Genomic DNA, 72,089 nt, shown 5'->3' with positions numbered 1-72,089 from the left:
TTGTAAGTATGTATGTGGATCTCCTTGGAAAATGAATCCCTTATTTACCCTGGAATTCCGGACAGGTTCCATGCAGTTGTTTCTGAGTTCTAGGTGAAAGACCATGAGATCCTTTTCAACATATGACTACCTAGATTTAATTCCAAACGATCCCAGTCAATAATGTACAACATGTTTTTCCTTTAAATAAAAATAATTAAAAATGTCAATTTTTTTTTTCTTGATTTGTTTTGTTTCTTAATAATTAGGGACCTTTAGCTAAAAATGGATTAAGCATACTGTGGATTATTTTGCTCGTTTTGTTGTGTTTGAGATTTAAGGATTAAAATTAGATTTTATAGACATACTTTTTCTTATTTTTCCCTTAATGAGGAAATTGTAGCTGTGTTCTGCTAGTTTATTACAATAATCATAAAGAGAAAAACCACTAAGTACAAAAAGGTTTATTCTTGTCCAAGAATAGCATGCTAACTATAGTGTAAGAAAAAAAAATCTTTGTTTTTCTCCTAAAGTGAGCACAGCCTCTTAATATTTTAAGATTTGTCATATGCTGGCTTAAATTAAATTCACCATCTTCTCAGGAAGGCCATATAAGAAGATAAACTAAAGTTATTCCGACAAATAACACACAAGAGTGAACCGATTGTTTATATGCTCAGCAAAAAGAAGATAGCAAAAATTCACTAACTTTGTATTAAAAAGTAGGCACACCATTACTACATTATCTGTTTAAGAAAGGTAATTAGAATCAGGTGTACCAAGACATGTGCAAATGATTAACTGATAATCAGGAAGTGATTCTGCATGTACATAAAATCAAAAATTTCGTCAGTTTGGTCTTAGGCATTGAGGTTTGTGGTATCGTGTCAAAAGAAATTTATCAGATTCTGAGAAAAAAATGGCACTGCTGTACTGTCTGGGAAGAGTTACAGTACAATGTTACTTCCAAATATCTATGAACTAAACATACTAAGGAAAATAACATAAAAATAAAGGACCTTAACAATCTTTGATGATTTTTGAATGTTTATCAACCAAATATTTTTCGTGTATATGCTCGATTACTTCTATGTGTTAATGTTGTTTAAGCTTTAATGTCCATTGCAGTGTTGAAAACTTTATTAGGTGTGTTCAGGCTCGGTGCTAATTATTTGTTTCTAGAATGAGATTTAAAAAGTTTTGTCTTTGAAGTTTAATGTTTTTCTGAAAATTCCAAAATTCTGAAGGAAATTTATGGTAGCGAACAACAACACTTTAGAATTTTAAGAAAAAAATTCTTATGAAAAATGACAACTAAAAAATATTTAAAGAGGAGATAATGCCTGCAAGAATTTACTTTTGGTTCTAATCTGGAGTGTTGTATATGAAAAAATAAGGAGACTCAATAAATGGGTTTTGGGGACCTTTTGAGTGTATGAAGCATATGGGGCACCTAGGAAACTTCGAGAACCAAACCAACATAGTAGCAGAGATAACTGGAAGAAGACCAATGCCCAAAAGAAACCTCCCAAAACATTACAAGAAACATCAGTTAAGAAATTTTTTTTTAAAAAATCATTCAATTAAGAGAATAAAAATGAATTACTTCAATTACTCAATCCATTTCAATTTAATAAGAATAAATAGTAAAATAAATCAAATGAATAATTCAATGTTTGTTTGAATCAAACAACAATGAAGCAATACAAAACTGAACAAGCAAGCAAATGTCAATAACAAACGAAAACAAGCAAGACAATAAAAAGTTCATTCAAGTTAATGAAACAAAGGGTGTGATTTTACAGCAATGTTATTTATTTGCGTTTTAATAAAGATGCAAGTGACCTTTTGTATTATTTGTCAAATAACGTTATGTAAAACTACCATAAGGATTTGAACTTACTACTGAAAATCAAATATGTCTAAATAAACCGTGCAATTGTAAGGGCCTGTATTCCTATTTTACCACACTTTAAGGATTTGTATTAGTTTAAACAAGGAAATAAGAAAAAGCTTTAAGTAACAGAAGGAGATTACCTTTGTAAGTGATTTTATTTAACAATACAAATGTAGGGGAAACTTCATAGATAATCTCATTCAGTCACTTTTTATCATGGTTTTTGGAATATAGGACTAAAACTCCCATAATTGTGATCTATCTAAAGGGTGCTGGATATGGGGATTTCACTCTTGAGTTATCCCTAGACCAAATAAGGACAAATATATCACAATAACCAAACCAAAAGATCTTGTTATAAAATAATAATAATAATAATAACAGTTGGAAATGGGTTATGCATAACAAAAGGTACAGATACAATAGAAAAATGAGGAAATAAAAATGAACTAAACAATACAGCTTAACTGGGCCTTCCTGACACGGGTGGGTTGGTAGTAGGGTCCCTGGACCATTTGCATACCAACATGTATCTTGATTAGGCCTTCTCTTGCAAACCTCTGCCTCTCTCAAACCACATTCTCGTGCTTTTATTTCTCTAGTAGAGCTCCTGCCCATTTAGAACTCTCAACTCCAACCTCATAAGTTGAGTGACTGGATAGGGCTTTTATATCCCAGCAAAAAATTACTATCAGAAGAACCAAGGGGGAACTTTCCATATAATAGTTGTCCTCTAGAGTTTCCATCCTCTTAGAGCTCCTGCCTCAGCTCCTAACTCAAGGGCTAGAATCACCACCAAGTCACCTGTTCATTGTGTAGGTAGCAGAGATCCATCTGTACATTAATGGTCCTCCCTGCTTCAATTTGGTGTAAGATTCCATTACCTGGTGTACCCAATGTGTTTTCATAATATAATTATCTCCAGAGAAACAAACTTTAGGATTTCTACCAGAATGAGGATGCATAATGCTCTTGTTGGAGGCAGTTGAGTGTCACTAGCAAGACCATGAAATAAGTATGTGTGTGATTTTAATGATGTGAACGATGGCCTTTGAATTGCAGCACAATTTGCTGGTTTAGTTATAAGGAAAACGAATATTCTAGGTATTAAAATTTACATCCATTAAGAAGCAGAAGTATATTGCAATTCAACACATCTTTAATGCTTCCTCATATTTGCCCATCTATTCATTTTGATACCTCTTTGATCTTGTTCAAGGGTCACTGGAGACAGAGACTGCACTGCCATTGTGTTTACTAATCTGGAATGACGTTTGTGGCGATCCCAGTCAGTCCAATAGAGGGCACAACTTACACAGGCACAAAAGGCTAGTTAAGGACAGCCAGCTAACTTCTGAAAATGTACTTGGACTAAGGGAGGATGTTCGTGAAAACACAGGGAGAACATGCAAACTCCAAATAGAAAGCACCTCAACTGGAAACCTTTAGTTTATTATGTAGTATATTCCAAATTTTTTTTTTTTTTGGAATTAAACAGAAATTCTCTGTTCATAACAAGGTAAATTAACACATTTCCTTTAAAAAAAAGTAAAAATTGGTATATTTTATAAAATCAGAGAACAATCATAAACAATGACAACTTATTTTTATTAATTTTTAAAACAAGTTAGTAACAGAAGAAATAATTTCTTTTAAAATTTGCTTTTAACCTAAGGATCCATATACTTACTTTGATCAGTATTATAGACTAATTCATTAAAATTAAAATATTCCACAATAATATATACAGATAGATACTTATAGATGAAATGTTTATATATTATGCAACATAAGCATGCTAAGTGTAGCACTTAAGTGTTTACTCTTTTTGTTCTGCACTGTTTCTAAGATTATAGTGCCCCCAACAGGCTGTTCACATTAAACAATACTAAGAAAATGTGTTTGTTTTTAAAAGTAATATGTTTTCTGACTTTCAAAACATAATAAAAGAAAAATTATATAAAATAGTCAAATAACAATTTTAAACTTAATATAACATTATAATCTCAGTCAGTCTTTTGTTTAGTGTACTTGTGATGGTTTACAATGAACAGTTGTTAATTTACACTTTGAAGATGAAAAATTATTAAAATCTCTTTCTTTGCTTCAGTATATTAACATGATTTTACTTGTACATTATTTTACACCTTATAACTAAGTAATCCTAAGTAATGATAATAATTTGGTGTCCAAAGTATTAAACATGCATTTACTATGGCAAGCAGTTTATCATCTATATATTACATTGTTAACATTTTACATGTTAAAATAATTATATTTTCAGAGTATCACTTTTCTTTAAGACTGCTATCAAGATAACACCATCATAAACTAATAGTAACATATTTTGTTTTGTAAAACTGTAAGCCCTATGTGTTGAATCCCTAATAGAATATGGTATACACTGTGTCGAGTCTAGTGAAATGAGGCTACTGAAAAGCTGAACAGTTAAAATACATTTACTAGCACAGGACTGCCCCCTTGTGTTTATACTGAACACAGTTTAAGATACTGCAGCTTCAGAGTAAAGTCTCTGCATGATTTATCTAAGAAAGATACTATGCTTGGAAACAGAAAGAAATATTTAGTTTTCATTTTACAAAATACATATGAAAGATTTTGCTTGTGATATGTTGCCTGTATATTAGTTTTCACTGTATTCTTTAATAATTTGGTATTGGTACCCTTTATAAAAGAGTATTAAATAACTGGGTAGGACTAACCTGTACTTGTACTTAAGTGGTTTGAAGGAGAAATTATGGTAGAAAGTTACCCCCTCACATCCCTCAGTCTGCCTAATATTGCTTGCAGTTTACATCAAACATCTAACATCTGGACTGCCAATACTGATGCTCTGTGTAAGAAAGGTCAGAGCCGCTTAAACTTTCTTAGAAGGTTGGCGTCCTTCAACATCTGCAATATGATGCTACAGATGTTCTACCAGACGGTTGTGGCGAGTGCCCTCTTCTACGTGGTGGTGTGCTGGGGAGGCAGCATAAAGAAGAAGGACGCCTCACGCCTGGACAAACTTGTTAAGAAGGCAGGCTCTATTGTAGGAGTAAAGTTGGACAGTTTAACATCTGTGGCAGAGCGACGGGCATTAAGCAAACTCCTGTCAATCATGAATAATCCACTGCATCCACTGAACAGTGTCATCTCCAGGCAGAGGAGTAGCTTCAGTGACAGACTTTTGTCACTGTCCTGCTCCACTGACAGACTGAGGAGATCGTTCCTCCCCCACACTATGTGACTCTTCAATGCCACCCGGGGGAGTAAATGCTAACATTTCTCAAAGTTATTGTCTGCTTATACTAGCATTTTTATTACTATTTAATTTAATATTGTTTTTTATATCAGTATACTGCTGCTGGATTATGTGAATTTCCCCTTGGGATTAATAAAGTATCTATCTATCTATCTATCTATCTATCTATCTATCTATCTATCTATCTATCTAACAGAATGCAACTGAAGAAAAATAAATCTTTTTACCATTGTTGATTACATTTCCTAACATTTTTTGCAATTAAAGCTAAATAAAATCAATCAGTGTGGCACTACAGTGATTTGAGTGTATCTGTCTATCTCTCTATGTAACTGCAATGCAGCCATACAGCTGTTGTTTGAATTCTCTCCAAGTCACAGTGTACATGAAGTTTTTGTGTTTTCCAGGTGAGTGTTCTGCTTTCTACTTTGCAAATATGTGCATGTGAGGCCAATTAATATATGCATAAGTGTAGCTGTAGATGGGTAAATATATAAAACATACACCTATCAAAAAGAAAGGATTCATTTAAATTTATGTTTTAATTCATTTTTTACACAGAATATTCTAATATCTGGAGACACATATGTTGTGAATATTCACATTTAAGAATGTCTCACCTGCCAACACTTGTTTTAGGCTGCCAAAATTTTATGTTTGTAAAGTTGTTTTTTTTTTGCAGTTTTAACTGTGGGGCTTTATTAAAACTGGTGCATGTAGTCAATTAGAGATTCAAACCCATAATTATAAGATTCTAAAGAAATATGAATAAGAATTGGTTCAGTGTAGTTTGTGAATATTAACAATATATACTATAATCAAGTCAACATTTACTACTCTACTCTCAAATAAAATAAATTACTCCAAAACTTTGCCTATGTACCTACAATATTTTGGTTGAAAAAATACTTCCTAACAATGGGTTATATTTTACATTCAAATTTCCTTTCACAATATCAAACACTTCTGTCTTGTCTTCTTTTACTCTTGATTTTGCTTAGGCTGACAGTATGCACCTGCTTCGACAGTTCTGAGGCACTACTACTATCTTGAGTAATCTTTAACACTAGGAACGCTACAGTCAACAATATTTGTGTTTTTAAATATTTAATTACTTCATCAGTATGCGTGTCATGTTTCTGTCCTTCCTTGACTTTTTCTAAATTGCTGCACTGTAAATGCTCATGGTGTAATTCTGAAATTCTGATCAGAAAAATGAAATTAATGATATTGAATACTTGTACCCAGGTTCGTCTCTTTCCTCTGGTTCGCAGTTGACCACATTTATGTAGCCTTTTTAACTGTGCAAATCCTCTCCTGCCACTGCTATCAATACTACATTACTGAGCATTGCTGCTCAGATGTGAATTGTTGTCTCTGTTCTGCATACAACTAGAAATACATAACAAATAAGTGTCACACGTAAAATTGTCACATTTTATTATGAAGAAAACGAGACAGATCTGAAAACTCATTTGAAATGGCATCACAATGTTTTTTCAATATATATACAAGTAGTGAGGTTTATTATTTTTTAATTGATTAATTTTGCATTTCTTCTATTTTGTGCCTGTGTTATATTAAAAAATATTATTTTTTATTAATCCTGTGTTTACTTCAAGCGGTGGGTATCATATAATTCCTTAGAAGGCTGGTGTCTTTCAACATCTGCAATAAGATCCTGCAGATGTTCTATCAGACAGTTGTGGCGAGTGCCCTCTTCTATGCGGTGGTGTGCTGGGGACGCCTCATGCCTGAACAAACTTGGTGAAGAAGGCAGGCTCTATTGTAGGCACGGAGCTGGACAGTTTCACATCTGTGGCAGAGCGAAGGGCACTGAGCGGGCTTCTGTCAATCATGGAAAATTCCACTAAACAGTATCATCTCCGACTGCTGTCACTGTCCTGCTCCACTGACAATCTGAGGAGATCGTTCCTTCCCCACTCTACGTGACTCTTCAGTTCCACCCAGAGGGGTAAACGTTAACATTATACAAAGTTATTGTCTGTGTCACACACGTGCAATTAGGAGGCAGTCAACAAACTCAGAGGTGAGTGATTTATTAACAGATGGGGGTTGTTTTATGGTACTGATGCCTTTTTTTTTCTTATTAAGACTACTCTTTGGGATATCATTCTTGTTTTGCCACACAGTTTAAATTATGCTTTCTCAGTACCTGACCTCTGCCTGTTTGACACTCTCATTTTTCAGACAATCATCTTCCAGGTGTATTGTTTTTTCTCACAATAAATCCAATGTACCTGAGTGTGCTTGTCATTGAATACATAAGTATGGCTATAGGTTTTATAAACTATTTATATAGAAAAACATGCTTCTGCTTTATTTATTTTAGGTTTCCTTTTGATAGAAAGCTATTGTTTTGCTTTCATGATTAAATACAGAAACTTTTATGTCTGTCAGCAGTGGCAAACCACTTGTGTCACAGCATTTCTTCAAATTCCTTTCAGTTGTGGTAGAACACCACAGCGCAAAGTGCAAAGATGCCTAAAAAAGCAAACTAAAACACAACAAAGAAAACTGTCAAGTGTCACTGTCTTATATGCAGGAAATCTTTATGAAAGACTCTGAGAATTTGTGCTGATCACTGATGCAGACTGTTTTGTAATAAGCCGACATGTTACTTGCTATTTACAAATGTTTATGCATTCACAGAAATATTATTATAATTGTAGATTTTTTTAACTGTTTCTATGAAAGCAAAAAAAAATCTACAATTTGCTTTCCACTGATAAATATTAATACAAATACAGAATCCATTTTCTGTGCAGCTTTGGAAAGTTTTTATTTTTTTAATTGAAAGTGTATTCAAAGTGAAAGTGAATGCAAACAAGAAACTGTGGGCCTAGAAGTTTTATATTGTTATGTTCACTCAGGCTATTTTAGGCTATCATTTATTTTTGTGAGTAGGGACATAGGTATGCGCTATTACAATACTAAAGTGATGGGAAAACAATAGGATTCAGACACCACTTGGCATAGCTTTAGCGGTTATAGTATTAAAAAATTAAAAAAATTTTAATGTTAAAAGGCCAGGGCTTCACTTATAGAGTCTGCATATGGGCAGAAACAGGCTTGAAATGTCATTATGCATCTTCCCACACAAGCATCTTGCTGGGTTGTTTTTTGAAAAACATACAAAGTAATAGTTTCTCACATAAATCAATATAAAACAACCTATGTATTTTTTTCTGACTGTGACTACAATTTCGGCATTTCTGCTTTATTTTGATGAAATATATACGTTTGCATGTCTCTGACTTTGTTCTTTCTTCTTGGATCTCACAGAGTCATGGTGGTGCAGTTGTTGTCACATCTTCCACACAGCTCAGGTCGCCTTTTTGGCCACAATAATCGATCCATTATAGTTGGCAAATGTTTCCTTAGTTCACAGGGACAATTTTAATTATGATTGCACCATTATAATCTAGTCAGATCTAAATCAGTTAGTTATTCCCCATTGACTTCAATGTATTTCACCGAGTTTGGTAATATTCGCAAACACGTAATTTCTCCGAACTCAATCCGAAGCTAACACCACAGGTGTTCACATAGCACTACTCATAATAATACATATAGTACACCCCCAAAATTCGTGGGGGTTATGTTCCTAGAGCACCCACGAATTTTGAAAAACTGCAAATTTTGGATGTGGTTAAAAAAATACCTATTTTCATAGTTTAAACCCTAAATATGCCAACAAAACACTTTAATTTAATTTCAAACTCAGCTTAATACAGTACATCACCTAAAAATAAAGAATGTAAAGGTAGACCTGTATACTGTACTGCTATGTCTCCCACAGTTCTAGAATGTAAAATACAGTGTTAGCGCTCTATGTACTGTAATTCATGCAAGCGTATTTCCATTGCCAGAAGCCTTAGACTGTGCAGCTCGTTTCGGCGGCATCTTGGGGCTTTAACCCTTAAACTGCCACATACTTGGGGATTAATGCATCCCTGGATGGCAAATACTTTTTTTTTGCACTTTAAGTAAACGTCACAATTAACAAAGAAAAAGTGGAATTTTAATGGAACACTTTTTTCATGCAAAGAGCATCACAATTACTGCAACACTGATCATTTTACACACTGTTAATGAACTGTAAAAACTATTCTAAAAACTACTGGAACAATATGTACAAAGTGCAACGCTTGGGGTACAGAATTGCACAGAAATACAGGAGATTGTAGAGAGGAACTTTATTCAAACACTTTAAACAAACATGTCTCTTTCAGAAGTAAATGGAGTTCAGTATGCAGTTAGTTATCGATTAAACAATAGACAAACATCATAGGGGAGCACAACCCCCAACAGGAGCAGAGAATGTCTGGGGGAGGAGAGAGAAACAAAGCAATCAGCCAAAAAGGACAGGCACTGTTCAGGCTTTTAAGTAAGCGTACCTTGAGAAGCCACAATCGAGAAGACGGTGATTTATTTATTTTTATGGTGGAGATTCCAGGATGTAATGAAAACAAATGAAATAAGAAAACAACAATATCACCCCTGTTCCCCTTACGGCGATTACACATTAAATACAACAAAGCACAAACAAAACACACACAGTAAGTCATGAAAAAGTTCATGAAAAACGGCAACGGATGAAATGTAATTATTAAAATAGATACTCCAGAGATCCGCATGTTGAATGGGAACATACAGATAGTCCTACCAGTAGTTCCTGAAATGGTAAAGACGGGTGGACGGGTTCAGGAGCAGTCCTTTCTTTGTAGGATGATCATGAATCCACTTACAGTCCTCATGTACACAGACAGACAATCCAGACGCATGAAACGATCCAGGACAAAATGAATAAGTACAGGTAACCAAACAGAAGGTAGACAGACAGGAACTTGCAACACAAATTACAAAAACTTTTTTTTTTTGCTTTTGGTCACCAGCCCCCTTTTTAAAAGCCGCGCTGACATCCTTTGACCTCAACAGCCCTAGCACCCTTCAGCAGAAGACCAATCAGAGCCACTGCAGGGACTGCTGGGAGTTGCAGTTTCAAATTCTATTGGCGACTTTCACCATCCCAAGTCACGGTTTTCTCTACAGCTGCTTCCTGTTCTCTCTACAGTACAGTAGTGCCACGAAAAAAGCCATAAAAATTATTTTGTGGTTTCTGCTAACAATTATTAGTTAGCTTCTAAGGAAAAATCCGCGAATGACAGAGGCCGCGAACTCTGAACCACAACTTTGCGGGTTTCTACTATACTTCCTAACTGTGATTGTAATTTGCATTGGCGTGACCTCAAAATGATAACTATGATGCACAGATTGTATTTGAGTTCCCTCTTAAGACAGCCAATGCTGTTTATTTGCGCTGATGAAACTTTTTTGGTTTTTCGTCAGTTTATATGAGCTTCTTGTAATTATTTGTCAGGGAACCATCTGACAGATCAGTATTATCCAAGGCAAACTGCTCACCATCATGTCTGCTGTGCTGGAAACCATTAACCAACCAGCTAGGCACTACATCCAGTTTTCATATGGTGTGGGTACAACCCATAACATGTTTTTGTCAGCATAAAAAGGCAATATGCAGCAGTGTCTGGTTCTCCAAATGTAATTAAATCCCTTTGTTGCACTTATAGTGCAACAAGGGCATCTAGTGAGAATTAAGCTGGTTTTGATAACTGTGTGCAGTTACATTCTTTTAATGCACAAGTCATCTGTGATGCCAAGTTCTGGCTAACAAGTGTCATGTCTCAGTGGCCTGGGTCACTTTTTCATTTATTTTAAGTTAAAGTAGGTTTGACAGATGTGATGATACTGTATGTGGTGAATGGCTTATTGGTAAAGTAACAGACTGAACCCTCTGTCTTTCATACAGCCTGTACTATTCATTGTAACAGAAATCACGTCATTACATGTTTCAGGTGCTGGTGCCTCACACCTTTCCTGGAGCCCCAGAATTTAGAGTAGAGGCACTATAATTCCATGCATGATCTTGCGCTCTAAGTTGCATAGCACAGCCATATATTCTGGAATGCAGCTGGCAGAGCCCCTTATTTCTTCAAGCGGGAGAGGCTGCTGTACCAGCAAATAACATTCTGCAGCATCATGAATGCATATGTATGAGACGAATTAGCATGCTCCATATATGGATGTTTCAGGGTTGTGTTCAAGGAATGTTCATGTGCAGATATTTACAAGGTGATTGTGATTTATAAATGGCAAATTGCAAAGAAATGTGCATACACCAGGCTTTATACAGTAAATCTGATTTTTTAGACTATGTGCTGTATATTTGTTTTTTAAGTCTGTGCATATTTTGACACTCAAAACCACACAAAGTTTTTTATAAATGAGGCCATAGGCCTGCATTGCAGCTTTTGGACTACCCTACTTCCATTTACTTCCACTGCACTACACATATAGACTACTATGTTACTCTCTTTGTTCATTGTGATGTACATCTTTTTAATCAAAGAGCTCATAAGGAATTAGCTTTAAAGAGGTAAAAATTCCATTCAAGATAACCAATCAAATAAAATGGTGTAAGTGTTGCACCATATCCTGACATTCATTCAAGTTTTTGTTACATATCTTTTACTCTTTCGTGAAAATGGGGAAATATATTTACAACATATTTAAATAAATTTTTGTATTGCCAAATGTGAGATAGTAAAACATAAAAGAGAAGTGTTTTTTTTTTCACATTGCTCCTTTCTGAAAGTTTAAAGAGCTCTGAGGTGGGGAGAGACACAGATACGTAAACGTATTCATTGTTTAAGGTAATAAGCAATGTGGGCAATAATTTTGCCGTTTACCAGCTTTAACTTGTAAATATTTGAGTGGTTTTATTTTTAATTATTTAGATGATTTTGTATTAAGAATTCATTTTCTGAACTAAATGCTTCTTTTGTTGGATCAAATGTTTGAAATAGCATAATGCCAATATAAGTCACATAATGCACTTGTTTACTGAATTCACATTCCCAGTTATTGATTATTTTCTCCTCATTAACACAATGAAAGAACATTTGGCTGTCATCTTTGTACTGATATGCATTTGTATGACTTTAAAGAATACCCTAAAGTAATTTGTTTGCATTTTCTAGGAAGTAATGAAAAAACTAACCCAGTTACAGTTTTGGTCATTAGAGAGAATTAGATTGTTTGAGTTACTACCCCAACTATAATGTTTTTTAAGGGCAGTTTATTTTGGTTTTTTTTTCTGTTAGATGTACTATACTTACATTAAAGGAGTTCTCCATTAAAAAAATTTTTTTCATCTTTTACTTAGTAGTGTTGGCCCAAATCTTTCTGAATCTACATGTCTTCCAGGAGTAAGGAAATCATAAAGTTTATGATACAGTATGTATCAATTGGGACCAGCAAGCACAAAATACTGAACAAAAAAGCCAACAATATTAACACATCCATAAAAATGTTTAATTTTTTTTTGCATAATCCACATTTTACTTATCTAGTTGGAAGCTAACAATGTTCAACATACATTCATTTTTTGGTAAAATTGTTAAATAAATCTTATGTCATGCCATCCTCTAACCTGTTAATCCAGACCAGTGTCACTGGTTGGGAACTGAAGCCTATCTCAGCTAGCATAGGTCACAAGCATGGAGATATCCTGGGCAGGGTGCCAGTCCATTGCAGGGTGAACACACACACACAGAAACACACACACGAGGGCCAATCTGGCTTCATTAATTCACCTAAACTGCAAGTCTTTGGACAGTGGGAGGGAACCAGAGCACCTGAAGGAAACCCATGCAGACACATGAAGAACATGCAGACTCCAGATAGGGAGGATCTGGGACATTAACCTGGGTCTTCTTGCTACAAGGTAGCATAGTTACCACTGCTCCACCCTTGTTAAATAAATACTTCCTCAAAGTCATAGTGCACAAACATGAAGTATGTTCAAACTGGATCAAGCTTGAATTCTCAACTTATTTATTTTCATGGGAAGAACACAGAGTCACAGGGAATTGCAACCACTAGAACTAAAAGGGCCAATTTGCCTGGGACAGTGGAATCCACATTATAAATATGGATTCTTTTTTGACTCATCCCATTAAAATAATGGGTTTGATCACAGAGAGTTCATTACCTATCACATCCCATTACACAATTGTTGAGGGCATAAATTACATAATGAAATAATTAAATGATTAGAAATGCCACTTTTGAAGTCATGTTTAAGTTGATAGTCAAGGAGTGATGATGAAGTTTAAAGCTTCAGTGGAGTAGCGGATGTCTACTTTCAGTTATTGTTGCAAAAAATGAAAATTCTTTACCAAAGCTGAACCTCAGTTTTAGAAATGCTATGCTGAATATCAAATACATTTTTTAAAGTTATTTTTTGCACATTTGTTTCATTCCATTTACATAATGCCTAAAATAAACCAGTTTCAAGTTTGATTTATGCCTTTCAGTTAAACTGAGTTATACAACTTCAAGTTAATGAAGAATCATTTTAAGTCAGTCTTTTCAAGGGGGACTATTTAAAAAACTGGACTGAAAATGTAAAACAGTCACAAATGTTAGTGGAGTTAATTTGTCAGGGTGCTTTATCCATTCCTTGACTGGTAAGTCATGTGGATCCACATTGTTTATTCAGCTTGCTTAAATAATGCCGCACATTTGGCCAAAACATTTCTTTTTTGTAACTGAAAATTCGGTACATCTTTACTTGAAGTGGTTAGTAGAATGCCATTTCAAATATGATTAAAGAATATTTCAGGAGGAGTGTCAGGAAAGGTTGTGTTGTCCAACAGAGAATGTACTTGTCTTTTACGCAATTGATGCTAATTTGATTCACAACCACTGCACTAAATTTTTTCTTTGATCAAAGATTCCCCTCACTGTTTTTGTCCCACATTGCCCCAAAGCGGTCCGTATTATCTCTGGAGTTTAGGTTTAATAGCAAAATAAAAATGTAGTATTTCTTGACACTAGTTCCATCACTTGCATGTTGTTAAGTCTTCATTTTAATCAGATTTGTTTAAGGAAGCAAAAGAGATTTTTAAAGTACTTTTTTGACAAAGTAATCATGATGAATTACCAGGAGTATAAGGAGCATTAACATAGAACACATGTAAGGATTTCACGCTGCGCTTAGAAATCCCTCTGCACTCTGGAGAGGCAGAAAGTAAAGATAGATGCTGAGGGTGCGGTAAAAAGAGAATCCTTATCTTGTGTCACACTCATGTCTTCAAAGATTATGTAAAATGGAATCCTCACCAATAAAGATATGTATAGTATTTATATATTATTTGCTTAGAAACATTTGTGTACAATGAGTAAGGAAGTTCTAGTTAAAAGAATGCCCTATCCAAAAATATTTTTATGTTACTTTCCCTGTTATTTGTAGGGATGACTGAGAGAAAAAAAAAAATCATATTTTCATGGACAATGGAGGTACCAAACTTTCTGATACAATGTATATTGTGTTATTATGTTTTTATATATACAGTAAATATTTTCTAATTGCTAGATCACACAAAAAAGAAACATTTCTAAGTCGTCATTTACAGTGCTAAGGCTTCCAGGGAGAATGTTATGGCGCTTTTCCACTGCTTAGTACGGCACAGCACGGTTCAGTACAGCTCACCTTGGTTCGGCTCAGTTCGGCTTGGTTTGTGTTTCGACTGCAGTTTATTACCGCTTTAGAGTGGGCGGGATTATTCACGTGTCGTTATAGTTGCGCCGCCTCTACTGCTCGCTCTTCATTTTTTTTAACTTGTCCCTACACTGTTTGTAAGTCCGATGGTAGCCATGTGCGCCCAAGAGCTTAGCGACCTCCTGAAAAAGTTTTCATTCGCGTCGCCCATCCAGCTCTCGTTGGATCCGCTCCTCGGCTACCAACGAGAGGAACGTCTGTACTTCCTCAATAAACCACGAAACAGCCATTTTTGGTTAAAACAAAATGGTGCGTCCGAACCTTCGCTGGCTGTGCTAAAAATCTAGCGGGTCTGTTGTGTCTCGTGTCGCAAGTTCAGTGATGCAGTAATGACGATTTTCTCCGGCCAATCAGTGACCAGCAGAGTTTACACGTCATGTTTTGGTAACGGTTCGGCGTGCTTGGAACCTCGGCTGAGGTGGTACTAAAAAAAGGACCGGGTACCAGGTACTGTTCCCAGTGGAAAACCCCCCAAAAGTGAGCTGAACTGAACCGTGTCGTGCCGTACTATGCAGTGTAAAAGCGCCTATAGTGTCTGATGAGAAAAGAACAAACGAAAAATGGGGAACAGCTGAAAAAAGAATGTGCTTAATGGGTATTGCTGCATGTCAGAGTCACAGGGAATATTGGGTATGTGAGGAACCTGGAGACTCAGTTTTAGTTTATAAGATTTTACAGGCTGCATATATCAGAATTTTCATCAGCATGGAAGTATAAAAGCAAAAGTGAATGATCTAGTCTCCTGAATTTTATTTACTTTTACCTGACAACTACAGCAGACTGCAATACAATGCCGATTTTTAAAAAATGGTATCTCAAAACCAAACTTTTAATTTTCTTCTTTATTAATTTTGTTACATTTGTACAAAAATATAAATTGAAACTGCAAGGCACATTGTGAAATGTTACAGTTACCAACTCTGGAGAACTCTGTATTTAGAAAATGAGCCAAGGCGTGGTATCTGTCAAAGTTTTGACCTGCAAATGCCATGCTTTTCAGATGTACATTTTTAAGTAGTAAACAATTTATTTATACTTGCCAGTATTCTTTATTAAAATTTTGAAGGACAATAAACCAAAAAAATAATCTTATGGATTAAAAGTTCTTCAGAAGCCAAGTTGGAGCATTATTGCCTAAAAAGGCAAAATAGGACCACCACCATGGCTTTTCTTCTCTTTCTCCATCTTCTCCAGGTTCTTCATTTGCACCACGTTCATAATGGTCAAACTGATTGTAAGGATCAAATCGATCATATGTATCCTGGGGTAAGTTTTTAACAAATAATCCTGGTTCATCCACTTCCGCTTTTAGAATAAAATCCACACGCCCCGCTTTCTTAAGCCTTGCTGGCAAATTAACTTTCTTCATCACCTTTGAATATCCTGTTGCAGAAGCTGTAATTATGTGGACACCTGCTGGCAACATTCTCCAGTAATCTCCATCTTCAGCTAAAATGGGTACAAAGACTTTAAATCAATAATTAGTTTCCTTTGCACAATAACATAAAAAATTATGTTTGTTTGTAGTTTGATACCAGATCATTTTTCATGTTAAACTCTGAATGTATATGGTAAGTGCCAAGTATATTGCAATTTCAATACACTCAGTATGTATATAGTTTTTGCTAAATAAACTGAGTGCTGGCTAAGTGTTTTCATATGTGTTTAAGTATTGAATCAGTTATTCATTATCTATTATAAAGAATTGCAGTATACTAGACAAGGATACAAGAAAGTGAATGAATCCATCAATGATGCCTTTTACAAAACTATTTGTAGTGAACACTGTCAGAAGGTGTTGTAAAGCTAATTGTAAAACAACTATCATTACAATAAATACAGTATGTGTTATACTGTGCATGTTAAGCCTATATGATCTTTAACTATTTTAAAAATATTTTATTTAAATACTTTCTATAGTTGGTTTTACTATCATAATAATGTTTTTTAAACATGTCGTACATGCATGCATCAGGCATACATATTTAACTACATTATATTTAGAGCATGACTATTTTATTATTTATGTTAATACTCCATTCTGGGAGCATCTGGTATAAATTAACTAAAAATAGATGATTATTTTCTAATATGTAGTTAAACATTAAACGTTTCAAATGATACTTTAGAGTAGAAAATCATAGAAGTTACCTGTTGTGACATCATGTCTGATTCCTCTAACTGAAATACGTGCCCCTTTAATACCTATTCCTGCTTCATCCTTTACTATTCCTTTTATTCCTTTATGAGCCTTGAATTAAAAAAAAACAAAACAATGAATTATTAAAATTTATTTTGAGTAGCGTATTTTCTTCTTTTCAGCACTATTATTTTTATGTCTTCTCTTTCAGTTTTGCCTGCTTATATACCCTTCCTAAAACTCAAAATACACATTTTGTCATTCGTTAGTCCTCTGCTCTGCTTGTAAGAGTTTTCCAAATTGTGAAAGGTTTTACTCAATCATAATGATGTGATATTATAATTACACAGGTAATGTAAGTATTGCTGATCCTTAAGTATCTATTTTTGACTGGCTGCTTTCATTGATCTTCCCAACTAGATTATTGCAGTATAGAGTCAGAGACAGCTGAACATAAAACTCAAGAAAGTACAAAGTCTACATGCAATAGGTACCGACTGGGCATTAATTTGAACCTAGGATCATATGGTGGAAAGGCAGCAATACTAACAACTCCCACTCCTGATCAGCTACTGCCCTTTCCAGTAAATGCTATATGATAAGGCACCTAAATAATTATAATACATACTTTTATTTATATTCTTGGGACCTTACACCTGTGTTAAGATGGAAAGGATAAGTTCTTTATTTTTCAAGTCAAAGTTATTTTTCCACTAATATAGTGCATATGCATTTGCCACGCAAAACTGTATTCTAAAGTTAAGTGTATTCTATAGATTAAAAAAAAATATACCTTGCCTGCTCTGGCCTCAGTTTTAAAACTACACAGGCAGTTTGCCATCTTCATTAACAAGTCTTTAACTACAGGTTTAGGAAATATGTCCTTGTTCTTTGTAATGTCTGGAAGGTTATTTTGTGACCTTTGTAGGTTTAAAACATTCCTGCCTCTTCTTACTTTTTTTTCTTTATAATAACAGCTTTGTTCCAAGGTAGCTTCTCCTTCCATTCTCCATTGTCTCTCCACTCCTCTAAGCATTTCCCATCTTTCCTTCTGCTAGGAACTGCTAAACTAGTTCCTTCTCTTGTACATTTTAATATGCAAATCCTTATATTAACTTTTTTGTTTGTATTTGTGGAATTGCTGTAATCTGTGACCTGTCTGTACATTTTCAGTTATGTTGACCCTTAATAATAAGTAGCATTAACCAGTAGATCAAGAGTCAAAATATTGTATTGTTGCTTCACTGTAAAAGGCACAATTATCAAGAAATCCTGTCTTCTGTAAGCACCCAATTGCAAGAAATGAAAAAGAGAATATATGTAAAGTAATAATATGACAAGAAATCAGACAGTTGCACATTACTAGAATTATATTATTGTGCCCGTTTTGACTCCAATTTAGTAGATAATGCAGAAAATTTGCTTAAATAAGTAACTGCCAAGTCCTTGGTCATTTTGGTACATGGAAAATTTTATATCAGACTTGGTGGACACTGGAAAAGATACTTCAGCTGGAAGATAGAAGGCAGCATGGAAGAAACTAGCATTGTCTTTTATTGCTAATGCTGAAGAAAATAACAGTTAATGTATAAGGCACCCTTATTTTTTTTATTAAGCAGCAGCACACATTGAATTGATTAATTATAAATTTTTACATGCACCACATTAGCATACTGTCTTGCACAGAGTTAACTAAGATTGACTCATTACCACGATACACTTCAGTCCAAATCAGAACAGTCACCATATATAGTGTCTGTCATATGATTTTACTTCTTTTGCATTGTTTCGTTTATGTAGTTGATTTGAAGAATCAATGTGCTTTTTTATGTCTATAGCATTCTGTATGATGTGTGAGGCATTTATTTCATTAACTTCAACAGTAAGTCCATTAGGGATAATTTAAGTTTAGTACATAACGTTTTTCCACTAAACTGGCTCCAACATTTATACTGAAAGGCTCTTTGTATTAGTACACAGCTAGTGTTGATCCTTTGCTAATTCTCAGCTTAAATGGTCACTGAAACAATACTAAATTCAATAAGTAGTCTGGTAACCATAAATACATACTAAAGCGATGTCATCTCAGGATTATCCCATCTGTGAAAAATGCAATTGACTCATTATATCCGAACCATAAATCCTCTTAACAACATACGCAACAATCAACTATGGCCAGTTTATTAAATTTATTGTAAATAGCCATTTAGACATGGCACACAAGTGTTAATGGTTACATACTGTATGTACAAGCTTAATAGGCCTACTAAATAGAAGTATATAATTTAAATGCATAGTCACAGCGAAGCAGTAACAGTAATGTTTATGCAAGTATGTGACTGACAAAAAATTGTGTGCTTGAATTAACCTAAAACAACTGTTTACAAGTGAACAATAACATTTAGAATGGGAGTGTCTTAAACATATCTGTAATTTAGATCTGTGAGAAGCTCATGAAAAATAACGGTAAAAAAATGCAACTACAAATATCTTTATGTCAGGCACTGTAAGCTGACAATCAAACGCTGAACTATTATATCCTACCAGCATTTATATTTGTTTTTTTTATAAATCTGGGCCTTCTCTTTCTTTACATAGAAAGGCCGAAATGAGTCTATTTTGAGATCAACATTAACAGTTCGTAACTAAAATGATATTCTGACAAAAGCAGTTATTTGGCTATTGTGTCCAAAAAAGTATTTTTTTCAATTTGCAGTCACTTGATGATAACAAAGTAGGAAACTACTACCTTCACCTTGTAGGCAGAGACTGAGTGCTGTGATTAGTTACAATAAATCATGAGACAGATAACTGCGCTTAGAAAATTATGATCTAACTTCCTCATCTTTTCTTTTTTCTCGTCACTATCAGGAGAATCCTGCAATACATGGGCCCTGGTAAGCCTATTCAATAATTTGTTGTTAGCAAGGACATTAATCAAACTATAGCTATTACAAGGAAGGGTGTAAAATATTACTTTTGCAAATTCACCACAATGGGGATTTGTATTCCTCAAAATGTAGCTGTTCTGCGTGGATATGAAATGACCCATTAAAGTTTTTAGAAAAAAAGTGAATATTACTTTATGAAATGTAGTAAAGTTTAGTCTTTTTGTGATCTTCCACCTTCAATGTTTTTTTTAGAAAAGTTTTCCTTCCTCCTATTTTATTTTAAATGGGGGCAAAGCATATTACCTTCCTTTTCAAGTATGACTCTAATTAGTCAAGTATGCATAAGGACAGAGATTTTACAATAAGACTAAGTTTTTTGAATGAATAAATGTTAATTCTGCAATGTACTGTGTTTTTAAGAACTAAACAGCTTTGTATTTTATGATCACCTCTTAAGCTGTATTGGTTATACAGTGTGCACTGAGACATCTAAGCAGTGGAAGCAGTAATACAATTTTGTTCCGGTGTGCTTGTAAGGCATTTGGTTCCATACATTCCCTACACTGGCCAAAAATGTATCTGCAAAATTATCAATAAATGGCAGTGGACTGTGGGTCTGCCAGGAAAAATATATTCAAACAAGAGAAAAACATTAAAATATAAATACTTCTTCAGTTACTTAAACTTAATAATAATAATAAAATCAATCCAAATATATGAGGGGGTACACAAAAATAACTGGAATCTGTACCCGGTGCACAATTTAGACTTAGTTTCTAATTTTGCCGCTAGTTGTAGCATACTTGAAGTATTCTGTAGCAGTCTGCCAAGTGGCGTTGCTCTGAAATTGTTCATACGGTATTCCATGTTGGTTTTACTTGGTGCTTATTAAACGTGTTCTGCGATTTTTGTGATAGTTGATCATATAGAACAGTGAGTCTACGTTAAATATTGTTTTCTCTTAGGGAAAACAGCTCATGAAACTGTTGTGATGCTTGAAAATGCTTTTAAAGAGGAAGCTTTAAATAAAACATAGGTCTACGAGTGTTTTTTTACAAAATGGAAAAACAAAAAGTAAATAAAAGGTGATTCCATGCTAAAAAAAGAAAAACTGAAAAACCAGATATTATAAACAAGTAAAATAAGAATGGAAGAATAGACAGCAAATCTTAAAGACCATGAAAAGGGTGGTAAATATGGAACCAAAAAAGAACAATCTATACTAATAAAAGGCAAAGCCCTCACTGACTGACTGACTGACTGACTGACTGACTGACTGACTGACTGACTGACTGACTGACTCACTCACTCACTCACTCACTCACTCACTCACTGACTCATCACTAATTCTCCAACTTCCCGTGTAGGTAGAAGACTGAAATTTGGCAGGCGTATTCCTTACAGCTTACTTACAAAAGTTAAGCAGGTTTCATTTCGAAATTCTACACGTAACGGTCATAACGGTCAACAACGTCCGCCATGTTGAACTTTCTTATTTATGGCCCCCATCTTCACGAAATTTGGTAGGTGGCTTCCCTGCGCTAACCGAAACCAATGTACGTACTTATTTCAGTGGTATGACACCACTGTCGGCCACCATATTGAACTTTCCAACAGTCTTTGTTACTTATGGGCCCATCTTCAAGAAATTTGGTACGCAGGTTCCCAAAGCTAACTGAATCCTACTTACGTACATATATACGTCTATAGCCTGCAGCTTGGTCGCCGTGTGAGGCGGCTTTGGGTCCCCCATCCCAACGCCTCCCACGTTGCTCCGGTCTCTACATTCCCTTTCTTGCTTCGCCACTGGATTCACGTCTCCCTACTGATAACTGCAGCCTTTTTATTTAATCCATGGCTTCTCCATTGTTTTATTGTTCGTTTATTACGATTGTAGTTATTGCGTAGGTATTTTAGACTTACTTTACATTGTTCAGGTACCCATTTCCTTTATCGTTCCAACTGTACCCCCATTAACATGTCTATCAAGGTGATCACCATCAATCAAAGAACTGTCACTTACTGAGTGGTTTCCATGCCCGGAGATGGCACCTGCCTTTTCCATTCTCTTTGTTACATATTGCACAGCCATATCAGGCTCACTCTTGATATCCGGAGGAACATTGTGTCTTATGTATTGAATGACTGGGACAGGTTCAAGGTGTGGACTGATGACGGTACAGGAGATAATTATACTACACGGGAGCACTAGAAGAGTGAAATGCTTAAGCCCTTCACCTATGGTTCTGCATGTGAGTTGATGGCTGCAATTGAATTGTTCGGTTGTCGCTTTCAAGTGTACCGAAATGGCCAAATATTTTACACGTTTCGACAACTGCCAATGTCTCTTAAACATCTTAGATTCACAGGTGACGATTTCAGTAGTGGACACTTTGATGTTTATGAATGTTTAAACTCTCAAAAGCTGGATGTGAAGTTCTCAATGAAACCGGTTGTATGCTTACAACGCATGACAGATGCCGAATGTCACTTAAACACAAGTCCTGCAAATACTGTCGTAATTGAAACAAATCATGAAACTCAAACCGATTATGACAGCAGAAATCCAAGCTGTGAGATTTGAAACACGATTACCGTTCACATGGCCAACTGTACGTTGCATGCTCAAGAGTAAGCTCAGCGCACAGCTTGGTCATATTACAACCGGAGGGCCGAACTGACAATGTGGTATACAAAGAGATCCTTAACAAATAATTATTGGTATATTTTCCCTCAGTTTAAAAAGGTGTAATTTTCTTCTTAACAAAAATTTTAAGGCAGTACTTTGCCACTGCGAAGCGCAGGTATTTTGCTAGTTAGGGAATATAAGGAGAAGGGTTAAAAGGCTAGTCAGATGTTTAACTGCTTAGAGTAACCTGCGACCTGATTACAAGAACAGGTTTCGCTTTTTCTGTGGTTTGGAAATGTACTCATGAAACACAAACAATAAAATAGACAAGGGCAAGTACAGTATTTGATTGTAATGGCTCAGACATTATTCCAAAAAAATCTGCATATCTAATTTAAATATTATCACTTGTAATTTGTCAAAGTCAAAACTTCATTTATCCTTTTAGACTAGAATTAGAATTGAATTTAGAAATATTGAATATGGTTAGTTTATTCTAAAAGAGTGCAGAACACAAATGAAAACCACTTTCATAATACTTGCTGTACAAAAAGTTCAATCAAATGGTTAGTCCAGCTTTGAGCAAATGTTGTCATGTCGATCTTTTGAACATTTTTATTATGGTATTGAGCTACATCCTTCACAAACTTAAAAGAATCAATTCCTTGAAATATTAATTTTGCATTTTCCATAACAGTTTTGTGGTTCAAATTCTTTTTGTTGTGAAAATTATGTTTAATCCAATTGTCATCATTGTTTCTAACAGACAAGCTGATTTTCTTCTTTAGGTGAAAGGTTACAGTTGCTCTTGCATGGCCAAGTCGGCGAAGCATCTGCAAAGTAACCACTTGGGTCTATTGTATGATACGTCAAATGTGAGCTCTAACATATCTAGTTTTTAAAAACATTTGCTACCTGTATTCTAGTATAAAAATATTCTGAAACATTGTGCTACTTAAATGTGTCCTTTTTCACAACTTGATATCACATTACTAGAAATATTGCTTAAGTGCAACAATTTACTATACATATCTGGTTAAAATAGAAAAGAATAAAATTAACAGCTTGACAAAAAAATAAACATTGTGTGGACTTATTGTTTTTTTAATGTTTATTTGCTATACTGTACATATGCAAACTTCATTTTAACCTGTGCAAGTTAAATTAATAACCTGTGTATTGTAAAACCAAGATCATTTCAGTACTGACAAATACTGTATTTAAGATTTGGCATGAGCATTTGTAGCATCCCTGGTTTCATAATGTTCTTAACAAAAATAAAACAATCAAGCATACTAAATAACACACATTTTCATTCAACCCTACACAGATTAACTGGGAATGAATTTAGATTCAGCAAATGAAAATGCTTCTTCAAGAAAACTCACTGATCTTTCCACATGTTCGGCATGCAGTGGTCCTGTACTACTGAATAGAAGCACTTTCAAGTATTAAAAAAAGCATTTGAGGGCAGCACTTCAGATGTTGAAAATCTGACATAAAGAGGACTGTATGCACTGCAGCTAGCTAAAGACCAGCTTTGGAAAAATAAACATTGAAAGTGGTTATGTAGTCTAGAATTGTACATTTTCTTTGACACTGTCCTTCTAAATAAAGCATACCTGTTCAATTCTTTAAGGCCGTTATGTTGTGTAATCATAAATTAAGTTAATTTAAAAGTAAATTAGGATTTACCATGTACAAGTATAATAGGGGCTACTTTCTCTGAATTTGCAAACTTTGCAGAAAAATTCTAGTGAGATTAGTTTACTAGGTTTTACAGAATGGAGGGCATGACAAACATTTTGGCTATTAAATCTTTATAATAATAAAGATTTACTTTACCAGTAGTGTTTTTCATAGGGAACTATCCTGCTAATACAATGCATTTAATGAGTACTATAATTATCTATAAAACTAAAAGCATAGGTCAAGTATAAATGAATGACTAACAGAAAATTAAAGCAATATATTATTGTCTGCCATTAACATAACATACCATTTCCATAAATGTTAAAAGTGATTCCTTATTTTCCTGCCAGCCTGTGTAAAGTTCCTCTTCTCCTGGAAATTTGTCACAGCCAAGTTCCACAGTTATCTCAAGACAGTTGGTGTGCAAATAGTTGAAATCTGACATTCCTGTTAATTCCAAGAAGTATGTTTTAGTTCATTGCTTGCAACAATAACACATATTCTTGAAAAGATATAGACAAAGGTCAGATTTGTAACTGAACTAAAATAAATTTTGTTACAAAAGAACTGAGGATGGAACAGAATGAAAAATGTTTATCCAACATTATAGCACATATGAGGACACACAAACTGACTTTGTGTATGAATTTCAATTCAGGACTAAGGCTATCCACAATATTACATTTTCAATTAAAAACTATATTTTTTTTGTAATGAAAACAATTTTGTTACATTAGAGTATTTTCACATTGTTCACAAAAGTATCTGCATTTACACTAAAATAACTGAAAACACATATGATGTAGATGTTTGTCTACACTGGGCATGTCCACATTGAAAAAACCTTGAAAGCATGGTAATGCTGCCGGCCACAGGATTTATTATAAAACATTATCGACCATTATATTACTTGCCTTTTGCACAAATATGTTTCATTCACTGTACAAAATGCAATTTAGATGCATATGGGTAAGCACATTTCTCTATTTCTGCTATGTTGGGATATGGTTTTCTTTTACAAAGGGTGACCAGTCTGGGAATCAGACCTTGTAATGAGAAGGATCCAATCAGGGAAGGGCTATGTAATAAGCTGAAACAAATCAGATCACAATTACAGATGGCATTTTCAAAAATTTATATCTTCAGCCCTCCACACTGAAATGCTGACCCAGCATTTTCAGAAGTATATGGCTCCAGACAGCATTTTCAGTTTCCATTGTGCTGAAAATGGAGGCTAATGTCTTTGTGTTTAAATGAAAATGTACTGTAGTTACGTGAACATAGTGTAAGGAAACTCAGCAAAGATCAAATTTATTAATAAACACAAATAACTGTCATTAATATACAACAAAATATCTTCATAATATTATATTTTTCAATAATTATATTCTATATAAAGACATTTGCCATCAAATGTGACATAATTTACCTGCAAGCACAATATCATACTGATAAAAGATTTTTCAAGTTATATTTAGCTATAGGTTGAGTATCTATAACAGGTATGTCAAACACGTGGCCCCAAGGCCGCATGACAGATCCTAGTTAGCACTAAACTTGTACAAAATGATTACTATCGTTTGTGATTAAATCATTCTGCATCTTCGCCGTTACTTATTGACTTTTCTTACTTCTGCCTTCTGACAAAAGCAAATATCTGAAATACTTCTGGTCTCGGGTATTTTGGATTAGGGATGCTCAACCTTGGCAAGCTTAAGTATGGAGAGCAATATGCCAACTAAAATGAACAAATGAAACAATAGACAAATTGGAAGAGAATTTTTTTCAGAATGCTCAAAGAATGAAGGTGCTTCTATTAGAGACCCCAAGAGGTTTCTGGATCAGAGACATTACAAGCTGCCTGACAAACATGTCTCTGGAGAGAGTCAGAAAAACCATGAATCCATCCATGTTCTTATTACCAAAGGTATTCCAAATGAAAACCCAACTAGTTATGTGTAAGTACGTTTAAACATACCATGGACAAACTGCATATTTTTGGTGATTGTCTCACATAGGAAACCAATGAAAAATGGAAAAACTGTTTATTTTCCTTTTTCATGTTTCAGAAAGCTACAGTAAGTTATATTCTATAATTTTAACTATTTTTATTATTTTAAAAAAATTTATTTAGTCACTTTATTGTTGTCGACTGATTCAGTATTAATAAGTAAATGCTTGGTTATACATCTAATCAAGTATTATATACTTATATATTTGTATTTTTTTGTAAGTAAACAGAATTATGTTCTGTTTAATAAGTAGTACTTTGGAATTTACCATTAATGCATGGAGGGTTACGATAAAGCCATATACTGTTGTATTTGTTTTTAATTTAACTTTTAAAATATCTAGGGATTTTGCATAAGAAAAATGTTTTTAGGTCTTCTTCTGCAGAAGTGTGCACTGATCTCATTTGTTAATACTGCATATTAGGACATATACATGATAATATACCCTATCTATCTTGTACATATATTTATGAAAACTGCATTTTTGGAAAGCAATCATCGACATAGAAGAGTTACTACAGTGTGTTTAATGCAAAAGATAAAAATTGCAAGGCAGTTACCTCCCGGGAAACTGTACCACAAGGCACCATTTATAATGCCATTTTTATCAGCAAAGGATCCACCACATCTGTCTAATGTCTTCTGTGACATAACTGGATGTGCATCTGCATATGATTGAGCTAGAAGCTTGAAGACCTTGTGAAAAGAAATTGGAGAATAAACTGAGAACTTGAAAATTCAGATTTAAAATTGATATAAAGATACATTTGTTCCAAAAAAAATTGCATAAATTAAATAGTATATAGTATGTAATAGTATGCATTTACTCTTTCACAATTAACACTAGAGCATTGCAGTAGAAGGGAAGCAAAAAAATGGTATCATTTGAACTATACAAAGGTTTTTCATTTCTTGTCCCATTTCTTGCTCATTTCTTTTTCTCATTTTCCTTGTTTTAAGCACAATTTCTTAAATTTTCTTAAAGAACAGAATCTTCTTATGCTTCTCCACAAAAAAAAAAACACCAGAAAACTACACAGGTGTGACTATCAGGTATCTCTATAAAATGTGGTTATGCATCACCTCGTTTTTGCTATTACTTTTCCATGACATTGATTTTTCACTCTCTTTGTAATAAGCAAAATACTTCTTGACAATGACTGTTTGGTTTGTTTATCAACCATGATTGCGTCAAACCCCGCCATGGATAGTCCCAAGTTTGGGTGAGAAAAGAGGAAGGTTGGGCATGGGGTTAGCTACCCCACCCTGTTAAAACAAAAACTAGCTACAAAAACACAACAAGAGATCAACAGGTCTCAGCCCTGGGTAGAGATTGGTCTTCGATAAGAAGTTTTATGATAGCATGTGATGAAAGCTGGAAGTCCCTGGAAGCCACAAGACTGACAATACTTCTTTCTACTGGGGCAGCCAACATTTGAACATGGAATGTGAGAACCATATATGAGACAGGGAAGTCTTTTTATATAGCAGCGGAAATGAAAAACTATAACCTCACCCTGGTTGGAGTCAGTGAGACCAGTCCAGACAGAAATGTTTAGTCTCATGAGAGATTGTACCATACTCTGGACATGAAATGAATAATGTCCCCCCACACTCAAGGAGTAGCTCTGATGTTGTCTAGAGTAGTCTTATATGATGGAAAGCTCTTGGTCCAAGGATCATCACAGCGTCCAAGAAGAAGAAGATCAACATGAACATCACACAGTGCTATGTGCCTACCAATGACAATGAGGAGACATACAAAGACCAGTTCTGTGCCAGATTGCAGTCCTTCATTGAGAAGTACCCAAGCTGAAGCTGAAGGAAAATTGGATGACACACACAATCATAGGATCACCCAAACCATGGAGCGTAGGATCACCCAAACCATGGAGCTCGTACAATACTAATTGTAGTAGGAGAATAAGTCTTGAGATATAAAATAATTATAAAACAGTTTGCGCTAGTTTGTGCAATCTGTAATAAACTTAAATACAGTCATGGATTCCCATGGGGCCGATTCCTCCTTCTACTCACTCAAGGGAAGAACTGTCAAATGATTTTATTGTACATTTAAATCCATCACTGAGTAAAGTTTTTACATTTTATTTTTAATTGATTGATTCTCAAAACATGCACATTTTGTTCCATTTAAAAATGTGCCCACATCTAAGGATATTTAATATGGAGATTTATTGCTGTCACAGAATTCCAAAATGTATCTTTCAGAAAGCAGACCACAATTTATCTTACAACTCTGACCATATTTTGCCTCCAAATTGGGAACTACTCAGAATCTAAAGTCAGAGTATCATCTTAAGTGCAAAAGGCAAACAGAACAAGTTAACAGAGAACTAGACTCTTTTTTGATTTATATGTTACGGCCAAAACCCGAAATTGGCCAAAGCGGGAAGTGTCCGGCCAAATCAGGAAATTGCTGTTGCTGTAAATTGACCAGCCAATGTCTGATCTTTTCCTTAATTTCGGGACTTAGCCAGCCAGTTTGCGAAATAGCATGGGGCGATTGGCCAAAGTCAGAAGAAAAAAGGCATTGAGCAGCGATTTGTTGTGCACTTAGTAGTGCAATTGCATCAAGTGTAGCCTTGGCGGTTCTTGCTCAGAAAGCGGACGCCACTTGGTTGTTTCACACGGACACCATTTGGTTGTTTCACAATAATTAAGATTAGGTATATAAGTACAGTAGTTTTCACATTTCCATTATCATTTTAGCCCTAAAATAGTGACTTAACATCAGGGACCTATTTTATTGACCTTAAGGTTAGTGTTTGGGCGAGGGCAAGGCCGTCTCAAGTGGTGTCCGCTTTAAGAACAAGACCCGCCTTGAGCAGTTTCTCATGCAGAATGGAAAACTCACTTCTGAATCTGCATCTTAAGTTTTTAAACATCTTTGCTCCTTGAGGGGATAGACTTACATCAGCACATTGAATTTTGGCCTGGGAGTTCTTGCCACTTCGCGAAATGGCCAGCCAAAGTAGCATATCCACTGGTCATTTCTAGTAATTTGGACTTTGGTCACACCTCTTGACCAAAATGTGAAATGGCCTTCGGGTTTTGTCCGTAACATATACATTAAATAGCTTTCAGCACTTGGCCAAATTTTTAAGAAATGACTTGTTTACCTAATCTATCAAAATGTCCCCATTTCAGTGTCTGTCTGGCTTTAAGCCCTCACTACTTACAGGGTCGTCCAGATCTAATTATGCAGATCCAGATCGTCTGGATGATTTTGATTTATGCGGGGACGATTCCAGTTTGGCGCGAAGATGAATCTTCATGTCATCAGTTTGCACACTTCTCGATGGTCCGGGATTTTTTGGGTGTTTTTCTATGTAATAAATTTAATAAGTTATATCGTAATGACAATTGCATAATTAGATCTGGATCACCCTATAGTTTACCTAATAGGGACCCTTCCATTCCTAGTTTAGAGAAATATTTGTCTCATCTTAAGGTGGTCTGGAGACTACTTCAAGAGAAGGAACCTCTGTGAAATGGTTTGAAAACTATAAACTTGTTTTAACTCCAGAGTTGAAGGTCAGGCAGAAAGCTTAGCTCACTACAGGGTACATCCATCTCAGCATAGAATCCAGAAACGTAAATTTATCTGATCTGATACCATCCTTAAACAGATTTGGATAGTCACTTACAAAATGGCCTTGATTGCTCATTTTAAAATCCATCCCACTTTTCATTATTCCGATCCTGGATATCGACCAGTAATATTTATGGTTCTGTATATTGCAGCAATTTACAAATTTATCTTATCTTATACCTGATGTCTCTGTCATCCTATAATGATATTAAGAGGGTTTGAAAACAGATTTATGGATAAAATGTTAAATAATGTCTCTAAAAACTATCAAATATTTACAAATATACTTATGCAATGTTTCCCTGCAGCACCTTTTTTATTATGATTCTTACATCCTATTCTTGTACCATGGATTTTCTGATCAACATTCTTATGTTAATCTCAGAGAATTTTATTGATGTGGATCATAAAAATATAAGTGAAATCAATTGACCATTTCACTAAGTGAATAATATACTGTATTTATAAAATAAAATTTAATGTATGTTGGCCTGATGTCTACTTATAAAAACCTTAGAACTAAAATAATCTTTTACCTGTTCATCAGGAGTAGGTGAAAACATTTTTTCTTCCTCTGGATGCCTTGAAAAGTCATAGGGATAGGACACAACTAATTCTCCACCATGTAAACTTCCAGACAACATAAATGGGATTGATCTTATCCATTTCATTACAGCATAAGTCTCAGGAGCCACCTGCATTGCACATAAGTAAAATAACACTGTCAGCAAGAATATTGAACACACTTATCTGAAAGTGCTTTGCCACTCTAACTTTCAAAATATTTTGATGACATACTATAGGTCATGATTATTTGTTATACATAAATAAAATTAAATTAAGATATAAAAATATTTTTGTTAAGATAACTTCCTGTGAATAAGCATGAGCACCAATATAAATAATGGCAAGAACCGAGCTGTCTAAAAATAAAAACAAGTATTTGACCATGTCAGCAAAACCAGAAAGTGCAAAATTAGCAAATTTTTTAAATGTCTTGCTATGTACATGAATATGGCAAACAGTGCAAATGATTAGGTTTACTTTTACGCTGATGATTTACAAAACAGTGATAACAAGACAGGCCTGTGTCATTGATTTTATTTACTTACTGTGAAAAACAACTGAGCTGTGAAATTGTGGTTATTTGTAAATCCTAATGGGTATCACAGTAAATGATGGCCATTCAAATCAAATTCTTATATAATACTAGCAATGATGGTTGCAGAAAACCTTTCACACATTTCAAAAATGATAATCAAAGTGTGTGACAATCCTAGTGTGTAGTTTAAAGTTTCTGCACAACAAAGATTGTATATGTTATTAGTCAGTCAGTCAATGTTAGTAAACAAAAAAAAATCACAAAAAATGAAACAGAAAGCAAACAAGACTGCAAATGCAATCCATCCATTTTCCAACCCACTATTCTTCTATATAAAAGCGGTCAGGATTGTCCTTCCGTCCCGTGAGTGCTACGCAGGCATGGAGTTTCACACACGCCCCGTCCATTTTGTAGTGCACGATGGGATTTGTAGTTTCGTTTTTCCAGGTAAAAGATGATTTTCTACTCCAGACTGTGCGATATCTTCTTCTTCTTTCTTACTATATAAAAGCGGTCGAGATTGTCCTTCCGTCCCGTGAGTGGAAAGCGTAGTGGTATTCCGCTTATCACAGACTTACTACTTGCAGCTTGAGGTACGAAGCGACATGATGTGAGCAGAGTTCTGGTGCTCCCATCGTTCCCTTGCTTTTGTGCGCGATGTGCTGGAAAAATAGACAAAATTATGTCTCTGGAAATAATTAATGTTGATGGAGTACAAATGCCTCACCGCGTAGTAAATATCAGGGGGGTTCAAAAGGGCGACCTCAATATAGAAAAAAAGTTTAAATTTCATCACAAAATAACAGAAACTATGAGTATTAAAGTAATACCGCTCAAATGCAATATAACCAAATTAATGAGTCTGTATAAAATATCAAATTGATCTACATATTGAATTGCCTTAAGAAGTGGTCAACTTAAAAGTCGGTCGCCTTAAAAGGCGGGTCAGCCTAGTATCCTAACACAGGGTCACGGGGATCTGCTGGAACCAATCCCAGCCAACACAGGGCGCAAGGCAGGAGCAAATCCCGGGCAGGCTGCCAGCCCACCGCAGGACACACATACACACCCACACACACACCAAGCACACACTAGGGACAATTCAGGATTGCCAATGCACCTAACCTGCATGTCTTTGGACTGTGGGAGAAAACCAGAGCACCCAGAGGAAACCCATGCAGACACGGGGAGAACATGCAAATTCCACACAGGGAGGACCTGGGAAGTGAACCCAGGTCTCCTTTCTGCGAGGCAGCAGCGATATCTGTTATTAATGATTGTTTAATACAGGGGTTCTTACACTTGGTCCTGGGGACCCACTGCTACTGCAGTTTTTGTTCCAACCAGCTTCTGTTTTTAATTAGACTCCTGGGCTAATTAAGTGAACTATTTCCCAGATTCTGTGATTTGAGAACAATATAGAAATTAGGAAACGAAGTTTTGTAAATTTTTTTCTTTTTAACTATATTTTCTTGATTTTTATTCTACTTTTCCAGGTGTTTTAATTGTTTATTTAATCCATTATTTATTAATTAGTGGGTCTGACACTAAAGTAAGTTGCAGCCTTTAATAATTCAGTGTTATTTGCCTGGGTGTTTGCTCTGCTCATTTTTAATTGTCATTATTAAGATAACTGTGGTGGGTTGGCACCCTGCCCAGGATTGGTTCCTGCCTTGTGCCCTGTGTTGGCTGGGATTTGCTCCAGCAGGCCCCGTGACCCTGTAGTTAGGATTCAGCGGGTTGGAAAATGGATGGATTATTAGGATACAACGAAGGGAGCAAGCTGCACAGAGAAAGGGCAAAATATAATGAAATCAACAAAAGACAGTTAAGCATTTAAATCTAAAGAAAAAATAGAAATATTTCTAAATTTAAAAATCATGTGCCAAACTTTTCTGAATGTAGAATAAGAGAAGAGAAAAAAAAAAATACCAGCTAATTATGAATCTGGTTGAAACAAAAACTTGAAGCCACAGTGGGCTCCTAGGACAGACTTTGAGAACCCCTGGTTTAATATGTTGCTGAACCAGTTTCAGATTTAAAAAGTTAAGATTGCCATTGTGTGTCAATGGACTATCAAGACTGGACTAATATTAAGGGTGTTATACCGCATTTACCAAAACAAATAAAGAGAAAATACATTGAACACTACAGTATACAGTATAGGAATATTGAATATAACATGAAAGTGAGGAATGCTGAGGAGAAAATAAATCTGAATCTCTTCACACTTCATAGACAGCATAGCTTAATGACCAAGTCATTTTAGTTTAAATTAGTTAAGCTGACGCCATTTGACCTTGATCAAGTGATTTCAATTATATACTGTACCTGTACTATAGAGCTACCATTATAAAAAATGTACATTATATATAGAGTAATTCAGTTTAGCTATATATGTAAATCACCTTGTAATTGCATTCAGAATAGAATAAGTTCTTTAAATGAGCCAGTTTGCTTATCTTTATAATTTTACCCTTCCATTTTTCTCTTCTGTTTTTTCAGCTTTAATTTTTATCTTTTTTTCCAGATCTTTTATACATTACATTTTACAGAACATGATTAGAATGTGCAAAGATAAAGCTTACTTACACTATAAATTGTAAAGATATGAATTAAAAAACTCCAATATTGTACAGTGTGGTATACAGTAAATTAAGGTTAATTACAAAACATTTGGAGATCTTTTAAGCATAAGATACCTTTATCATTTTAGGACTGCAGAGGACCAGAAGCTACCTAATGACATCTGACCCAAAACATGAAACAGTCCTGGATGGAGTACGAGTCTATTGCAGGGCCAACACACATACACAAATAAACACATCCACAGGAACCTATTTAAGTCTGGCAGATGACCTAAGAGGTTGAATGATGTGGGGATAGTGAATCAGGAAGTGCAACGGATTAGCAAGGAGAAAGTAAGGTCAGCTATGAAGAGGACGAAGAATGGAAAAGCCGTTTGTCCAGATAATATACATGTGGAAGATGGAGGTGTTTAGGAGAGATGGCAGTGGAGTTTTTAATCAGATTGTTTAACTCTTTTAGGGCGGATGTTGACTTTTTTCGACAACAAGGTTGAGTGCAGATAATGACTAAAGTTGACATCCATGGGTAGAGGGTGATAATCAGCTACAAACGTTGACAAAACTCACCATTGCTTTATAGGTAGACTGTCCTTGCTGGGAGGAATGTCGAATCCCTGCATGTATGTGAGTAGCGTAAACAATCCCTAGAATGGCATCAACATCTGGCGAGAGAGCAAAGTGAATGCGCAAAGCAAAATATTCAATGGGTGACGTTTTACGTATATTTTATTATTTTGAATTGGACTCTGACTTGTCAGACTCCAGTTTTGGTGCAGGTGATCTGGAGATCGAGAACTAAAATGAAAGTGAGGTAACGGCATCAGTAGTGCTCTGTTCTACTGACACCACCCTTATGCATCTGCTGACACTGTCGCGGCAGCCAGAGATGGCTAAAATGCTGAAATAAGGCGCTACAGACATTTTACATTGATACATGTAAAAAACTATTGCTTTATGTGCTTTTCAGAAAATTTAGTTTTTGTGAGAAGTATTCAGCCCTGGGAGAAAAGGAAAACAAAAATCAGCCCTAAAAGAGTTAATAGGATCTTGGAAAGTGAGAGGATGCCTGAGGAGTGCAGAAGAAGTGTAATGGTGCCGATATTTAAGAATAAGGGTGATGTGCAGGACTATAGTAGCTACAGGGGGATAAAATTGTATGAGCCACAGCATGAAGTTATGGGAAAGAGTAGTGGAAGCAAGGTTAAGAAGTGAGGTGATGATTAGTGACCATTAGTATGGTTTCATGCCAAGAAAGTGTACCACAGATGCGATATTTGCTCTGAGGGTGTTGATGGAGAAGTATAGAGAAGGCCAGAAGGACTTGCATTGCGTCTTTGTGGAGTTGGAGAAAGCATATGACAGGGTGCCTCGAGAGGAGATGTGGTATTGTATGAGGAAGTCGGGAGTGGCAGAGAAGTATGTAAGAGTTGTACAGGATATGTACAAGGGAAGTGTGACTGTAATGTGGTCTGCAGTGGGAGTGATGGATGCATTCAAGTTGGAGGTGGGATTACATCAGGGATCGGCTCTGAGCCCTTGCTTATTTGCAATGGTGATGGACAGGTTGACAGACGAGATTAGACAGGAGTCTCCATGGACTATGATGTTTGCTGATGACATTGTAATCTGTAGCGATAGTAAGGAACAGGTTGAGGAGACCCTGGACAGGTGGAGATATGCTCTGGAGAGGAGAGGAATGAAGGTCAGTAGGAACAAGACAGAATACATGTGTATGAATAAGAGGGAGTTCAGAGGAATGTTGAGGATGCAGGGAGTAGAGTTGGCGAAGGTGGATGAGTTTAAATACTTGGGATCAACAGTACAGAGTAATGGGGATTGTGGAAGAGAGGTGAAAAAGAGAGTGTAGGCAGGGTGAAATGGGTGGAGAAGAGTGTCAGGAATGATTTGTGAAAGACGGATGTCAGCAAGAGTGAAAGGGTAGGTCTACAGGATAGTAGTGAGACCAGCTATGTTATATGGGCTGCAGACGGTGGCACTGACCAGAAAGCAAGAGACAGAGCTGGAGGTAGCAGAGTTAAAGATGCTAAGATTTGCATTGGGTGTGACAAGGATGGATAGGATTAGAAATGAGTACATTAGAGGGTCAGCTCAAATTGGACGGTTGGGAGATAAAGTCAGAGAGGCGAGGTTGCGCTGCTTTGGACATGTGCAGAGGAGATATGCTGAGTATATTGGGAGAAGGATGCTAAGGATAGAGCTGCCAGGCAAGAGAAAAAGAGGAAGGCCTAAGAGAAGGTTTATGGATGTGGTGAGAGAGGACATGCAGGTGATGGGTGTAACAGAACAAGATGCAGAGGACAGAAAGATATGGAGGAAGATGATCCACTTTGGTGACTCCTAACAGGAGCAGCTGAAAGAAGAAGAAGAAGATAACCTAAGATGCACATTTATGGGATGTGGAAAGATAGCGAAGACCGCGTTTGCATGAAGATACCGAACACACCAGGCAATATATTTTGGGTAATAATGTAATACTTTTGCAAAATAACACAATTATTTTGCATATTAATGCAACACATTTTTGTTCAAGTGGCAGGACAAGGCTTCTGTAGTACAAGTCAGTTACATGCCAGTAAATAAAAAAAAATGTTCAGGCAAAAAATGTCTTTTACCTTCAATAAGAAACCTGCACATTTAGACTATGTATTTTCAAAACAGGTAAGTAATGTAATTAACCACTGGAAGCTAGCAAATCTTCAACTATTACTGCAAAAAAAATAATACTTTACTGGATCTGGAAGTTATAGGCAGTTGATTGACTTTTGTGATTAGGAAATGAACATGAGCTGTTATGCAAGAAAATATACAGGAGACGGAACAAGGTAGTCGGGGTTAAACAATGCAGATACAGGGACAGCATACAAACTTCATACAAACAGCAACCTGGAAAGGGATGCTAGATCAGGGCAATGAATCAGTGGAGCAGCAGTGCTAACAACTGTGCATAAATTAGGTTTAATGTAAGTATATGCAAACATTTGAAAGTCAAACACTACAGGGAGCTTTAATGTACTCCTTATGAAAAATAAGAAAACTAAGAACAGAGATGATAAAAGTCCATATTTTGCACAAATGTCACAGTACAGGTTTTGAAGTTATATCATAGTGCAGTTGGAAATACCACCAAGGGACCTTCACATTTTGACTGTTGATTTTTTGAGTATAAATTGACTGAATGGCCTGTTTTTATTAAACCTCTTCTTATGTTCTCATGTAAAATATATAGTGCAAAGTATATTTGGAATTCATACCTTACCAAACCAGTAAGAGTCTGGAATGGGAATATGATCTGTGCGATATCCCTTGTTCCTTCTTCTCTGGTAAACAATGGATGTGAGGTCTGGGAAATTTCTATTCAGGTCAAGATTTTGACTATTGGCTCTCCCACTTGTCCATCCGTTGTACCTATGACCCTAGAATAACCTTAGAATGTTAATGAGGGAAATGCAAAGCACAGTTTTTAATAAAGTTAAAGACATGCTTTAAAATGCAGTATGATATGGCAGCAAATAAAGTTAACTGCTTTGAAGCAGTTCGCTGTATTTGCTGTTCAGTGTTATAGAGACAGAAACAGCGAGAAAACCTATTGTGCTCAAAGAGGCCAGCATCTCAGATTTTGAAATGCCCAGGCACATCAGGGATGATTTAGTAAGTGCAAACTATAGTATTAATGTACAGCAACAAATTTCATGTTATATTAGCACAAATGTAAACTAAGTACCTTATATAATTATGAAACCATGCACAGTTAAAATTGATCTTTCTATGTCTGAGATTTACTTCTGCACATGTGAGTATATTACTGTTTTCAAATGAAACTATACAAAACTGTCTACAAAATGTCTTTGCTATACTACATGTACTAAAATAAATGCAAACTTACATTGCAAATAACTATATACTTAAAATTGACAGTTATTTAAATTTAACTGCATACATATTTGCATATTGTCTACTAATGATCTATTTCTTGTTTTATTATTACAAATATTTTATTTTAATGGCATTATTCTCATTTTGCATGTAGTAAATACTAAATAACTCCATGACATAGAATCATGAGTTGACTAAGAGCCAAATATAATGGAAATAAAGAAAGACATATGATCACTAATGAAAGATTAGATCAATGCCCGTAATATATAACAAAGAAATCTGTAAATACCTTCTGGTGCAATGTAATGTACGTAATTGCCTGTCACTTCCCTTTATCCACGAGGAATTTTCTATGAGTTAAACTTACACAGTAAAATGTTTTTTTAAATGCTACTTTCAATATACTTTGTTTTAACTCACTGCATGGTTTCCCTTTCAATACACAGTTTACATTTTAATACAATATAACTTAAAAAATTAATTACTGCACATCATATATGTGGATCAACACGGTTTAGCATTTTCTATGCAACACAACTTTTGTTGATGACAATTATACTTCAAGGAAAATATTATCTGTTTCACCCAAGATACAAAAATACGTTATCACTCTCATAATACTGGTAGTGGGACCAATTTTAAAATACGAACCTTCAACTATTAACAGCTTTAAAATTATTTTTTATTTTGCCTACCAATCTTTTTTTTTTTTTGCATTTGGCAGTTAATAAACGTTTAACTTCACTTAACACAGCTGACTACTCCAAAGAGATGTCATCCAATCACCCTTCTGAAATAGAAATGAATGGTTGATTTCAGCCAAATGTCAGTCAGAGGCCAAGCAACTTCCGGCTGAATGGCTGGAAGCAAAAATAAAACAAACACATTCTAAGTTAACACTTTCACATTCCAGTTTCCTGGGTCCCTACGAAGAAAAATCTCAAAAATTAAATATTAATTATAAACCACTTTTGTTATATATTTTCATAAAAGAATAATAAAATAAATTGCCTTTATGGGTATTTAAATGCAAAATAAATTATACCTTCCCAATGGTATCTCTTTAATTAATATTTTTGCAAGTTGGATTAAATTACATATTTTAATGTAAAAAATACTATTCCTAATTAAATTAGTGGATTTTCCTGATATTTCTTTTATCCGTGGTGTCCAGCTTTATCTGAAAGAATTAAACCTTAACTAAAAGCCTACATATTTTAGTTGCTTGGTAATTTAAACTACATTCTACGTTAAAATTAGTAAAATAATTAGAAAAGTTTGAAATATTAGTAAGATTAAAATATTTTAGGGCCAAGAATATCCCCACTGCCAGATACTGTATAAAATTAATATTAATGTATTATCATGCTTTTTCAAATTATAGGAAAATAGCAGTCTATTATTGCAAACAAATATTTAAATTATTATAATTTAAACCAAACCATTAGGCTAATTAAAATAATTTATTTTCTTAGACTGACACTTTATCACTTTGCTTAAATATTATACTTAATATTTCATTATGATAATCTGGTGGTGGGGCGATTACTGTAAACTGGAAAGGAAGATGCCAAGAGAGGATCCGTAATGTATCTTGGGGATTGATATTTACTTCAGTTTCCTGTTCATTCGGATCCTCTACCTCTGCAGCAGCAATCTCATATCCATCTGGATTCATTGAGGCAAGTAGATGAATTCTTGTGTTGTCTATGAGGGTCCTGATCCGACCATTTCCCAAAAGATACTCGGAACACAAATACTGTGCTAAATAAATCAAAAGCTCCCGTCCAAGGACCTCATTTCCATGCATGTTCGCGATATACTTAAATTCAGGCTCCACTGTGGAAAGAAACAACTGTAACATAGATTGCAGATTTGGACTCGGCTACATTGTGACCTGCCAAAACTACAGTAAAAAAACATTAACAACAATAACAACTTAAAGTTCAATATACAGCTTGTTAGAAAAGTATGAAAACAAAGGTACATCACTGTCTGTTTTTTTTATTATGACTATCATTAGCCTGCTTTAGGGTAATTCCATATTAGTAATTAAAATTTTGAAGATCAAGATACTGTCATATTAGAAAACTGGCCTAGGATGTATTGTGGTTTATATATGATTTACAGTTTTGCAAGATTAAAGGATAAGGGGCATTTTTCAAATCAGAGTTCTTCATAATCATGTAATATATAAACTGAGTTCTAAAGTGAAGCAGATCAGTTAAATTCAGATTTATTGCTACATGTACAAGTGCAATTAAACTCTTATATGCTCTTTTAATTGTACTGTCACAGTGTGAATCTTCCACTGTAGGTGACATAAAATAACAACACATAATGTAACGAATGAAAAGTAAGCAAGATTTAAGAAAAAATAATCATATGATGTGAGGATGCATCTGATGTTTCATGGTAGAGCATAATCACTGAAAAAACATAATTGCAGAAGCAAAAGTAGAATGATAGGCAGAATATAGGTTGGTGAAGGTGGGGTTGTCATGTCTCCAATAATGACTCCTGCCGCAAATGGAGAAATGAGCAAGAAATGTACCCTTGTCATAGGAAAACAATACTGAGGATCTGTACTAAAATGAATTATTTCCAGTTTATTTTATCATAACAAGCATCATTCCGAAATACAGAAGGCAATGTTCCTTAATTACATTTTTTTCTACTTCAAAAAGACAACATTATAAAATGCAAGAGCAGGCTAATTATTTTTTAAAATTTAAAAAAAATTCACTTCACTTTAGAACACAATTTCATGTGGCAAATTAATACATCCAAGATTTTGACATCAAAAATACCAAACTTGTCCCTTAAATAAATAAATAAATAGAGGAAAATTGCAAGTTGCTTCCATGTGTAACAAGCACCAGGGAATTTAACAAGGAATTTGCTCATGTATACTGCCAGGTCATAAGTATTTGGACAGTGACACAAATTTCATAATTTTGGCTCTGTACACCACCACAATGGATTTGAAAGAAAGCAATCAAGATGTGATTGAAGTATAAACTTCTTTGCAAGGGGTTTTATTTATGAACTGTTTAAAAAAGACAAACATTTTTATACATGGTCCCCTTCTTTTCAGGGATGCAAAAGTATAGACAAACTAACATAATCTTAACTATAATGATTATTTTCAATATTTGGTTGAAAATCCTTTACAGTCTGAAGTTTGGAAGTCATGGCCATCTCCAAGTCCTGGGTTCCACCCTAGTGATACTTCTCCAGGCGTTAACTGCAGCTGTCTTCAGTTGCTGCTTGTTCCTTGGACTTTCTGCCCTCAGTTTTGTCTTTAGCAAGTGAAATGCAAGTCCATTTGGGATGAGATCAGTTGATTGATTTGGTCATTGAAGAATTTTCCACGTCTTTGCCTTGAAAAGCACATGGATTGCTTTCACAGTATGTTTTGGCTCATTGCCCATATGTACTTTGAAGCATCAACCTATTGGTTTTGCAGCATTCGGCTGAGCCTGAGCAGATAGTGTAGCCCCATACACTTCAGAATTCATCCTGCTACTTCTGTCAGTGGGCAGCATGGTGGTGCAGTGGTAGCACTGCTGCCTCGCAGTAAGGAGACCTGGGTTCGCTTCCCAGGTCCTCCCTGCGTGGAGTTTGCATGTTCTCCCCGTGTCTGTGTGGGTTTCTGCCAGGTGCTCCAGTTTCCTCCCACAGTCCAAAGACATGCAGGTTAGGTGCACTGGCGATCCTAAATTGTCCCTAGTGTGTGCTTGATGTTTGGGTAGGTGTGTGCCCCAGCGGTGGGCTGGCGCCCTGAACGGGATTTGGTTGGGATTGGCTCCAGCAGACCCACGTGACCCTGTATTCGGATTCAGCGGGTTAGAAAATGGATGGATGGATGGATAATGATTGACTGACTGACTTCTGTCAGCAATCATGTCATTAATAAACACCAGTGACTGACTTCCATTCACAGCCATGCATGATCATGCCATAAAACTGCCTCCACCATGTTTCACAGATGATGTTGTATTCATTGGGTCATGAGCCATTTCTTCTCTTCTCTATATTCTTCTTTTTCCAACATTCTGGTATATTGATTTTAGTTTCTATTTTCCAAAGAAAATAGTTCCAGAACTGGACAGAGTTTTAAAAAATGTTTTCCTGTCCTTGCCATGCTTGACGTTTACCAGTAGTTTGGACCTTGTGGTAAACCTTTTGTCTTTACTTTCACAAAGTCTTCTCTTGATTGTAGATTTTGACAATGACATGTCTACCTCCTGGAGAGAGTTCTTGGTTTGGCTAAATGTCATGAAGGGGTTCTTCTTCAGCAAGGACAGAATTCTGCAGTCATAGGTTTCTGTGATTTTCCAGACATTCTGGTGCTGCTGATTTCACCAGTGTTTTCCTTACTTAAAGAATGTACCAAATGGTTGATCTGACCACTCCTTGAAAGTTTTATTTTGGTTTCTCAGCCTATTGATGGACCTTTTACCTGCTTAACAGTTAATGAAATAATGAGGGAACTGTTCCCACCTGGCTATGGAATAGCTTATCAGTCAAATCCATATACTTTTGAGCCCCTAGTAATGGGGAAGCTAGGCAGAAAAATGCCTGTCATTCCTAAGTGACAGACATTCAATTACCCATACATTAGTTAATGACATTATTGAATTAATAAAAATCAAAAAATCCACAAGTGATGTCTACTGGGACTTATAGGGATGTATAAAGCCTTTGTCTAGGAAAATGTATTGTGTAAATTTTCTGTCTAAAATAAATAGTTACCTAGCAATATTTTAATGATAAACATACAGTATTAATTCTGCGCAAGCTCCTTAATATTCAATACTTACATAATTCATGTTGACCAGGGTTGTCAGAGAATTCAATAACCAAAAGGTCTTTCCCTTCAAAACTACGACCAATACTGTATGTTCTTGAAATATCAGAGCATCTGGCTGCAGTCTTCTTTAAAACATTGATCATTTGTGAGTGAGAATGATAAGTAAATTGTATAATTGTGGAAGGCTGTCCAGGCGTTGTGTTATCAACAGTAAACTCATTTCCTCCTAATAGAAAGAAACAGAGCAATGTGTTGATTTTCAGAATAGCAGATAAAGTCCATCTCAATGACAGGTTCAGTCCCTAACATACATGTTTTTAAGGATGCGAAAGAAAATACACACAGACAGAATCTGATGGGAATTAAAGAATCGGTCTATTAACTGACAGATGTATTTAACTGTTTTTTCACAAACATAATATTTGGCTTTTCCTTTCCAGTCTATATTTATACCTGAAGTAGGGATGCATTTTTCTGCAAAGAATAATAATGTGCTCTTTTGTTGCACTATTGCAGATAGTAACACAAGTTACCAAAAACTTTCAAAATTTCTTTATTTCACAAATTCTTTATGAACGTTCTTTGACTCTAATAATGTAACTGTGTCAAATTTTATCAATAAAAACCTTGCAGCTATTACTAGATATTTTCTATAACAGGAATTCTCATGTTCAGTCCTTGGGTATCACTTTAGCTGCAGGTTTTTCTTTCCAACTAGTTCCGTAAATTGTATGTTAATATATCTTCAAATTGGCCCAACTGTATAATTAGCTATGTTTTCTTCTTTTCTTAATTTTCATTCATTTTTGCCATAACTTTAAATAATTATGCTTCACCATATTCTTTCTTATTCAAGTTTTCAAGTTGAATTTGCACCATTAATTATATACCTACAATTAGTGATGAGCAGTGCAGGAATAGATGCAAGAAACACAGAATGTTAAAGGTAGGCAGCTACTTCAGTGTCATTTATTAGCATGCTAATTTTGGATTAAATAACTAAAACAATAACAAAACACCTCAAGATCTTAAAAGGCAAGAAAAAGAAAAAAATAATTAAACCCAATGTAACACACATTGCGCTTGCTATGCTACACTCCAACAAAACTGCAGCAATTTCTGAATTGACACAAAGAAGTTTGCTAAATGAAGGCAGAAGCCCAGTTAAAAGCAGAGGTGAGTTGGGATGAACACTTGTTTTTACGGTGGTCCCTAAGACTGAACTTGGTAATCAATGATTTAATCCTTTTCTGACTAATTAGCACACAAATAGACAAGACATTGAAATATCATTTAGTGTCATTTGTACATGTGTATGTACTGCTTGTCAATATCAGTATTTAGAAATAATAAAGGAGAAAACTCCATGAAATTAAAAATAAATGCTAAAAGACAGTAAAGCTATTGCAAAAAACATGAAATTTCACAACTTCTTCTAAATATAAATACCATATTAGCACATGTTTCTGAACACTAAATAATAGATGAAAAATGTTAGTTTATACACAAATTAGATCAATTAAATGCAGTTTTGAAAACTGGTTTGAATAAAAACCTGAAGCAACAGTAGCTCCCAGGAATGAACTTGACAACCAATGCTCTATAAAATATAGTGCTTATAAAATGGTGAATTTGAAAAACACACCTATACACACCTATAAACAATCTGCTCTAAAGAACACAACATGTCTTCTTCTTTTAGTTGCTCTCATTAAGGGTTGAAACACCAGATCATCTGTTTCCATATCTTCAGTCCTCTGCATTTTGCTCTGTCACACTCACCACCTTCATGTCCTCTCTCACTACATCCACCTCTTAGTAGGCCTTCCTCTTTTCCTCATGCCTGGCAGCTCCATCCCTCCCTCCCAATTTACCCAGCATCCTTCCTCTGCACATGTCCAAACCAATGCAATCTTGCCTTTCTGGCTTTATCTCCATCCATCCAACCTCAGCTGACCCTCTAATGTACTCTTTCCTAATCCTGTCCATCCTTGTCACACCTAATGCAAATCTTAGAATCTTTAACTCTGCCACTGCCAGGGTTATCTCCTGTCTTTTTGTCAGTGCCACTGTCTCCAAATACTCCTCATTACTCTGTACTGTTGATCCCACGTATTAAAACTCATCCACCTTCATCAACTCTACTCCCTGCATCCTCACCATTCCATTGACCTCCCTCTCATTTACACACATATACCCTGTCTTGTTCCTACTGTCCTTCATTCCTTTCCTCTCTAGAGCATATCTTCAATTCTCCAGGGTCTGCTCAACATGCTCTCGACTGTTGCTACATATCACAATGTTCATTGCTCTGTACTATTGATCCCAAGTAGTTAAACTCATCCACCTCCATCAGCTCTACTTCCTGCACCTCACCATTGTCACCTTTCCCACAGACATATCTTGTATGACTCATACATACTTCTCTGCCACTCCTGACTTCCTACTACAATACCATAACTCCTCTCTAGGCACCATGTCATATGCTTTCTCTAGGTCCACAAAGACACAATGTAACTCCTTTTGGCTTTCTTTATATTTCACCTTCAACACCTTTAGAGTAATTATTGCATCTTTAGTGATCTTTCCTGACATGAAACCATACTGCTGCTCATTAATGATCACCTCTCTTCTTAAACTTGCTTCCACTACTCTTTCCCAAAACTTCATGGTGTAGCTCATCAATACCAGTACACTTCTCTAATCCTCAGGAATCATCTCACTTTCCAAGATTGCTTTAAACAATCTGGTTAAAAAAAACTCCACTGTCATCTCCCCTAATCAACCCCATGCTTCTACGGGTATGTCCTGTGGACCAAGAACCTTCCCATTCTACATCCTCTTCATAGCTGCCCTTACTTCATCCTTGTTAATGCATGGCATCTTCTGGTTCACTAGCTCCACATCATCCAAATTTCTGTCTCTCTCTCCCATTCTCTTCACTCATCAACCTCTCAAAGTCAACCACAAAGTCATACTGTAGTTCTAGAAATATCACAGAACACTGATTATAGCAATGGTTAAAGCAAAAATTTAACATCTTTCAACTGAAATGAAAAAAGCAAGAAAATGGTGAAACTACTAATAACACTACCTCAGGAAGAAAGAATGCCTTTGCATGAACAGTGATAGATACAGTACTCCATACAATGGTTTGTTTCATCACCCAGTGTACCTCCTTTACCTGCTGAAGGATGCAGTGGTTAAAGGATGGACTGAAAACACATGCCTTGACAATCCCCTGAACAGCATTATTTGGAAAAACCAGGTAGTGCAGAGGCAGCTGAGAAATGTAATCCCTGCAAGCAAGATGTGCACTAACAGTGAGCCTGGTACACTTACCATGGGAGTCATCCTGGGGCATCCTGAGAAAAGTGCTATATAAATGTAATGAATTATTATTATTATTATTATTATCCTCACTAGATACTGAAACAGCAGAAACTGAGATTTATCCTACTGTCTTCATACTTGGCTGTAAGCAGTACACCCCAAAGATCACAGTGAAATAAGGACAAAAAGCAGCCAAATTGTTTGTGTTTCTCTTAAGCTGTTTTTTGAAGTCTGTATATTTACAGTAATTTTGAAATTCAGAGGTGACACAAGGCATACACTTAGCCATGTCTTATGGCCATATTAAATTAATTTTAATTAACATCAAGAATCTATATGCAGCTCTCACTATTTTTCAAATGCGAAAACCCATTTAGAATGTTTCTTGTGTTGAACCTGTTCTTGCTGTGACAGACTTCAATGTATTAATCCTTTTAACTTTAAGGGTTTTAACTCTAAGGCTTAAAATAGTATTATGTACTTCATTTTACACTATATAATGATTTTATTAATGATATTAAAGTTAATTTTATACCATAGAATTAACTAAAAAAGACCTACCTCTCAGTTTTTCGAGCGGGTCATAGCATCCTTCCTCTTCACCAACAAAAAATCGGTCACAGTCCAAAAAATAGGGCCATGACATATCAATAGCTTCAAATGCATGCAGGCAGTTTTTACGCAGTGCCTCACAGCTGCTTCGGCAAGGTTTGAGGATTTTATCATTTTCACAACGAGGGGCAATAATGGAACATCCCATTATTCTGATGTCAGGGGTGCATTCTCCTTGTAACAAAGTGTGTACAACACTTAGAAGGACATACTCTGCACTAAGTTCCACTTCTTCTCTGTTTTTATTATCCAGCAAATTGGGAAACATGGTCTTCGTGTAGGACACGTCATCACAATAACCCAGCAGAATGTCTGTACAAGATGCTGTTTAAAAAAAGTAATGAAAAAATGATATTTAATAATATAATATAAAATTAAAACTAATATTAATTTCTCATTCAAAAACTACATTAGAACATAAATATCATTTATTATCATTGACTTAACAGCAGTTTTCCAAGTTTAGCCAAGTTAGCTGGTTGCCCCAAAGCTTTTTCCTGATTCTATTCATATCATCACATATCACATTCAACCAATTCTTCTTTGGCAGCATTCTGAGTCTCATTACCTACACTTGCATTATAATGTGCCTCTTTAGCTAGCTTTTCTCCACCTTTCATGTGATATGCCCAAAACCATTTAGGCTGTTTTTACACAGCACAACATCAATCACCTCCACATCAATTGTTTATCTTAATACAATGTGAATCTTTCTGTCATTCTCCAAATCTCTATATATTATCTGATCATTCTCACATCTCTGTTCCTTCCAGCTTTAGTTAATGTTCCACCTTTAACTGCCATGGTTTACTCCCATTGAGCACACTACTACTTATAAAGCTTTCATAATCTTCTTCCTTCAATGTCAGGCTCTTCTTTAGAAGTCTAAAAAGGGACAGGTCCTGGAATTCCGTTAATGCTTTTCTCACCTTCTCTGTCATAGCAGTGCCTGCACCTATGTCTACACTCAACATGTGACATAAGAAGTTCAATTTCTGTATTTTCTCCAAAACAGCTCTTTTGACAATATCTAAATGTACACTTACTACATCATCATTGCACACCTTCTTCATGCACTTTCTACAAAGTTTGCATTTTCCCCTGTGGACTAACCTTCACACTATTTATGTGTTTTATGTACCCACATTTAGGCAACTTGTCCATAAATCGAGTTTCTTCTAACATGTCCATCACATCTGGTATGGCCATGACTAGTTTATCACCTCACTATCTTATTCTTCAGTATCTTAGTATCTTAACTTTACTACTGTATTTACAATCAACACAAGATCATCAAGTACAAGACTTCCCATAGTAATTATACATACTCTTCTTTGGCTTCCACCTCCATCACTATAAATAACCTCAATACAGAAATAAAAAAGGAAAACATATTCTAAATGTCTTAATATTTCTTTTCTCAATAAAGGTAAGATGTCTATGTCTATAAACAAAATATAGAAATCTTCCCTGAATCAGAATATATAATGTGAGTGCTGAGAAGGAAAGTGATATGAAATAATTAAAAGGAAGTGAAGTTGTATATTTAAGAAAAGATGAGTGAAGTTTGTAACAGGTGAGAAAAAATAAGGCTGCACTTCTGACAGAAGAAAAGAACTAGAGGCTGCAGCTGACGGAAAATGAAGTGTACTTAGCTGAGAAAACCACTGTGGAGAATAATGGACCGACCAGCAAGACACATTGCTTCATGAAGCTTATATTGGCAAATAACTGGCGCTGGTTCAAGAGACTAAAAGGACGCAGGGGAAGGATCCCTTAGAACAGGAGGTTTCCTATTCAGAGGAAATCATGGCATGGCAGTGACCATGGAATCTGCAAAGCAACAAGACACTATAGATTGAGGTACCTCAACGAGAAGCAGATAACAACAAGCAGCTAAACTTGGAATTGGACAAGAGCAGGAGTGGTTCTGTCTCTTGTAGTGGTTGTAGTGTCAAACAGTACCTAGATATAATGGAGGAGCCTGCACCATAGTTAAATGTGGATCTCCAACACTTGATGCTGCCTGATTCAGTATGTAAAATTGGATATTCTTTACTTAGCAAATCATCTCTAACTAGACTGTAATAATCCTCACTCTATGTGTAACAGCTGTATCTTATTAAAAAAAAGGTCTCTCAGCAACATGTTTTATTTAAGATATAATGCTGGGAAGAAGGCCATCATTGTAGTAAAGTTGTATTGTAAAGACCTGCTTGGAGAAAAATGGAATGTGCAAATGCAATGTGTAACGTGGCATTGTATGAGACTACACTTAACCATTTCAGATAAAAAGATTACCAAATTAAAGAAAAAGAGTTGCCATGTGCTTAAAGTCTGTTTCCAGGGATTTGTTGTCCTTTAATGGAGCTGTCATTCAAAATATAATAAGATTTTACCAATTGCATTCACACTAGAATAGAGCTGAGAAAAGTTTACTCTTTTCTCTCCAGACATTTTTCAATGGTCAATGGGGGGTGGGAAGGAAATAAGTGAAATTCTGAGAGCAATAATAGAACATTTATAGATAGAAGATTTATGATGAGAACAGGCCATCCAGCCCAATAAGCTCACCAATCATTTTCACCTAAATTCTCCAAAATGTTGTCATAAATCTTCTGTTGCTTTTGTTCTTATATATATATATATATATATATATATATATATATATATATATATATATATTTGTAAGAGGTATATATTAAATGTTTTGGAAATTAGAGCAGAAATTTACACTGGCAACAAAGTCTAGATTTCACACTCTAGAAACAAATACAGGATTCTGATACAACATTTGAAGAAATATATATTTACATTGGATATTCAGCAAAACATGAACTTGACTTTTAATTGCAGAATGTTTTCATTATGTTTTTGTATATTTTACTAAACAAAATAAAACAAATTTAAAATAACAAACCAAAAAAGAGTAACATATGGTGTAGTTTTTGTTACAAGGGATTACTTTATTTTATTTGTATTTTTTTATCTTTTGCAGTGTTAGTTAATATGATTAGTAAACAGCAAACACGGTACCTTTTTCTTGAACTGGAACTTGAACTTCTTTATCCGGACACAGTCCTATATGGGGAATTAATGTGTAAGATAAAATATAGTTAAAGTGGCAATGTTTCCTAAAAAATTAATGTAGCTCTAGCAATTGTTCTTTTTACAGTACATATATTGCACCTATTCATTAACTCAAAATAACAGAATATTGCCAAGCCCACTTAATCCAATTTAAGGACCCAAAAGATATAATATAATATAATATAATATAATATAATATAATATAATATAATCACCCCATGCTCAGACCTCCAAAGGTTAAGATATATATTGAAGCTTGTCATTTCCTTTTTCCTTCTGATTTGGAAGCTGAGGGAACGCCTTCATTATTGCCTATTCAGCATTTTGTCTGGATAGCTCCTGCCATTTCTTGGACCAATTGATCATAAACACTAATGTTACTAGAACTTTAAAAGGATTTTGTTTTGTGTCATCAGGCTTAGTCTCCCAAAGTTTACATTTTTGGTAAACTTCTAAAACTTCTTTAGCAAACACTCATCAGTTTGGTTTTAAGTTAACCTGTGCATTTTTCGTTTATAAAACGAAAGGACACTACTAATATTCGAAAATAATGTATTTCCATCTTGGCAATTTAATACACCCAATATTTAAGGTTTGATAAAAATGATTAAGCTTTAAAAACACATTTTTTTGAATATGCGCTGCAGACAAATCATAAGTACGACAGAGTTCGTCGGATATTCAACAGCTTGACTTTAACTGTCTGAAAAGTTGGGAAAACTTTATATTTGATTCTCACGTCTGAATGCATGCTTAAAACGATTTGAATTGGATTGCCTTCAAGTTCAGGAGCTGCATTTAACTTTGACACTAGATGGCAGTAAAAGATATTGCAAACGCTCGTATTTTCATTAACCAGAATGGACAGTTTAAGCTAATTGACAAGCTTTGCGGCCGATCATGATTCATAACATGAGCACATATATAAACGGTATGTTAATCAGCGGTTTAAATAATTAACATACAATATATAACATGAACCTACAACCAAATATAATGTTTCATTAACATCGACTTTGATGACTGGTCAAAATCAAAGTCCTTAAAATGAAATCGTCGCCGTGATGTGGATTAATGGTTCAATGACTGCATGCTTTGTTAGCAAAGAAGATTTTAAACTTGAAGACGTACCGGTCAACCCTCCAAAAGTTTTACAGTATTTTTTAATACTTCTTCCTACGGCATGGGTTTTATCGGTCGTAAATTTTATAGCCATAAGATAACGTGTTAAACGTTGATCTGGTCTGAATTAAGACATCGCTGTTAAATTCAAGTCCCAATTTATTTTGGAAGTACTCTTTTTAAATTGACACTAATTTGACGGTGGAAAATTCAAAAGTAATAGTAAAACTACTGATAATATTTCTGGAAAACGTTCAACGCATTTCTATGGGAAACACACAATCACATGATTTAAATCAATTATTGAATATTTACCGTTTATTATAAAATATTATATTTCATTATTTAAAATATTTTTCTTTATGTGTATGCTACTGTGGCTGGAGCTTAATTTTAATAAATACACATGATATGCTTACTTCACGTATAATCATTTTACTTCACTGTTCTTAGGAAGAAAAGCGTGATTTGGAAGGATGGGGTTTTATATATACAGTTGTATCTGCACCGCGCGATTAGTTGCGCTGCTGCGTGCTCATAATGGCTCTGTAAGTATCGTAAATAGCTAAAGTTATCTGTACTCATTTGCAACGGGAATGCTTAACTGTGAGAGAATGAAATTTGCTAGTCACGGATGACCAGCTACACGCCTAACTTGCAAGTCTCGACACACAACTGCGTGAAGGTCAACTTTGGTTACTTTTCTCGAAGCTTAATTAATTCTAAAATATTTTACGTTATATTATATTCACCATCTCCTATAGTGTTTGCTTTCCTATGACGGGGCATCCTGTAGCATCCCCTGTACACAGGCACACTTCGTGATGCGGCAACACTGATGTTTCCGTCTTTGTTTCGGAATTCGAGTATAAGCGACTGAAACGTTTACAGTATGGCACTTAAACTTCTTACCTAAGGCTTCGTCTTCCGGGTGACAGGGTGGCGGAGCACACCAAACAACCGTGGAAAGGGCAAGAACCACCAACACAAAGGACATCATCTCGTTTCGTCTGTATCCAGTGAGCTTTGTGATGTGGCACTCGCGCCGGTTTGCTCTGAAGTAACTTAATGGAGAAAGTCAACTATCCGCTCAGACATGCCAGCGCTGTGGAGCTGCCCGAGTCTTCTGTGATATACGGCCCAAGATCAGGTTACAGTTACTACTGACTTCTTTCTTTCTTTCTTTCTTTCTTTCTTTCTTTCCATGCAGGGCTAACTGTAATAAAGTCATCCTAATGCTAATGGTACATCACTATAAATTTAATGTAAATGCCTTGGAAAGAAAGTAAACAGTATATTCTGCTGAATGTGCATTTTTTCATTCCATAACATTTAATACAAATATTACCGAGGCAGTGTTGCCTATTGTGCCATATCGATGAACCTCCACGCTATCTAAAGTCAAAATTTATTTCCCTGCAACCGTAAGTTTTATGTTATCTCAGTAGCAGACAAGTATTTCAGTAAACCACATAACAATCTCTATGTGGTAACTTTGTGCTTGTAAAATGGTATTATGCATAACTTATTTTCTGGCAAATAATTTTGTTATGGTTTATGTGCAGGCTATCAAAAAATTGTAATGCATTTGTCATGCTTAATATGCGATACATCCATCCCGCTATATCCTAACTACAGGGTCACGGGGGTCTGCTGGAGCAAATCTCAGCCAAGACAGGGCGCAAGGCAGGAAACAAACCTCGGGCAGGGCGCCATCCCACAGCAGGGCACACACACACACACCAGGGACAATTTAGAATCAGTAATGCACCTAACCTGCATGTCTTTGGACTGTGGAAGGAAACTGGAGCACCCGGAGAAAACCCACGTAGACAACATGTAAACTCCACACAGGGAGGACCCGGGAAGTGAACCCGGGTCTCCTAACTGCGAGGCAGCAGAGCTACCCACTGTGCCACCTTGTAATACACCTAAATGTTAATTTCCATTATTTTCTTAAATGATAACTTTATGTTGTCTGCACGTATATAGTGGATTCAGGGAGTATTTAGATCCCATCACTTTCTGAGCACTTTTTGTTGTAGATTTAATTTTAAATAGTTAAATTTGCCATTTTTGTCCATCAATCTACACTTAATAACCAATAATGAAAAAGTGAAAACATGTTTTCAGAAATGTTTGCAAATACATTAAAAATCAGATAACCAAGGCCTTTCTTTTTTGGTTATTCAGTTTAGCCAGACAACCACCTCTAGTAAAAGCCCTGGTAGTTGCAAACTTCTTCCATTTCATAATTATTGAGGCCACTGTGCTCCTGGGAACACTTAAAGCTTCAGAAGTGGTTTTATACCCTTGTCCTGATCTACTGCTTCACCACAGTTTGATTGTGCAAATAAAAAGAGAGTTCATTGAACTTCATGGCTTGGTTTTTGTCCTGACATACAGTGTGAGTTGTGGGATCTTATATACGAGAGACATTCAAAAGGTTTCTGCACATTTTTTAACTCTGTTTATTTAGAATTTCAAAAACATATTACAAGCACTTTTCTACACAGTCACTTTCTTTTATGATGCAATTTTCCCAGTGTTGTGCCATCTTTTTAATTCTCTAATACTCCTCCCCTTCACCATTTCCAATGAAAATATAAAAGTGTGAAAACTTTTTGAACGTACCTTGTACACAGGTGTATGCTTTTCTAAGTCATATTCCGTCAGATCATTTTCCAACAGGAGGACTTCAGTCAAGTTCTACACACATCTTAAGGATAGTTAAAGCAACCAGGATGCACCTGGCTACAATATGGAGTACCACAGCAATGGGTCTGAATTTTGAATACATGTGAGATTTCAAATTTTGATTTTTAATAAATTTGAAAACTTTACAGAAGACATTTTTTATTTTTTCATTTTAAGTTACTGATTGTAAATTGGTAGGCAAAAAATGGCAAATTTAACCATTTAAAATTAAATCTACAACACAATAAAGTGTGCAAAAAGGGAAGAGTTCTGAATATTTTCTGAGTTCACTGTATATATACTCATGTAAAATGTGTGTATTATTTTATGATGTTGGAAAGTACAACAGGTAAACAAGTAAATGCAATTATTATTTCCGTACATTTATTGTGGGCAAACATTGAGAAAGGGGGTAAACATTCCTCATTTTTCTTCTGCTTATAACCTACCAAATTCCTGTTGAAGACATCTTTAAATTTTAGACTGGAACAACCTTTGTCAGTGTTGTACATGAACTTTGAGTTGTAGACTGAATAAGCAATGCATCATCCAAGTGTTGGTGTTCAAATGAGAATGGAACAACTGCAGAGGTGAGTGGTCCGTAACCAAAATGAACACCTGACTTAGCTGGCAGTATTGGAATTGTGTCACTGCCTAATTGATGACAAGGGTCTCATGCTAATCTGTCACATGTCTGGTCTCCCTGTCCAGCAGTTTCTGTTTGGGCACATGACAGGGTGTTTGACCCCTTCATAAATCTGATTCAATGCATCACCTAGGCTGGTGTCTGAAGAGTTTGTCTGGAGAATTAAAAGCAGATCCATCTGGGGAGTCCATGGCACTTTGCTAGGTGCCTTCTTTCGTGTAAAGTTCATCAGATGTGCAGCCCTTTCTGAGAAGTGAGGAACACACCTTTGATATCACACATCCACCACTCATCACGTAGTCCAGATATTTGGCCTCTGTAAACCTGAAATAACACTTTTTGACCGATTTGTTCACCTACATCATAGATGGTATATAGGAAGGCTAAGACATGCTGTAGATGTTCTACCCAGGTCTTCAAACAGAGAGCAACATCATTTAGATTGGCAGCACTATAGGCATTATGGGGCTGGAGAAGTCAGTCCACCAGATGTTGGAAGGTGGCCAGGGTCCTGTGCAGCCCAAAGGGTAGGAAACAACACTGCCAGTATCCACTAGGCATTGTAAACACAGTCTTCTCCTTGGCCAAGTTGGTCAGGGATTCTGTCAATAGTCTTTCTTTATTACACAGCCACTTCAGAAGATCATCCACTCCAGGCATGGTATAGGATCTAAATGGAAGACTAGGTTCAGCCGACGGAAGTCATTGCAAAAGCACCAACTCCTGTCAGACCTGTGCACCAAAATATTAGGACTACACCAGGTGCCATGACTCTCCTCAATAATCCCAAAGTCCAGGATTCATCTGATCTCCAGTTCTACCTCAGCCTGCTTCACTTTCAGGAGCCGATATGGCCATTCTCAAAATAATTACTTCAGGCTCGGTCATCATATCATGGTGTATCAGTGTCATCTGGACTGGCTTGGCATCCATCACTCTGGGGATGGAAGTGGTAGCCTCTCCTAGCTCGCGTTTCTGCTGATGGTTTCTTCAAAATTAAGGTCACCTTTGTCAGCGAAAAGTACTTCACCTACCTCTGGAAGGGGTCGGGCTGTGTCTAATCCTTCAAGGGTTTAAGGTAGTTATCGTGATAAACATGTTCTCCCAGAAGCTAGTTTGGTTAGGATGCTAGGTAGTCCACCAGCCCTTCCACAGTATGTTGTGGTGTATTTATTACGTTAACAAATTTCAGAATGGCCTCATATACCACAACACTTTTTAAAGTCACATAATTGTGACTGTATACACTTATAAAAATTGGAGAAGATCTTTATCATTGTGGACTATCACTTTGGTTTAGTGTTTTTAGCTCACACAACCAGCGTCTTGGTTTCAGGTGCCATACATGGTTTTTTTTCTGTGGCATTTTCATGCTTTCCCATTGTCAGCATAGGCTTTTCCCCTACAGTATATCCTAAAATCATACATGTTAGGGTAATTGGTAATTCCCAAATGTCCAGTATGAGTATGTCCAGCAGTGTAAAAGGATACTATTTTATGCTATTTCTTGCCTTTTGCGTGGTGCTGCTAGGATAGGCTCTGACCCCCCATAATTTGAATGAGATCAAAAATATGCATATGAACAATAAGAATTCAGACTGTATGTATGTATAATCAACAAAATAACATTTTTAAAAACAATGAATTGAAAGTAGGAAAATTTTTAAAATATTTATATATGAAATTAGGAACTTGGTAAAGTTCAGACATTCTTAAGGTCATGACACAAATTTATGTAAAAAGAAAATTCATTTTACACAAGAATTTATATAACAGTGTGAAGTCATTAAATATATTATATACTGTATAAAGTATGGTAAAATCGCTTTTAAAATAGTCTTTAAATAAAGGAAGTAAAACTGTGCGTGTTTAGCCTTGGTTTAAATGTCATAATCAGTAAATCATCTCTGAGAGAGAAAGAGATTGACAAAACATTCAGTGAGAATTACATACAGTAGGTAGATTTTAGGACAGCTGGTATCTGAGGATTTTCGAAGCCTAACATGGTTAAGTAGGGTTTATACATTTTAACTTAGCAATACTTTCTGCAGCTTTGATTACACCCTTGCAAGTGAACAAGTGTCTAGATATTTCTTCATCTTTATTTACCCTCCTACCCCTACTATATTTTCAGTGTTTGCACTGGACGGAAATATTGGCAGAGTTTCTTTGCAGCTTTTGTCAGTTTTCATAAAGCGTTCAACTCAGTTGATCATGCTACTCTGTGGGACATCTTGCAGGATCCCTTCAAAGTTGCTGGATATCATGGCTTGCCTGTACCCTGGTACTGTAAGTGCTGTGCAGAGTGGAGGCAGAACCTCTGTGTTTTTCTCAGTTAATTCTGGGATTCATCAGGGGTGTGTTCATGCTCCTACTCTGTTCAAAGCTTGCAAGGACTTGGTATTGGGCAAGGTCATGGGGTCCAGCAGCTGTAGGGCAACCGTTGGTGAAGATCCACTGATCTTGACTTTGCCGACGATGCTATGATCTTTGTGGAGTCAATGAAGGATCTGATCGGGAAGCTTGAGAGACTGAGCAAGGAGTCTGAGTGTCTGGGTTTGCGAGTGTCCTGGATAAAAACCAAGATCCAGGCCTTTAATGACCTCTTGGGCACAGTCATTAGTAGTGTGTCTGTCTGCGGATAGAGTGGTCGAGAGGTTAACTTACCTCAGCACTGACTTTCATGTCTCTGGTGACTCCATCTTTGAAGTCAGTAGACAGATTGGGAGAGCATGGGGGGGCCATGAGTTCGCTGGAAATGGGTGAGTGGCGCTCCCGATATCTTTGCAAAACGACAAAGGTGCAAGTCTTTAGAGTCCTGGTGCTTCCTGTTTTGCTATATGGTTGCGAGACTTTGGACTCACTATCCAGTAACCTGAGACAAAGACTAGACTCCTTCAGTACTGTGTCTCTTTGGAGAATCCTTGAATAAAGCTGGTTTGAGTTTGTGTTGAATGAGCGGTTGCTCATGGAGTCCTGAATGAAGAACATTACCTGCATTCTGAAGGAGCGTCAGTTACAACACAGCAGCCATGTGTCACAATTCCCTGAGGGTGATCTGGTTTGCAGGATCCTCATTATTGAGGAACCATGCGGCTGGACCAAGCCAAGGGGATGCCCACGTATCACCTGGCTGCAGCAGATAGATGGTCATTTCTGCAGGGTAGGACTGGACCACTTGTCTGTCTTGGGGTTGCCAACCAGGATCCAGAGCTGTTTCGTCATGTGGTGGGTGCGGCAACGTGCTGTAAAAGTGCATGCTACCCAACATGCACTGACCTGACAGTTGGTATAGATGAGCTAAAATTTCAAAGACTATATGAGTACCTGAAATTTTTTTTTCTTAAATTAAGTCATTGCCAACTAGGCTCGGAATATTGTGTCTTTTTAAGTAGCCTTATTTTTCAGAGTTTGAAGAATTTAAGTATAATAACCTACTATGCTGTACATACTGTATGTGTATTCATATGTAAACTCTGTATGATAGCATAACTTTAAATTTTACTGTTATTACCTTATATTTGCAAATGTGTGAACAATTATTTTGAACTGAAATTAAATGATCTTCATTAAATCAAAATATTTTTACAGTTTTTAATCCTTATATGATTGTAAAAACAAAATTGTATATTTTATGAAGCATAAAATGAATTAAATTATAGTTAATTCTGACAGACACATAAGAAATTGTAGACACATATTATCATCTTGTTCTAAATGTGAAGGTTTAAAAGACAATATTTATTTTATTTGTCTTTTGGCTTTAAACATATTTTCAATTACTTTTTACTTTTACAGATACATGGTAATAGGATACAGAAGGCTATCCTCTTGGCAGTATTAGGTGCAACACATTATCCATCCAAGATGGGATCCCAGTCAGTTTAGAATCATCAAGCAACATAACACATATTTTGGAGTAAAATCAAAGTAACCAGAAAAAAAAGCTAGCTCTATTAGTACTGTCAGATCCACGAGAAACCAAATACTGATGGATCCAGATACTTAATAATAATAATATATTTTATTTACAGTTTATAGTGGCTTTCCCTACTGTCTTAACAGCTTGTTTCTCACAAGTGAAATACTAATATTAATGGCTAGAGTACAATTTATACTACAGTAGAAAGATAAAAATTCCTTACTGTATAGTGTGAATGAAGTGCTACAATGTCATACAGTAAAAAAGAAAAACAGCTAATGTAATTGCAATTACATACTGTTATTTTAATAATTTTGAGTGCAGAACTGCAGGCAAAGGTTGACATTAACATCAGGTAACAGTCTCATGAACTGTATAATTAAAGCAAAAGTCTCATAACAAACAAAAAAACACATCCTCTTGGTGTCAGTGCTGCAGTTCTGAAAAGGCAGTTAGTATATTTGCTATTAATACACAGCAACACATTTGTCAGGATTACCTCTTACCTTGCCTTGAGGGGAAGCAGACACTATTAAATTGCCAGCACTGTATTTTTGATCACAATTCTTGACAAACATAATCATAATATATATTCCTGTGGGCGGTTTTATATATACAGTATATATATACTGTATATATATCTACTCTATATATATATATATATATAAAATCCTAAGCCTAAAAGTGACGGTGACGTTTTTATGTAATGTTTTTTGTCACACTTTAAATTGGGCTTATTTTAAAACCTACATATATATATGTTTGGTATCATTCTTTTCAGAATTTATTGGACTTTAATGTGATGTTGTTAGATTTTCAGATTCTTATTCTGTTTTTAAATTATACACTGAAAAATATCAAGAACGGACGTCTCGCGAGACGGGACTTTGGGCCAAAGGATTTAACCACGCCCAGGGCCAGGAAATAAAACACAAAGAGTAGGACAGCTGCTATACAGACGTTTAAATGTTCAAAGTGTTGCACAAGATGTAGATCACGTGGTACGGCAGCAGCAGCAATCCAGCAGCTGATCGAGAGGAAGTAAACAAAAAACTGTTTCCCATTGTATCACAGTTTCAGAGGGGGTTTCGGAGGAGCAACTGCGTCTCCATGAGGTGCATTCAGTTGCCCTCTTCACAACGCCAGCAGCAGAGACATGAAGTGGCTGACGAGCAAAGCGAGCAGGGGAGAATATATATATAGATATATAGATAGAAAGATAGATACTTTATTAATCCCAAGGGGAAATTCACATACTCCAGCAGCAGTATACTGATAAAGAACAATATTAAATTAAAGAGTGATAACAATGCAAGTATAACAGACAGACAATAACTTTGTATAATGTTAACGTTAATATCATTATTGGAGTGCTGTAGCCCCCAGGGATTCATGGAAGCTGGAGTTTGGTGGCTAGCTTCCAGTGGTTGCCACCATGCAGGCACTGTAAAGTCCTTGTCAGGCTTATGCTTCACTCAGAAGTGCTTCAGACTAGTCTTATAGAACACAGGAAGTGCTCCCGGGCGAAATATTAAACAAATTAGCTGCCACTGCTTGAGGAGCCAGAGTTGGGAGGAAGGGGCGCGAAACTTGTTGGAGGAAGGAGGAGGCAGAGAGAGAGACAAGAGAGATGGAAAGAGAAACAAGAATTAAGTATTTCAGTGGGCTATTTTGTATATTACTGTTGTATTTGAGCTGTGGAAAAATGTTTGGCAAGAGTTTCCCATAATAAAAAGCCTTTGCCTGTTGCTGAACATATGTTTTTGTCTGTCTGTGTCAGGTTTGGGGCCACAATATTAAATATATATATAAAAGATATCAAAGTCATTTTAGTGACTTTTGCTGTGAAAATATAGAACTATTTAACCAAAAACTGATAATATGGGATGTGCCATATTTTACATTTTATTTATGCTTATAACATGATGATGGAACATGTGCACCATTTTTGACACAGAATAACATCCTATTTGGATATAAAGCTGAGCATGCATTTCACTGTTATGTAAGTTTACAATGCTGAACTTGTCTCTGTAAAATTTAAAAAAGGTACCCCATCTGTACAAGGCAAGCCCATAGACTATGTTTGGTCCAAAATGTTTTCAAACATGTTTTAAACTCTGTAAATATTGCAAAATAAGAACTGCATTGAAAAGTCGAATTTATGAATTTGTTGAAAACCATACCACAATTTCCAAAGCATATTAAAGTCAATTTTAAAATGCATCAATGTAAATACAAATTTTTAAAAGCCTGCATGTTCAATTTAAGAATATGCTGATGCATAAAACTTCTATATGATGAAATGTTGCTCATTTAAATGGCTGCAGGTTCAACAGCCCTGAAGTGGATTGAACCAGTTTGCCAATAAATATATGTATGGTATAATCGATACCAGTATGTGAGCATTTCAGATAAGAGTGATATTTGCTTTATATACATAAACCAATAATTTCAAGAAATGCAGTTCTTCAAAGTAACTAATGTGCAAAGATAGCTATCTTCACTGTTTTCATTTAGATTAAACATTATAGTCATAGAATGTGATTTATTAGGTCTTCACCTGTCAGTGCAGAACCCGCTCACTGCTTAACAAGCACTCTTTCAATATTTTTGGATGCAAAAGTGTGATTTATTTAACTAAGCATTTGAATCTTTCTCTATAATAAGAACAGTAGTATGGAACTCCAGTCATCTTCATTACACATTCAGGCATAAAGGCACATGCTTACAATAGATCATCAATCAAAAAGTTTTTTGACTTATAAGGGGAAATTTAAATAATAGGAAAGCGTATCACCTTTACGCATGGTATAATAGCTAGGCAATAAACAGAATATCAATAATGTATAGAAAAATTAGGTTTACAACTATAGTATGAATATGAATATTCATGTATTCAGTGCAGTAGGTATTCCTTGTAATGCATCTATTAGTCACATACTGTTATGCAACAAGGCATTAACAACAGGTTCTTTTGGTCTTGATAACATTTACAAAGCCTTAATAAAGTGGTTATTTATATGTATGCAGTGTGGCATATTAAAATGTACTTTGGTTGCTTAAATGGATGATAACATATCTCTCTGCATTGCATACTTCGGCATAAGATAATTAGACCAATTGAAGACAAGCAATTTTTCCAATGTATCAGACTTAATATACCACACTGCACAACAATAAATAAACCATTTTACTTATGCTGTGCAAGTGTTACTATGACCAACAGAAGCCTTTGTTAAGAACTTATTCCGTAACAGTATAGGGGACTAATAGATGCATTATAGGTAGTCCCTAATCTAAATTGTTATTGATTTTTCTTTACACTAGAATACTGTTCAGAGATTTCCTCATCAGTTGGACTGCAGTCCAAGTTCCCTTTTTCAAATCAGCATGTTACACTTATAACAAATTTATATTCATTGCTAATGAAGGGTTTTGTTCCCACCTCTCCACTTGTTATAGTTGACTACTTCCTGTATTGTTCTTTAGGACAGGAGTAGCATTTAAAATACTTGAAACTGTGTGTCAAGTGTGTAAAATATTTCCTCTGTTTTCAAAAAAGAACAGAATTATTTGAATGGGCAATGACTTTTTTCTAGTCAGATTCAGAATTCACTTATAGGAATAGGTACACTAATGTGTACTAGGAATTTGTCTTGATACTATTGGTTCAACCTACAAGGACAACACAGAATACAAAAAATTTAAGAAGATAAAAATAAAAAATGATAAAATATAAAATAATAAATGTGATGCAGCATACAAGGGCAAAACAAAGAAAAATAAATAGTTGGATTAAAATGTCCAGGTAGTCTAGTGTGTAGGTATAGATAGATACTGAGTAGAAGCTCAGACCTCATTAGTAAGAGTAACTGCATGTGGAAAAAAAAAAAATTAGGTGACATATTGTTTTAGCTTTCACTGCATGAAGACCTTTGCTGGAGGTAAGTCTTTGGAACAGGTGATGCCCTGGGTGAGTCGATCAGCAATGATCTTTGCGGCCCTCTTCCTTACCCTGGACTCATATAGAACTTGAGTGTATAGTAAGCTACAGCCTATGACCATTCCACAGGCTTTGATAATGAATTGCAGATTGGCCATAGCCTGAACAGAGGTAGCACAAAGCAAACATTTACAGGTCAGAATGGACTTGAGATGGTTGTGTAGAACTGGACCGATATTACTTGAGGGAGATTGAATTTCCTCAGCTGCCACAAAAGAACATTCTCTGATTGGCTTCCTTAATAATGCCTGTGATGTTATTGTCCCACTTACAGTTTTGTGACAGCACAGTGCCCAAAAACTTAAATTATTCTGTCATCCCAACATCTTCATTACCACAAAGGTTAAAGCTGCTTGTGCATAGTCATTTATTTCCCTAAACTGTGACCTTTCATTTTTTTGCTACTGGAATGATGGTGGGAGTATTGAAGCAGGCAGGAACAGTGCGCCATGCAAAATGTTTGCAAATACTGTAGACAATTTGTGTGGAAGGGGAAATAAGGTCTGGCCTGCAGCTTTTTTTAATATGTTGCTTTTTGAATAAAATGCAGATGTCCTTTGCAGTGATGTCAGGTGGGGGTAGCTGAGAAGAGGAGGAGTGTAGCGTAGTAAGACCAAATGAAACTATTGTACTGTAGAATATTGTATATTTCGTAAAGTTTGTTTCAATAAAGAGGGATGCAGAATGGACAGATTGATGTTACTGTGCATAGGTACATCTTAGCTGCAAGTGAAACTATTTTGTCACTGTTAAAAAATGAGTAAAAGTAGCCTGACAGTTATGTTTTTTATTATTTTGTTATTTCCAAGACATATAGGTTCGTGTTATAAATTCATTCAAGTTCATAAAAGAGTGTGGCTAGACTTTACTCAGAAACTAATTATTTACATATTTTAAGTTAGTTTTTATTAGTGTCTAGATAACATAAAAAGCATCAGAGAACAGATAAGTGGAAAACATATTCATAAGTGTTCCTAAAAGCCAATGTTTTGAGCATTTGTTTAAATCATATATTCCTATGCAAAATAGTATTTCTGATCTATAAAATGCCCTAAAACTCCAGGAATATTGTATATGCTGTCTTTAAATGTGAATATTATCCCAAAAGTTTTTAAATACAGACTTTGATTATTTACAAATGTTTTAATTGAGCTGAGCTGATTCTCTCAGTATGACAGGCTCCAGGTACACTACGGTTTTAGTTTTCATTGCTTTTTAAGTATTTAGAGAATGCACAGTATGCTGTTATCCTACAGGATGACACTTTGTTTCTGTGATACATAATGAAATATCTTATTAGGATATCATTGACTAATCGTAACCTAGGTATAAGCATAACAATTTTTAATAAATCAGCATATTTATTAAAACATCCTGTAAAAATACAAAATAAATCTGTTTTTTTTTTCTTTTTTATTTCCCTAAACTTTTTTAAAAGTGGTAACTGTTTCTTCAAACAGTTTCATTATTTATTATGGTTATAATTCCCTGCAGCCACTGTCATCTTGTATGCTGTCACAATAGGTGAACATGACTTACAATATGATGACTGTTTAACTGAGTAGTGCAGAAAAGAAGTTAGAAAAGTATTATTTGCAGCAAGCAGTAGAATTATGCTGTTCTGTTCCATTCAATTCAATTCAGTTTATTTTGTATAGTGTTCTAGGTGCAAGCGCAGAGTGCTATGACAGGCTTACAGGTAGACACAAATAGAAACTTTATAAATTACTAATTATAAAATAAGTACACAAAAAGACCTAGATTTATTTAAACAGACAGGAAACAAATGGTTCAAAACTGACTCACATAAACAGAACCCAGCAATATCTATTAATATACATTGTTGAACTATGGCCAGTTGATAAAACAAAAACTCCAGTCAGCAGTCTCCCTGGAAAAAATAAACCTCTGGATGGTCTATGGTTAGTTATAACAGACAAAGTCACAGTCAGACACAGTCCAAGTCCTGGAGACCTCAGCCAACTGTCCACTTTGGTCATTGTACTTTGTGCTGGACTGTCTAATCTGGCGACATAATTTTTACAGCCAGCAGGTGGAGATGGAAATATTTTATATAGTTTTTTGTATATCACCAGGTTAGAAATAAGCTAATATCCACATATTTTTAATAATTTGGTATCAAGTGCAAAATGTTGCATTTAATACCTCTAACTTTTTACAACTAACACATTGGCCAGGGCCAATACATTCATATTTAAAAAATTAACTGATGCTGCCAGGATAGACTCCATCTTTAACAATCCTGGTCAAGAATAAGTGAGTCACAAAATAATTTTAATTTCTGATCTTTATTTTTGTTGGATCCAAGAACAGGGAAATTACGAAGGTACCAGGTGCTCGGTAGTTCTAACATTTGTCAATTAATATTGCTTGACTTTCTCTTTTTGAGTGTTTAGACAGAGGATTAAAATTATGCTTTATTTATATTCTGCATCTGCTTAGTGAATGATCAGTGAAGCTCATGCTTTGTTAACAAGACTCTTCTCAACGTATGCAGTCTAGCAGCCTAGCGATGTTATTCTCTATTACTACAACCAAGTCAGAGGTTTTGTGAATAAAATCTGATTGACTTTCCAAACCTTCCCTTTGTTGTGAAAAGCATACTGTCAAGCAGTGATTGATATACTGTATATAATTAGTTTCTTCTGACTTTCCCAGACAGCTACCATCAAGTAACTTCCTCAATAATTTGTGCAAAACATGGTACAATTTAATTTAAAATGATATGCACTTATCTCAGCTCCAAAATGTAGGCAGGTCAAGACTCTAATTGTGAATGCTTTTGTCAGAAAACTCTCACACTAGGACACACATTTTTAGAAAGTCCCATATTCTTACCCTATTGAAAAATTTAGTTTATATCACAGTGATCCCTAAAGATCTGAAAGAAGTATTTGAAATAATATCTAATAGAACATTATTGTCTAATAAACAGTCTACTCTAACTTCAATGTTGGTATGATACCTTATCTTACTTAACTGGAAAAATCATAACCTAGCTACCACATAACACAGTAGAAAAGAATACCTTATTTTGTTTACAATTTGAGAAGAAACTTCAGTAACACTTTTATTTAGGTACTGCAAAAATGCACATATTACTCAGTTACTATCAATCAATCAAAATTTATTTATATAGCACATTTTCATACAAAAAATGTAGCTCAAAGTGCTTTACAAAATGAAGAATAGAAAAATAGAAGACACAATAAAAATAAACATAAGTCAACATTAATTAACATAGAATAAGTAAGGTCCGATGGCCAGGGTGGACAGAAAAAAAAAACTCCAAAGCTGGAGAAAAAATAAAATCTGTAGGGTTCCAGACCAAGAGACCACCCAGTCCCCTCTGGGCAATCTACCTAACATAAGTCAAACAGTCCTCTTTGTATTTAGGGTTTTCATGGAAGGACCTGATGATGATGGTCACGTAGACTTCTGGCTTTCAGTCCATCAATGTTGGTGCATCATGATGCTTTGAGTAGGTGGTGGTGGCGCAGGCCGCCACCACAAAGAAACCGGAAAAAGAAACAGAAGAGAGAGTAGGGGTCAGTACGGATTTTAGAGCCACCATGAATAGTTATTATGATGAATTGAACATACAGAGTGTCAGTATTAAGTTAAAATGAAGTTATAAAAAGGCCATGTTAAAGTAATGTGTTTTCAGCAGTGTTTTAAAGTGCTCTACTGTATTAGCCTGGCGAATTCCTATTGGCAGGCTATTCCAGATTTTAGGTGCATAACAGCAGAAGGCCGCCTCACCACTTCTTTTAAGTTTAGCTTTTGGAATTATAAGGAGACACTCATTTGAAGATCTAAGGTTACGATTTGGAATATAAGTGTCAGGCATTCCGATATATAAGATGGAGCGAGATTATTTAAGGCTTTATAAACCATAAGCAGTATTTTAAAGTCAATCCTGAATGACACAGGCAACCAGTGTAGTGACATCAAAACTGGAGAAATGTGTTCGGATTTTCTTTTCCTAGTTAGGATTCTAGCAGCTGCATTCTGCACTCGTTGCAAATGATTTATGTCTTTTTTGGGTAGTCCTGAGAGGAGTGCGTTACAGTAATCTAGTCTACTGAAAACAAAAGCGTGAATTAATTTCTCAGCATCTTTCAATGATATAAGAGGTCTAACTTTTGCTATGTTTCTTAAGTGAAAAAATGCTGTCCTAGTGGTCTGATGAATATGCATTTAAAATTCAGATTACAGTCAACAGTTACCCCTAAGTTTTTTTTACTTCCGTCTTAACTTTTAATCCTAATGCATCAAGTTTATTTCTGATAACCTCATTGAATCCATTATTGCCAATTACTAAAATTTCAGTTTTCTCTTTATTTAGTTTGAGAAAATTACTATTCATCCATTCAGAAATACCAGTAAGACATTGTGTTAGTGAATCGAGAGAGTCGGAGTCATCAGGTGCTATTGATAAGTACAGCTGTGTGTCATCAGCATAGCTGTGGTAGCTCACGTTGTAACCTGAGATAATCTGACCTAACGGAAGCATATAGATTGAGAAGAGCAGCGGACCCAGGATAGAGCCTTGTGGAACACCATATCGATATCATGTGTCTTTGAGATTTGATTACCACAACTCACAAAGAATTTTCTCCTGCCAGGTAGGATTCAAACCAATTTAAGACACTGCCAGAGAGGCCCACCCATTGACTAAGGCGATTTCTAAGAATATTGTGATCAATGGTGTCAAATGCAGCACTCAGATCTAAGAGGATGAGAACAGATAAATGGCCTCTGTCTGCATTTACGCAAGTCATTTACTACTTTAACAAGTGCAGTTTCTGTGCTGTGATTTGTTCTAAAGCCTGACTGAAATTAATCAAGAATAGCATGTTTATTTAGGTGGTCATTTAACTGCATAATGACTGCCTTCTCCAGAATTTTACTTAAGAAGGGCAGGTTAGAGATGGGTCTAAAATTTTCAAAGGCAGAGGGGTCAAGATTATTTTTCTTGAGCAGGGGTTTAACTACAGCAGTCTTAAGACAGTCTGGAAAGACCCCCGTATCTAATGACGAATTAACTATGTCCAGAATATTGTCAATTAGCACGCCTGATATTTCTTTGAAAAACCTTGTTGGTATTGGGTCAAGGACACAGGTGGAGGGTTTCAGTTGAGAGATTATACTATGTAATTCAGGTAAATCTATCCTGGTGAAAGCATTTAATTTGTTTATAATGGAGTACCGGGCTTTGGAGGATCTGCAGTGTTGGGGAGATATACTATGTTATCTCTAATATCATTAATTTTTTGATTGAAAAATACAGCAATGTTCTCACAGGTTTCACTGGAAGTATTCTGGGGGCATTCCTTTGTGTTACCTGGGTTTAACAGACATCAATTGTAGAAAATAAGACTCTGGGATTACTAGCATTGTTATTTATAATATTAGAGAAATAGCAGCCTCTCAAGACGGACAGTGTTATTGTATTCTGTTATTTTAACCTTCAATATCTCATAATGGGTAGTTAGTTTAGTTTTCCTCCATTTACGCTCGGCTCTATGAAATGTTCTTTTAAATCAGACACTCTTTGGGTCTTCCATGGAATAACAATACTAGAAGATTTTTTAACTGTCTTTTCAGGTGCAACTATGTCAACAGCAGTTCTTACTTTAGAATTAAAGTTTTCCACTTTACTATTTACATTATCCTCGCTATTATAGTTGGCATTATAAACAGACTGATTGCTTAGAATGTTTGTAAGTTTTAAAGCTGCTGATGAGTCAAAGAAGCATTTTTTTAACAAAATGCTTCTCATGAGTGTTTTCTATCTTTATTTCTATATTAAATAGTAGAAGGAAATGGTCTGATAGACCAATATCAATGACCTGCTTTATATCAACTTTAAGTCCTTTAGCAATCACTAAGTCTAACGTATGACCTGCTTTATGTGTAGGCTGATTAACAAGCTGTCTCAAATCAAAAGAGTCCAGGAGGTTCATGAATTCCTTTACCTTTTGGTCACACTGATTGTCGACATGAAAGTTAAAGTCGCCAACTATTAAGAGTGCGTCATAGTTTGTAATTAAAATTTGACATTAAGTCAGAGAATTCCTCAAGGAAAGACGCGTTATATTTAGGAGGTCTATACACGGATAATACTAGAACGTGAGAATCTCCATGAATAACAATGGCAAGATACTCAAAGGACTTAAATTTACCAAAACTAACATCTTTACATTTTAATCGGCTCGAGTAAATGTTTGCCAATCCGCCTCGCTTTTTCCCCTGGCGGTCGGCACGAGTAAAACTGTAATCCGGGGGCACAGATTCGATTAAAACAGCCGTGCCGTTTGAGTTAAGCCATGTTTCTATCACTAATAAGATCGTTTATAAAAAATGTCTTGTTAGTTAAAGCTCTAACATTTAATAGTGCCATATTTAATGTTTCTGAAGGGCAGAGCTGAATTTTATGCGTGTTATTGGTAATCGGAACAAAAATTAAGTTATTTTTGTTAACGCCGCTCTGTGTGTATTTTTATGTAATCTACAATCCGTTTTTATAGTCTTAATGCATTGTTGATCTGAAGTAGTAATTTCAATTAAATTATTGGTGTTTATGCCACACTGCCTAGATTTTTTACTTGCATTAAGATTTGTTATTTGTACTATTATGTAACAAGACAGTAACAAACACTTCTTTTGGTTTTAATGTCACTTACATAGCATCAATTATGTGTTTATTCAATTCTGCAATGTGGCCTTCTAAAATAACTTTACTTTGGAATGGTCAGATGTGGCTTAACTGATCACGTTTCTCTTGATATTGCATATTTGAGTATGAGACCGATGAATTCTTCATATTTACAATTAGTTTTACCTGCATATTAATATACCACATAGCATAAAGGTGAATGATCACTTTACTTCTACTTGTAAATGTCAGTAAGATCAAAAGGAGTTTTTGTTAAGGTTTTGTTACATAACAGTGTATGAGTATTAAATTTATTTTTCCATACCTAAACTAAAATGGGGGGCGGCATGGTGGTGCAGTGGTAGCGCTGCTGCCTCACTGTAAGGAGACCTGGGTTCACTTCCTGGGTCCTCCCTGCATGGAGTTTGCAGGTTAGGTGCATTGGCAATCCTAAATTGTCCCTATTGTGAGCTTGGTGTGTGTGTGTGTGTGTGTGTGTGTGTCCTGCGGTGTGCTGGCGCCCTGTCTGGGATTTGTTCCCTGCTTTGCACCCTGTGTTGGCTGGGATTGGCTCAAGCAGACCCCCGTGACCTTGTAGTTAGGATATAGCGGGTTGGACAATGGCTGACTGACTGACTAAACTAAAGTGTTACCAAAACTTCTATAGAATTTCTTCTTGTATTTAATGTTTTTCTAAGTTAGGCATGCTGAACCTCTGCTAACCATTAAGATGTGTCAATGTCTTTGAATGATTACTTCATATTAAATCATCTGATTTTATGTTCTCTTCTGAACACTTGTGAAACTTTATTTTTAGAAAGTTAAGAGGGTGCTCCCTGCTGCTACTTGAGTTAATCTGAGAAATCTATTCTGAAGTACTACTTGTGGAGACGCAAACTTTCACATAGCTGTAGGATTAGTTCTTGTACAGAATGCAAAATTATTCTGACTATATGTATTGGTTTATGTTCATATTGGTGACACTGAATTGTTCCTATATTAAAGAATGTGCCCAGCAGTGGACTGACATCCTATTTATTCAGGGTTGGTTTACATTTAAAAGCCTTGGTTGCCACTGACACTGTACTGGAAACAGTGGAAAGTGAAAGGAAAAGTGTGCTGGAAAGTTGTTATCAACAAGGGTAAAAGTATCTAATGTGATGCACATATTTATTTTTGAGATAACTGCTAAAATCTCTGTTGTTCTTTATTGCATTTACTTTTGCAAGGTTTTCTTCATAATTTGATGGCTACAAAATTGTTGCTAAGGCTTTATTGTGGAAATGATCTTACAATAATAACACTATTTTCAAGCTCTTTATTATCTTAACTTCACCTGTTCATCTGCAACACTTTTTTTCTGTGTTTCATGCTGTTTAAACACTTTCTGTTTTATTGTGTGTTTGTCATCACACTCATACTATAAACTATTCTCTTTTGGACTATTTCACCTGCTTACAGTACCATACTGTTCTTTTAGGTGCAATAAAAAGGAGATGGGCTAAATATGTTACATAGTTGCTGCTACAGCATGTACAGTAGCACAGTACAGTATATATACAGTAATTGAGATAAAACCTTCACAAAGAAGCATTTACCTCTACCTTTAGTTACCCAGAAGAGGGCAAGCAATGTTTGACATGGCTAGACGTCACCGGATTATTCCTATCAATCACACTGTCCTATTCAGTTTCATATGCAATATTGTATAAATCTATTAAATTCTTAGTAAAGTCTTCAGCTCCCTTGGCTCTCATAGGCTTGAAATGACATCAGTTTTTAACATTATTTTGTTCCTTACTTGAACTGTGATTTAGAGTTTCTCTTTTGTTTGTGTCTTTATTTTTTTGTGTAAATTCCTTGCTCCAGCCTTATTGCTGTGGAGAATTTCTCCAGGTAACATTTCATCTAAGGATTAGTTTCACAGGCATTGTTGTGAAAACTAAGTCTTCCAGCCATTAGTGCAGCGGAAATCAATATTCCTAAAAACTGACATAAGCTCACAATGAAATATGCATCTGCTCCTATACCCCAGTGGGTTAATCAGCTGAAAACATAATATGAAAGGAAATATACCTCAGGACATTGAATATAAGCAAGGCACTAGATAAATAAAATGTATTCTTGCTATCAGACATGTTCCTAATCTTCTTCTTTGTGTCATCATGTCTTCCTTTCTCTTTTAAATAAGATACTAACAGACAGCCACGCATAAGTAACATTTAAGAAATCTGCTCAGACTGCGGATGTTCTTGAAATGAAAGCGGCTTTTAAAGATATATATATATATATATATATATATATATATATATATATATATATATATATATATATATATTTAAATGTGTGCATTCCAACCCTTTTGTAAAACACAGTAGACAAGGTTATTAGTAAATCTATGTTTGATGCCAGACAACTAACAGGCCGGACAGTCATCCTATCACAATATAGATTTTCTGTTTGCTTTTGGGAACCTGCAATTACAGCATGTCTGGCCCTCCTATTTAATTATTTTTAAGTGTTTTGAGCACCTTAAGATCTTTGTCTTCCCTGCTTACAACATATAATGATTTGTGCCCCACACTTCTTCTTGCCTTTGATATTTCAGAATCGATTTCTTTTCTTAAAGTCTCCTCATCGCGGTGGTTAAAATGGAAGCAGCATAGGTGCTGTGATTGTTATTTTCTTTTTTTGCCTCAATCATGATTATACTTTATATTTATGAAAGCAGACATTTGTTAATGATTATTATCTGTATATATTCAAATTTGAATTATTTTCATCTTTCTTTTGTGTATTTTACATTGCATTTCTATTAATTTATTTCTGATTTAGAATTTCTGTTTCTTTCCTGCTTGGCACACTTGGTGTATTAGCATTAACATATTTTGCACAAGCATTATAATCTTAGATATAAAATTTAAAAGCATCTACAATTATTTATGGTGCCCTCTACTTCTAATACTTAAAAAAATAGTATCTATTAACAGTGAAGGACTAGAAGAATCATAAAGCAAGTCATATTTACTTTGATGATCAGAATAACATATGCTAGAATTTGCATTCTTATGAGTTAAAGATAAAGTTTAGTTTAAAATGTAACGGTACTTCGATGAAAAGAATTTCCTACAAAGGAGAATTTTAAAAAGTACACTAATTTTTAAATATTCTCATTTTATTGACATCAATTTAGAGCTGACTCTTTAAACAAACAAATTAAGTTTTAAAATGTTCAAATTTTTTGCCTATAGTTTTACATGTGAAGCATTTTTAAGTTACTGTAAAGGACTTCTTCAAGGTGATACAATGAGGTAGTAATGGGGATTGAACTGACAATGCAGTAGATTAGAATCCCATTCCTTAGTGACTAGGGCTCAGTGCCAGCCTAGTGTATAATTAGTCTCAAGGGTAAAGTAAATTAGAGAGACTGAAAAAGAATCTCCAGTGTCAAAAGCCAACTCACAGCCAAGTTAATTATTTTGAAACTGACCTAGCAGTCATTGATGAAACAAAACAAAAACATAAGCCCTAGCTCTGTGTTTGTGAAACTCTTTGACTTCCATACTTAATCACTTATCATTTTAGACAGCCTTGCTGACAATCAAGACTAACATTAGGGCCTGCTCTATGTCTGCAATATTTCTGCATTCACTCTTGGCTGTTCTAGTGTCCAACTTTCTATTGCAATATGTTATTTTTCATTTAACTCTGGACCCTAGAAAACAGAATGCCTACAGTCATATGTCCACAATAGAGTACCAGCCCAAAAGACTTGCCTTGGTGCTATC

At 35.5% G+C, this 72,089-nt stretch overlaps 1 protein-coding gene across 2 annotated transcripts; it reads right to left on the bottom strand.

The window, feature by feature from the left end:
• Nucleotides 1–15,635: 15,635 nt before the first annotated feature.
• Nucleotides 15,636–51,437, bottom strand: cpz (carboxypeptidase Z). Of its 2 annotated transcripts, none has more exons than XM_039751622.1 (11): nucleotides 51,261–51,437; nucleotides 49,173–49,217; nucleotides 46,086–46,460; nucleotides 42,202–42,417; nucleotides 38,988–39,214; nucleotides 36,751–36,912; nucleotides 30,325–30,483; nucleotides 26,736–26,871; nucleotides 24,471–24,610; nucleotides 16,963–17,062; nucleotides 15,636–16,260 (listed from the first exon to the last, which is right to left on the bottom strand). In XM_039751622.1, the coding sequence occupies exons 1-11, from the start codon at nucleotides 51,346–51,348 to the stop codon at nucleotides 15,908–15,910; spliced, it is 2,001 nt and encodes a 666-aa protein (XP_039607556.1). In that variant the 5' UTR covers nucleotides 51,349–51,437; the 3' UTR covers nucleotides 15,636–15,907. The 2 variants fall into 2 exon arrangements, with proteins under 2 accessions (XP_039607556.1, XP_039607557.1); XM_039751623.1 differs by having other exon boundaries at nucleotides 39,018–39,214.
• Nucleotides 51,438–72,089: the final 20,652 nt, after the last annotated feature.

The sequence above is a fragment of the Polypterus senegalus genome, chromosome 4 (genome assembly GCF_016835505.1).
Source record: "Polypterus senegalus isolate Bchr_013 chromosome 4, ASM1683550v1, whole genome shotgun sequence".
NCBI classification, from domain to species: Eukaryota; Metazoa; Chordata; class Cladistia; order Polypteriformes; family Polypteridae; genus Polypterus; species Polypterus senegalus.
The sequence above is the reverse complement of the archived record's forward strand: the minus strand, read 5'-3'. Positions and strand labels throughout refer to the sequence as shown.

Excerpts from the sequence above, each read along its gene's own strand:
- cpz (XM_039751622.1), bottom strand. The coding sequence starts at position 51,348 with ATGATGTCCTTTGTGTTGGTGGTTCTTGCCCTTTCCACGGTTGTTTGG. Across the intron at positions 42,418-46,085 it reads CCCGCTCGAAAAACTGAGAG|GAGGAAATGAGTTTACTGTT; the intron begins GTAGGTCTTTTT and ends TCTTTCTATTAG. Across the intron at positions 26,872-30,324 it reads CACCTACTCCTGATGAACAG|GTCTTCAAGCTTCTAGCTCA; the intron begins GTAAAAGATTAT and ends TCTTTTCACAAG.